This window comes from Macadamia integrifolia, chromosome 11 (genome assembly GCF_013358625.1).
Source record: "Macadamia integrifolia cultivar HAES 741 chromosome 11, SCU_Mint_v3, whole genome shotgun sequence".
Classification (NCBI taxonomy): domain Eukaryota; kingdom Viridiplantae; phylum Streptophyta; class Magnoliopsida; order Proteales; family Proteaceae; genus Macadamia; species Macadamia integrifolia.
Genome location: NC_056567.1, coordinates 3733949 through 3806037, shown reverse-complemented (window position 1 = coordinate 3806037; position 72089 = coordinate 3733949). Strand labels below are relative to the sequence as shown.

The following is a 72089-nucleotide window of genomic DNA, read 5'->3' as shown; positions in this document are numbered from 1 at the left end:
ATTTCATAGACTTTATACCATAAACCACTAAAACTTCAATGGGCTCATTTAAAATCATTTAAGTATGATATTTCTATTTTATTTTGATGAATTTCTAATAAATTCAAAGAAATATTACTTAAACAATGCACTGGTGATATTTTGATTAATAATAAGGTGTCAAAACTTTTAATTAAGTGTCTCATGATGAAAATGGATGTCATGAACGATAAAATATAGCATTGAATATGACATCGAAATACCTCAAGTTGACTTAAAAAATTCATGAAAACGACTAGTATATTGCACATAATAAAACATGTATAATACATCTATCACCCTTAATAGATAAATTTTTATTCTCCCACTAATACAAGAGAGTGAGACTAGATGACCCAATAAAGTACCAGTTATAAGAGTCATCATCAGTTGATATTAGAACAAAATCTAACTGTTGGCTTGAATAAACAAGGCCAAAATAGTCAACAGTATAAATAGATTTCAGAAGTCATTTCAATAAATCAAAATCAAATGATTTCTGATTCCATTTACATAAACTATTTATGGTCTATACAATTATTAGACTCAAAAACTGGATTTCATTGAAACTATAATAAAAATAGTTAATAAACCATCAACATATAGAAGCAACATAGAATGATCTTGTATCATAACATCTCAAATGTGAGTATAAGCATCAACATTAATATTAATCTTTAGGATGTTAACTCTACTCACAGAGAATTTTCACAAAAGTCTATTTAAATAGACCACACCAATAACAAAGTTTAACTTGGTGAGATTTATGTGTATTTACTGTTATAACTATATCATTCAAGAGTTATAACTGAAACTGTATCCTTATCTTTTGGAACAGGGATTTACTAATCATCTCATTTTCTTGTATTAACTCTGAAAAGAACATTAAATTTTAGAAATTCAATATCCTTTGAGTAAAAGAACTCCTAAATTAATATCCTTTTCTAACATGTGAATATTTATTCACAAACCTTGATGACATTATCTTTGAAAAAATATCATATTTACTGTCAAGAAATATACAATTAAAATGAATGTCCATAAACTTTGATGACATCACTTTTGAGAAATGCCACTAATTTTACTGTTTTGAGGAAAATCATGGAAAAATAAGATGTGCCATTTTGGTGGGTAACACACACTTTTTCATGGTTTCCAAGAAATGTATTATGTAGCCAAGCATATGCGGAAGTTTACACTCAGTTTAATTTCAACACATTTATTCATCATAGGGTGTTCCAAAAATGACATATAAGCACAAAATGCCATTAATTTTCTACACGTCATTCATAAATAACTTTCAATATCATGGTAATGACAAACCAATGCTGAAACATGCATGTTGTTATTAAATAAAGACAAAACACTATAGCTTTCCAAAATAGTTATGGAATAAAAAATCTGGGTTTTATTTTCTTGTATTAAAATCAACCCAATATATTGAGCATCTGCCCACTGGTCGAATCATAAATAAAAAAACCATTTCAGAATACATAATTCCATCCTCCCACTAGTTTGATTAGTCAAATAGAGCTTGTCAGATCAAGTCAAACTAGAGTTAAATCAGATCCTAAATGATCAACCAAAGTCAATCCGAATAATGGTCGATCAATTGATCAATGCAAACCAATTGAACCAAAACTTATTAGATGGATTGGTTTCCTTAAGACCTATAAAGCTATTACAATACATTCTCATAGCCTAATTAACTAGGCTAGCCTGGCCTGTAAATTCAATAGGACAAATGGTTATATGGCTCTCCTATCTCCACATGAACAATTTTGGGTATTCCACGTAAAAAAAAATCGAACATATTATTGCCCATTCCAGTGAAAACCCATTCCTAGCCTCCTCTTTGCCACTTTTCTAAGGTACTGTTCTACTTAGCGTGACTTGGGTCTATGATGTTGGCCAGCTGCTCATGCAATTGTAATAATTATGGCTGTGGCATAGAGATAGGACCTCTTAAACAAGAAAACCACATTAATCATATAAACATTGAACATCCATTCACCAAATCAGACAACATTAAGGCATTAAAACCATAACCATCGCAACAATACAATAATTCAATTGAAAATGAGCACTTTTATAATTTATGGTAGATCGTTATTGCAGGAAAGAGTAATTCATTAATAGAGTGGTTTCTAGAAAGGAAACAAATAAAACTTTTGCGATTCAAACTTCCAATGTGTTGGGCCATGAGATTTCATTAGACTTGATTGTTCTTTATTATTAATTTCTGTCAATAAGCCCATTAAATTTTAAATAAAACTTCAAAACAACTTAACCCATTAGGTTTTATATAAGTTCAAAACAATTTGACTTAAGGGCAGGGGCGTAATATCACACCCATAAGAGCAAAATCCCATCATCCTCTTATTCCTCTCCTCTTCCCAGTTGCCGTTTCTTGCAGGTCTTTTTTTTTTTTTATTGGATCAAAGTAGTGGCCTTTAGCCTTTTATATATAACTTTAAGTTTCTAAAACATAAAATCCATGGGCTTAGCCCATTGCAGATAACTTAAGTTTTAAAAACAAAAAACACATGGGCTTGGCCCAATTCAAGTTTAAGTGTTAAACAAGATAAAAAAAAGAAAAATTGACTTATATTGGTCAATATCAACTAGATTGGATTAGATGCCTATTCTAATGGATCCAGTAAAGCATAAATGTATATGATAATAAAAATATTTTATTAAAATAAGGGTGAATCTATCAAATAAAATCTGATCCAGGGCAAGGTATCATGTCGATTTCTATAGTGACTGGTCCAAATTCGATACCGTACATTTAAGCCAATAGCCCAACGCCCTAGTCTTTATTTCACCCTTGTGTAAAATAACTGATCTCCCACAATGACTTATTCAATACAAGGCGGGCTCTCCAAAGAAAATCCATGGAAGGAGCTAACTGATTAACTTCCTTATATTATTATTATTTTTTAATATTATATTCGGCTATATCACCCTCTTCCTCCTGGATCTTGGTGAAGTTGTTAACACTTGGTACACCATTGCTTTTATAACATTAGGTAATAGTGACCACTTTAGGGTTTATTAGAGTAAGATAAGTCAAAGTATTTAATCAACTATTGCCATTACTTTTTACTAAACTAATGTAAATAAAAATTAAGCCTTCTGTATGATTCCTTCAAACAAGGAAACAAGTCTCAAAGATTCAATTTATTTATTTATTAATATAGAAAAGAATCTCATTTCCAAAACGAAAACAGAAGCTTAGAAAACTTTAAAGTCTGCAACACATAAAACGAATAATGCAACGGCCCTACCCTACTGGTTACCGCCAACTGCCCTATATATATGGGCTATATATATATACTGGCTAATCTTTAGACATATCAAATAAACCCTTTAATAAACAGTAATTATTCATTACATGATTCTCATAAAATTGCAGCCCATTGATCCATCATGAACAGACTCTGATAACATTGAAAGAAAATAAATGCGAAAACTATTGATGGAGATCAATGAGCATGCATGATAAACACTACAAAGACATGTTTTAGGCATACCTAAATCCATGGCTGAAGAATAACAATTCTTTAATTCTTTTTCGTAGGCTCCTTGTACAACACGATCAATGTTGGTCTGGTCTACCCTCTTTCCCTTTTGCTTTAGGTAATTAGCTTCACTTAATGGGTCAATGATAACTATATGTAGGGGTGAGGGTAGGGAACAACCCTACAAAGAAATTAGGGTTTTTTCCCCATTAAAGAAACAATACCTTAGGTCCACACATAGTAATATATATTTCATACCATTAATGTGTGCTAATAAAATCTAATATCTTGATGGAGATTACTTACTATTATTGGATTCTTTCTGCTTACTCCATTTATAGTCAACACCACTAAACCGGTTTTAGAAACAAATCTTGAATTATGCTAGCCCGCCTAATTGGAAATTTTACATTTTTCACCAATAGCGCATTGAACCATTTTCATGAATGCTTCCCACTATTCAAAGCCTAAACTACACCAAAGCCGAAAACTCGAGACAGGGAACCTATTGACATTAAGCTTCTACATAACAATTGTTCATTTCACAAGAAATTTTTGAATGCTATATGAAAAGATCTGCTGTATGAGTGATGCATTTGATGTTAACTGGCTTTCCTTTCCTCTGTGGGCTTTAGAATCCAAGGCTGATAGAGAAAATTCAAGCCAAGAAGGCTAAGGGAGAAAAATTCAGACCTAATTCTTATAATTTTTTTCAACTTTCTCTCCAATTCTCCCCTCTCCGCAAACACTTCATTCTACATTTCTCCTCAACATTTTGACCCAAATTAACACTGATTTTGATCAAAGCTCTTATACCATATTGAACATTTTAATGTGGGAAAAAGAACAGAAAGCCCGATTGTATGGTTCTCATTGGTCCCATGCTGGTACAGTAACCATGAGACCGAGTAGCGATCTCTCCGCGGTGGCATCCATACATCGCCTGCCTTCTGCAAAAGGAGATTCATTTGTTGTAATCAGTTTTCTTCCCTTGTATCACTACTTTTATTGTCTTTGTCATTCGAACCTCTGAAGATCCAGACATGCTGTTCGTCTGCTCACCGACAATTTCCATCACGATTTTGGAATTTTCCGACATTGTATTGGTTTGTTTGCTTCCATCAGCCCTCTGAAACGTAATTGAGGAAACAGGGGGAGCAGCAGGGAGGGGAACAGGCTGAGAAGATGCAGGAGGAGGATCTTGTTGAGAACCTTGAGGAGGAGCTTTTTCATGCGATCCCTTGCCGCCCATCTTCTAGTTCCTCGACACCTTCAGGAGTAGCTTTTTTTCTGATAGATTTGATCACTGCACGTCGAAAATAAAACAGTATTTATTGGGAAAAAGGACTGTCCGGCAGTTAAAGGGTTACACCACATAAGCTCATAAATCTTCGCACTAATCTTATCATATTCAATAATGATCCATTCAGATACTAATAGCTTAGACACCACTGCACATACTATAATTGTAATCAAATCCCAGAAACTAATAGATATTCAAAAGTTTGTACCTGTGGTTTGAGACTGGAAATTGTTAAAATCTACCAATAATATAATGTGTTGAAACGCAAATTCAAAATTAAGCGATGGAAACAGGGATTAGTTGAAACCTCCGCAATGGAGTAAGCTTCTTGAGACCATGAATCTGGTATGAATATGTTGGGAGATGGAGTTTCAGTTTCTGCGATAGTGGCTTCACCGTCTCTAGTAGCTTTCTTCCAAGAGACAGTTCTGAGAGAGGCAGAGGGCTGAAGCTCTGGTTTTCGCAAGGAGGGTTGAAAGTCGAGAGTGAAGAACGGAGTAGTAGAGCTCTGTTAATGAATAAGTTGTTTCACCGCTTCCAGTAGCTTTCGTCCCAGAGGGAGTGTTCCCGTTTCGTTTCGTTTTCTTCTGTTTTTCTTCTTCCAGTTCTGAGAGTGAGGAATGAGGAGACGGTTTTGGATTTTGGGTTTTGGGTTTTGGGTTTTGGGCATTGACTGTGAGTTTCAACAACCACTTCTGGTTTTTGAAAGTGCAGTGGTTTTAGATTTCAACTTGCTATGGACAAGCAATCGTTGGATCTTGTGGAGGACAGGGGTAGCTAGATTAAATGAAATGGGTTGAAAATTAGAGAGAGAAATGGAAGACGAGCCAACTCCATCTTATTCAACAACCACTTCTGGTTTTTGAAAGTGCAGTGGTTTTAGATTTCAACTTGCTATGGACAAGCAATCGTTGGTTCTTGTGGAGGACAGGGGTAGCTAGATTAAATGAAATGGGTTGGAAATTAGAGGGAGAAATGGAAGACGAGCCAACTCCATCTTATGTATCTTATTGGCCCATGCTGGTGCAGGAATCACCACACCTAATCTCTACACAAGCACCGACCAGTCGTAAAAATCTCAGAAACACACGGTAAATGGAAGTTTCTCTTTTTCCTCCGTGGAATATCCATTCGCATATCCATGCGAAATGAGAATAAGCCGTTCTAGAGAGAGAGAGAGAGAGAGAGAAAGAGAAAGAGAGATTCTCAGTCCCAAACTTCCTTCTTCCACACGAAAAAGGACATTCTTTGCATTTTGCAAATAAAAACCAGGAATGGGGAACTTCTATTAATTTGATCAGAAATCTCCCAACCCCCAAGCGAGAGGCTTGAACTTATTTAACAAAACAGAACGTTAAGACGTCAACCTCAGTCAATTATTCTCTTTCCACTAGTGGATGGAATTCTGAAGAATCCAACAAGAAAGACAAAAGCCAAAAAAGTGAACAGTGGCTCCACGTCGTGTTTCCCACTCAGCCTTACAATGCCACGCGTTCTCAACTTCAATATCTTTGAAAAGAGGTTAAAAGTCCTGAAAAGGAACAGGCTCCTAATCAGCACAACTACAAAGAGAATTTCATACAAAATTCATGACCACAATGTATAATCATCCAACATTCTCCGCTAAAAAAAGATAAAAGAGAAATGTTAAAGTGATAAGAAATTATTGAGCAATCATTCTTTGTTAGAATTGGAATTCAAGAAAAATAACTGAATTGGTATTCAACTCCTAGGGAGAGATAGAAAACAGAGATTAAGAAGAGAATAAAAAACTTCATTTTTCTTTATTCTCTCTTCACAAGAGCTACTTATAGCGTTCAAGAACCATTTACTCTGTTATAGAGAAATTAGTCATAGCTAACACATGTACAATGTGGTCCCAACAACTCATAACAATAATTCAGCTTTAGCTAACACCTGTATATGTGGTCCCCAGACTCTCAACAACTAGTAAGGATTTACAGTTATAAGCTTTCAACAATGAACATAATCTTGGAGCCAACCAGGTGACCTTCTTCTTCTAGCAGCCTGTGTCACCTCAACTTGCTCTACTTACTATTCAACTAGTTATTCCACTTGCTCCACTTGCTATTGATTGATGTTAATATTTACTTTAGAGGTTGTAACACTCCCTTCCCGATAATAAATGACCTTGTCCTCAAGGTGTAAGTATGGGTTGAGGGCCTGAAGTTCTTGGAAAATTTTCCAAGCAGCATCTTCCAATAACAAACCATCCCACTGCACAAGAACTTGAAGGACGAGTTTATCATGCTGCCAAATCTGCCTCTGTTCCACAATTGCTATCAGTACGACCACTGGTTGATCAGTGGCATTGACATTCGGCAATTGCTAAACAACCGTTGGAGGGTTTGGGCTCTTGAATCTCTTTAATTGAGACACATGAAAAACATTATGAATTCTAGAGTGGAGTGGTAGCTGTAATTTGTAAGCTACAAGTCCCACCTTTTCCACGACCTGAAATGGCCCATTATATCTTTTATTCAGCTTCTGACAAGGCCTTGAAGACACAGACAATTGTCTAGATGGTTGTAGTTTAAGCCAATACCCATTGCCCAATCTCGAAACTCAGCTCCCTTCTATGCAAGTCTACAATCATCTTCATTCTTTGTTGAGCTTTCAACAAATTGCCTTTCAAATGTTGGAGTAGTTGTTCCCTAGCACTTAACTCCATATCAACAGCTTCCACAGGGGCAGTTCCTTCAAGATAAAAGGGGATTGAAGGAGGAGGAGGTCTGTCGTATAACGCCTAAAATGGAGACATGTTAATACTAGTATGATAAGTAGTGTTATACCAATATTCTGCCCAAGACAAGAACTTATGCCAACTTTTCAGTTGGTCCGCTGCAAAACACCTTAAGTGTTGCTCTACTGTCTTGTTAACCACCTCTGTTTGCCCGTCAATTTGACGGTAGTAGGCTGAGCTACACTTTAAAGTACTACCACTAAGGGCAAAAGTTGCTTCCAAAACTGGCCAAGGAATGTGGGATCTCTATCTGTGATGATCTTAGTTGGAAATCCGTGTAATTTGACCACCATATCAATAAACACAAAAACAACGTTAGAGGCAGAAAAGTGAGATGGTAGCCAAGAAAAATGACTACACTTAAAATAGCTGAGACCCCATGGGATAATGGCAATCCCACAATAAAATCCATAGTAAGCTCATCCCAAACCTGCTATGGTACACTTAAAGGCTATAATGTTTTTGCTAGTTTTTATGTAGAGTACTTGACCTGTTGACAGATAAGATAATTTTGGACATGTCTTTCTATATCACTTCTCATATTTTTCCAATAGAACTTACCTGTCAATTTCTACAAAGTTTTCTTATCACCCCCATGACCTCCCATTTTAGTATTGCGAAACTCGTGCAAAAGCTGGTCTTTCAAGTTTGAAATAGATGGAATTCTGAGTCTATCCTTATAATATAATATTCCACCTCGGGTAGCATAAGCGATATTAGACAAGGAGCCTTGGAGAAGGTCCCTATGGATGGCTGTTAACTCGGGATGAGTCTGATTGAAGAGCTTCAGTTGATCAATTAAATCAAAGTTGATTGTACTAAGCATAGACAAAATTGATGCTCCATTTTGAGCCTTGCTCGCACCATCTTCAACAGTGATGCTGCTAGGTTGCCTGGACAAAGTATTAGCAACTCCATTTTCACATCCAAGTTTGTAAATAATGGTGTATATATATATCCCATCAACTTGCTAAGCTATTGGTGTTGCTCGGGACTTTGCACAACTTGAGTAATCAATTTCTTAAGACTTCGATGATCAGTTTTGATAATGAACCTCCGGCCAAGCAAATATTGCCTCCATTTTTGGACAGCTTGGACTATAGCATACAATTCACGGACATAAGTGGAGGCATTCTATAGATGTTTATTGAATTTCTTGTTGAAATAAGCAATAAGATGATTCTCTTGCATCAACACTACTCCAACTCCTACCAAGGATGCATCGGTTTCCAAAGTAAACATCAAGGAAAAATCAAGAAGAGCTAGAACAGGTAGGGTAACCATGGCCTGCTTAAGTAGATTAAATGATTCACTAGCAAAATTATTCCAAAAAAAAAAAATAAAAGGGTTAAGCTTCAATAAATCTGTTAAAGGAGCTGCAATCCAGCATAGTTTCTTACAAATTTTCGGTAATACCCTGTGAGGCCCAAAAATCCTCTTAAGGCTTTGATATTCCAGGAAAAGGCCACTCAACTATACAACATATATTCTATGGATTTGGCTCCACTCCCTTAGCCGAAACAATATGACCAAGATATATAATCAATTGAAGCTTGGCAGAACTTGCACTTGGATAGCTTAGCATATAATTGATGATCTAACAAACATTGCAGCACCATTCTCAAATGGGAAACATGTTCAGTCACAGATATACTAAATATTAGTATATCATAAAAATAAACTACCACAAACTTTTGGAGAAAAGGTTTGAACACCGCATGCATTTGAGCTTGAAATGTTGAAAGGGCATTGGTAAGGCCAAATGGCATTACCAAAAACTCGTAATGTCCCTCATGAGTTTGTAATGCCGTCTTATGGACATCTTCCTCAACAACTCTAATATGTTGATACCCGGATCTGAGATCGATTTTCTAAAATACAGTAGCCCCATGAAGTTCATCAAGTAATTCATCTATTGTGGGAATAGGAAACTTATCTTTTATAGTGATAGCATTGAGTGCTTTGCAATCAATATAGAAGCACCAAGATCCATCTTTTTTTTTCACCAAAATTACTGGAGAAGAAAATGGACATTGAGAGATTCGGATAATGCCGTTGTCCATCATTTGCTGCACAAAACTTCAATCTCCCCTTTCTGAAATTGAGGATACCTATAACGCCTAACATTGACAGGATTAGACTCGGGGATTAAATGTATTCGATGATCAAATTGATGTAGAGGTGGAAGTGTCGATGGTTCTTGAAAAGGTACAGAGAAATATGTTAATACTTCAACAATAGATTGATGATGTTGTTTTTGCATGGCTATACTCTTGCTCTCTACCATGACCTTTAAATGATAAAAAGATGCCACCGAGCTATAAGAAGCTAATTTAGCCAATTGATGATGAGATATGGGTTCATCATTTACAACTGACTCTCCTTTAAGTTCAACCCTTTCTCCTTTAATGGTTCTATGTGTGCTTCCATTGGCCCATGCTCTAGACCAATAAACATCCTCCCCAAAAAGAACAAATAAAATAACAATATTGCATACAAGTTAACAATAGCATACTGTGTTTTTTTTTTTTTTTTGGCTAAAAACCTAGGATACCCGGTTAGGCATTCTTTGTTTCTCATATCAAGCCGACTATCTACATGGCTATATGGGTTCCAGAAGCAAAATGGCCACTCTACCCAAATTTGCTGCTATCAAAGCTCCACATCATAGACACCCATACCTGTCATTCTTCCCTTGGTTTTCTCAATGGAGAGGAATTTTCTTTCCACAAATTGAGGCTTAATTTGGTTGTCAAGAAATGAATAGAAAAGAAATAAAATTTTATATTTGATGAGAGAGACATATACATAAATTAGTCATTGCATTATAATGATATTTCTTCACACTGGAGAGAATTGAAATTTACATTTCTAATCTTAAATTGGGGTAAAAGGACCGTTTGATCAATTGATCAGCTCAAATATAAAAAATACTCCTTTTGTTAGAAAACTAGGTTTTGACTCAAGTAAATCAGTCGAGTAAAAATTGTAAAACTTGGTCCAACATCATGTTGACTTGCCTAATTGAAAAAGAAAATAATGAAACCTGGTCCAAGTTTGTCCTGTCAAAAGTGACTCAATTAAGACTTGTGCAAGTCTTTGGAAATTATTTCTATTGTTGATCATTGTGGTTATTGAGGATTTTGAGATCGTGTTGAGCCAACAATAATGCAATTCGAGACCTCCTGGTGAGTGGGATTTTTGCCCATCACAACTCACCAACTGCATTAAGAAGTTATTATTTCTTCTATGATTTGTTGGAATCAATTGGGATTTTGACGATTCCAGCTCTAGAGGGTAGGGGCCTAGGGGGAATGATAGAAAGAGGGAAGGGAAGGAGCAAACTCACACACCAATGTGACGGAACTCGACCCACTGATCTCTTGGCATCTGCTCTTCAAGCAAAAGCTGCACTTTATTTTTTTTTTAATAGTTAACTTGTATGTATTAAGGAAAAAGAAAAATATAAAAATACAGATTAAGGCAAGCCCTACAACCGTCTTTGGGCAGACCATAAGCTGCATGTTAGTGCTGATTCACATATTCTTGTGAATTTACTTTTGCTGAATTCATTTTTTCCTATAACCTATGGCACATATTTGTGGCTAGATGCCACATAATAAGGCTCTCACGAATACGGCATCAATGCTCCATTGAGGCAATGAATCCACTTGACACCGTTTCAGATCGTCCTTAGGTTACATTAATGGTAAGTATGGAGTTTAAAATGATTTCTATCTGTATTTTGTATGCTTTGTGCAATGTTTTTTGTCTCTACATCTTTGATCATTTCTCTTATTTTTAATGTAATTTCAATGTTATAAAAAATAGGAAAAAAAAAAAATCTGATTTACACTCAATGAAGTAGCAGCATTTCATGTTTTCCTCAAGCAACTTCCTTTCATGAATGACAAATTTCATTAGAATAGATAAGATAATGTAGATTGCCTAAACCCTTAGGCGTTGGTCCATTAGTGAATTGTCATAGGTAAAATAGGAAGCATCTTAACCTTTGGGGGTAACACACAATATGATTAATTTGGGACCTAATGGAGTAGTCAATCTATGTCGTCAAACTTAATGGGTTTAAGGTTGCCCACCACTTCCACTACAACAATATCAAATCCATCCCTCTTCTACCAAAATTTTCATGAGTTCATCTAACTCTATCAAAGCATATTGATAGTTGGACATTTTCAAACATCAGTTCATCTAACTCTTTTTTTTTTGGTACACATCCAAGTCTTTTTCACCATAGCATATGAACCATTTTCATGAAGGCTTTCAAAGCCAAAATTACACCAAAGCTGAAAACTCGAGACACAGAGCCTATTGACATTATTATTTTATTTTATTTTTTTGGTAAGGAAGAGCCTATTGACATTAAGCTTCTACATAAACAAAATAGTTCATTTCACAAGAAAATTTTAAATGCTAAATGAAAAGATTTGTTGTATGAGTGTATTAGAAATTGGTGCAAATCAAGCATCGATTTATTTGAGAGGAGTTGATCAAATGATCAATCTTCAGGCAAGTAATCCACTAAGCAACGCAAACCGTCAGACCAAAGCCAAGGTGTGCTCAACTACAAGGTTGAATTTGGGGTAGAGGCAACTTTTAATTAATAGCGAGTGGTGACTGGTGATTATGGTGTTTGATGTTAACTAGCTTTCCTTTCCTCTGTGGGCTTTAGAATCCAAGGCTGGGCTTTTAAAGTCCAAGAATAACAGAGAAAATTCAAGTTAAGGCTGAGGGAGGAAAATTCAAAACTAATTCTTATAATTTTTTCAACTTTGTCTCTAATTCTCCCCTCTCCCCAAGCACTTTATTCTACATTTCTCCTCAACATTTTGACCTAAATTAACACAGATTTTGATCAAGCTCCTACGTCATATGAAACATTTTAATGTGGGAAAAAGAATAGAAAGCCCAGTTGTATGGTTCTCATTGGTCCCATGTCAGTACAGAACACACGACCAAGTAACGATCTCTTAGTGGTGGTATCTTCACCAACTTTAAGAAATTATCCTTGGCTGCCTCAAGATCAAAATCTTATGTTGTACTTTGGGAATCAGGGATCAAGTATTGGTACCTCAAGACCATTAAAAAATAAAAAAAATCAAGAAATTGCAGGTGAAATCAATGATATGGACTGGGCAAGTCCCAAAACAACCAAAACCCATATATTTCTGCACAATCTAATCCAACTATTAGAGATTAAGTTCTCCAAAATCAGATTCAAATAACAGACATTTACATTAGTTAAAGTCAAAGCCCAAAATAGGAAAGGGTGATTGGTTCTGAGAACCCCATTCATCTATCTATATGGGAGTTGCAGTAAAACAGAGAGGGTTGCGTGGGTTTGCAGAGGAGGAGGGGGTTTGAAAATGGGTGACGAGGATAGGTTGCAGCGGTGGTGGAGGGGACGATCTAGCACACAACGCCTGCCTTCTGTCACAACTGGCAGAACTGTTAGTGGCCCTGTAATTCGAATCATTGAAGATCCAGACATATTGTTCATCTGCTCACTTCCATTAGTAGCTTCCTGAAACTTCATATTGCCGCGACTTTCTATTATGATTTTGGAATTTTCAGACATCGTATTGGTTTGTTTGCTTCCATCAGCCCTCTGAAACGAAACTGAGGAAACAAAGGTAGTGGCAGGGAGGGGGATAGGCTGAGAAGGTGCAGGAGGAGGTTCTTGCTGAGAATCTTGAGAAGCACATTTTTCTTGCGATCCCTTGCCGCCCATCTTCTAATTCCTCAACACCTTCAGGAGGAGCTTTTTCCGATAGGTTTGATCATTACACGTAGATGGTAAATCAGTATTTATTGAGAAAAAGGACTCTGATTCGGAGTGTAGTACGAGTAACACCCATAAACAAGTCTGATGAATCTTTACTTATGTGAATGTACGAAAACGTCCTTGAAAATACCTATCCTATTGATCATTTTATGTTCAATTGGTGTATGAACCGCGCTGCTTCTGCTGGACAGAACAATAATTTCTGCTTTTCATGGGGTTGCAATAGTCATTTTACCATTTCTTATGTTTGGTGTAAGAGCCACACTATTTCAAGGAAGGAGATTGCTACTGATTGTGCAAGATCAATGAATGCACGTTCTGGTTGCGTGGTGTTGTTGCATAGTATCGACACCATCACCTGATGAATCGAAAATTAATAATCAAAACCCTCCAACTACAAGCTCCATATTCTAGAAATAAACAGTGAAGGGAAGTTTCTTTCTCTTCCTTGGAATATCTCTGCGAAATGCGAGGGGGGGAATCAGGGTCGTAAACTTTCTTCTTCCACACGCGAGAGAAGGATTTTCTTTGCATTTGCGAGAAGGATTTTCTTTGCATTTGCAAAAGAAACGAATAAGAGGAATCTCCATTTAATTGTTCAGAAATCTCCATAGTGTGAGGCTGGCTTCAACTTATTTATAATAAAGAAAAAGAAAATTTACATCCACCACCCCTCATGTTGGCATTGATTACATCATTCCCTCTTATTTTGTTTTTTACATTTAAATAAAAAAAACTAACACCATTTCACTGGTTGGAGGTTCTTTCCGTTAACTTGAACCCATTTTTTTAAAATCCCCAAATCACCCTTCCTTATATCCTTCAGCCTACGAATCAGAACAAATTGGGGCTTAGGGTTTAAACTATTCTCATGCGATTCCTTCTTCGATTCCTCTCTGCGATACCTCACTGAATACATTCTGGAGAAGATGAAGTTGTTCCGGGGATGGGGCGTTGCTGACCATAGGAAGTTCCAGCAAAATAGGGGCTGTGATTCTCCTTGGGTGTTCCTGCGAAATAGGGGGCTGCGATTCTCCTTCGCTGTTCCGGCATTGGTTGGCAGGGGGCAGCGATTCTCTGCAATTTGATTTACGACGTTAGCAGATGACGACACCGGTGAGTCTCATCGCTGTAATTTGATTTCATGCACTAGATTTCAGTATATGATTCTGGGTTCTCAGTATATGCTTACTTTTTCCCCAATTTTTCTGTTGATTCCACAATTTTCAATCTCTAATTCAGATTTGCTAAGTGATTTCAATATTCTCACTAAAAGGATTAGAATATGGTGCGAACTTGCTTATCTCCCCATTTCGAACATCTTTCACGTCCCTATCATCAATTTGGTGCGAACTTGCTATGCTGGTTCAATGGAAAACGTCTCTTATTCTTTGTTCTTTTTTTTTTTTCTGAAACATTTGGGTCAGAGTCTGTGACTGAAACATTTTGGGGGCCGGGGTTTAAGGTTCAAAAGGATTTCAAAAGGTGAAACAGGTAGGAGGGTAGTTTGGTCTTTTTAAGTTCAAAACTAACACCAATAAAACGGTGTTAATATTTTGAGTTTAAATGTGAAAAAGAAAAACGAAGGATCAACATCAGTCAACTATTACATTTCTTGTGTTCTGTGCTGGCGTTCCATTTATTTTCCTTTTTAATGCTAGTGGATAGAAGAATTCAAAACAATCCAATCAGAAATTGGTTTTTAGAAAAATCCAACAAGAAAGACATGGTCACCCGGTCATTGAGGAAAACTTTGTCTAAATTAATGAAAAATCAAATATAGCATGCTACCTACCATCATGACATACTAGAAAATGAACTTGTTAGCTTTTATAAATTTTAGGTTAAATAATACAATATCAAATGACTAAAATAACTTTTTATACATTATCATGCAAAATACAAGATAAAATAGAGAAAAAATAATCTAAGATAGTGTACAATAATAATTCTAACCTAAATGTATAAATTAATTTTTTTCCCTTCCCTATAATATATATAATGCCAATAGTCTAATATATAATCGTTAAAATCATTCACATACCATGTGTTGGGTGTTGAGAACCATCGATTAATAATTGGTCGGACATTTATTTATCGGTCATGTTGGTCTTGATTTTTGATCAGCTGATTCTATTGGTGCAAACCTATAATTGACACCCTTACTTACATATGACTAGCTATACATCATTGTACTGGGTCCAGTGTGTTTGTCTATCAACAAAAGTGATGATAGATAGGGGATTCACTTCCAGGAAGGCGAACTTGAGAGAGGATCTTGAACTTAATTGGATGAATTTCTAAGCTCGTAGTTTAATTGTAAAATGTCCAGAAAAAGAATTTATAAAATTATTATTAATTAATAAATATATGTTATAAATATTTTATCGTATTTTTTACTGTCCAATCAGTGAATATGATACTCTATACTAGCTATTCAATGGACTAGGCTGATGGTGTAATTTAATTCCGTGCCCAGAGGTCTATTGTGAGATATTATAAAGTGAGGGACTTACATGTAATGTTATTCATCAATTATGGGTTATAAGGCTATTGCCAAACAAAGGTGAGCTATTCTTAAAGAGGTGCTCCACTAGGTGAGGTAGCATTTGCCATGTTAGGGCTTTTAAGCGGGCATGTGTGAGGTTTTTGTGACCTGAGGTAGGCCTATTCGGCTTAGATTCTTGACAAGAGAGTGACGTGAGGAAAGAATACGAGTAAGACTGCGACATATTGAACTGCAAGCAATCTCATCGATGTGATGTAGCTAGTTAGTACTGCCCATGGAGCTATTTTCAAACTCCAATCCTAGAGCTTTTTAACTAGTGATTATGAAAGCAAGTCGATCTTTATCAATAAATCAAGCATTAGAAACAACCGGTCACTCTTTACCCAAAAAGAAGAAACAACAGGTCACTTGCGATCCAAAGGTAGCCGAACGATTGTAAGCAACCTCGCCATTGGAAATAGCAGGAGAGGTACCACTAGCTAGCCAAGTTGCCGAAGGCAATAATAGAATTGTAGACGATTTATTTTCTTGTGAATTTACTTTTGATGAATTCGTTTTTTCCTGTAACCTGTAGCACATATCTGTGGCTAGATGCCAAATAATAAGGCTCTCATCAAGTAGTGGCTAGATTGCCTAAACCCCAACGGGTTGGTTCATTGATGAATTGTCATGGGTAAAGCACCTAAGAAAGCATCTTACTTGTGTTCAAGTCACCTTGACAACACCTTTAGGGCCACTCACATTGGGCTTAATTAGGCTAGTAGAAAAATTATTGATGATTAAAAGATGCTAATTCTTTGGAAGCTGATCGAGGTGACTCCTCGATATCTACATAAAAATACTGCAAAATGATAAGGTTGCCCACCACTTCCGCTACAACAATATCAAAGTATCCATCTTCTATGAGAAATTTCATGATTTCATCTAACTCTATCAAAGCATGAGTGTATTAGTCTATGGCATATGGTATACTAGGTTCACCACATCATACAAATCTGAATATTGTTTCCAATGGGGACAACATTGCAACCTAACATTTTGTGTACACGGATACAAAGTATGGAAATGGCCACTCCACTAGGAACTGTCGCAATCAAAGCTCCACAGTCCACAACATATGCACCCACATTCGTCGTTCTTCCTTAGGTCCTCTCAACGGAGAAGAAACTGTTTTCCACAGACTAAGAGAAAGTTTGCGTGTGAGAATTGAAATTGAAATTTCTAGCCTTAGATTTGGGTTATAATGAAGCACTCTTCTTTCATTGATGGAATTGATACGTTCACCCATAGCAAGTGGTGACCATGTTGTTTGATGTTAACTAGCTTTCCTTTCCTTTGCGGGCTTTAGAATCCAAGGCTGATAGAGAGAATTCAAGCCAAGGCTAAGGGAGGAAAATTGAGACCTAATTCTTATATGTTTTTTCAACTTTGTCTCTATTTCCCCCCCCCCCTCCCCCAAAAAAAAATAGAAAAGAACAGTAATCCTGGTTGCATGGGTTCTCGTGCCTCTAGACGCAAGAGCATGTGAATTTATCGCACTACCCTTTATGAAATCAGCAAACCCATCAATGTTGATGTATCTTCCCATATTCTCTCTAGTATTAGTCTGATACCAGTACAGGAGCCACGCGACCAAGTAGCGATCTCTTGGTGGTGATATCCACACCAACATTTTCTCCATTGCTGTCTAATATCAAAAATCTTATATTGTACCTTGGGAACCAGGGATCAAGTGCTGATTCTTATAGGAAAAAAAAAAAATTGCAGGAGAAATCAATGATCTGGACTAATCCCAAAAGCGACCAAAACCCATATATTTCTGCACTATGAATCCAACTATCAAAGCTTAAGCTATTGAAAATCAGATTCAAACAAACAGTTTTCATTGGGAAAAAGAACTGTCCGGCAGTTAAAGGGTTACACCCATAAATAGAGGCCGGTGGAAGGACTGCCTATGTATCTTATTGGCCATGCTGGTGCAGGAATCAGTGGCGCGTGTGTAGAGGATGTGAACTTACAGTGTCCAGCACCGATGAATCGTAAATTAAGAATCAAAACCCTCGAACGACAAGCTCGCTATATTCTAGAAACACACGGTGAAGGGAAGTTTCTCTTTTTCCTCGGTGGAATATCCATTCGTATATCCATGCGAAATGCTAATAAGCCGATCTAGAGAGAGAGAGAGATTCTTAGTCCCAAACTTCCTTCTTCCACACGACAGAGAAGGAGATTCTCTAGGGAACTTCAATTAATTTGATCAGAACTCTCCCAACGCCCAAGTGTGAGGCTTGAACTTAGTTAACAAAAGAAAACGTAAGGCTTCAACTACCGTCAATTATTCCCTTTCTTCTACAAGTGGATGGAATATGTTGAAGTGATAAGAAATTGTCTGGTAGTGGTAGACATAGCTACCCTTCCTTATTCGAGTCACCGTCCATAAACGGGTAAGGGAAGACGAGGAAAAGTGTAAAGTAATAGACATTGTTTTGTAGCGTCAGATAAAGCCCTTTTAGTCAAGGCATTGTTCACAAGAAGGAAGTTTCCTTCACCCATCATGGAGAAATTTTTTTTCTCTGATAAAAGAGAAGAAAAGAAAATAAAACAAAAAGAGAAAAAGTTAAAGAACTGAGTTTTGCTGCACCTTCGATGGAGGAGGGGGAAAATAATCCTCTGTTTTTCCTTGTTTTGCTAGCTGCAAAACACGACACGTGGACAATTTTAAGACCAACGCACCGGATGTAATAATCCTCACCCAACCTTGATCATTGGATCCTCTATTGTCCACGTGTCGTGGTCTGCAGGTAGCAAAACAAGGGAAAACAGGGATGAGAAAAACAGAGGATTTTGATCTGAGGGAGGGTGGGGGTGAGGATAAGGGCCAAGGGGTGGGGTCTCCTTTATCGGATCCACATGGTCACATTATGTCTAAGGAAAACTTTGTCCAAGTAGTTAAAGTAAACAATATTTTTAAATTAATGAAAAATTAAATCTAAGCATGCTACCATCATGACATAATAGAAAATGAATTTGTTAGCTTTTGTAAACTTTAGGTTAAATAATACAATATCAAATGACTACAAATGACTTTTTATGCATTATTACGCAAAAATACAAGATAAAATAGAGAAAAAAAAAACCTAAGATACTGTAGAATAATAATCCTGACCTAAATGTTCCCTTCCCCTTAATATATTTAATTGCCAATAGTCTAATGTATTAAAGATTAAAATCATTCACATAGCATGTTTGGGTCGGATTTGTCAGGCAACCATTGCGTGCATTGGGAACGATTGATTAATAATTGGTCGGTCCTCAAACCGAGACATTTATTTTTCACTCATGTTGGTCTTGATTTTTGATCAGTCGATTCTACTAGTGTGAGCCTATAATTGACACTCTTACTTACATATGACTGGCTATACATCACTATATTGGGTCCGTCGTGTTTGTCTATCAACAAAAGTGATGCTTGTTAATTTAATTACAAAATGTCCACAAAAAGAATTTATGCAATTATTATTAATTAATAGATATATTCTATAAATGTTTTATTGTATTTTTTTCAGTCCAATCAGTGATTAGGATACTCTACACTATTGTTTGATGTATTAGCTTGATGGCGCAATTTAATTCCATATCCAAAGGTCTATTGTGAGATATCATAAAGTGGAGGACTTACGCATAATGTAATCTATTGGTTATGCGTTTTATGGCTATGACCAAACTAAGGTGAGCTATCTTTAAAGAGGTGCTGGACTAGGTGAGGTAGTGCTTGCCATACTGGCGTTTTCAAACCGGCATATGTGAGATTTTTGTGAGCTAACCTTGGCTCTTGACAAGAGAGTGACGTGAAAAAAGAATAAGAGTAAGACTGTGACATACTGAATTGCAAGCAACGTCGTCGATGTGATGTGACACGTCACTACTGCCCAAGGAGTAATCTTAGTTCGAACACTAATCTTAGAGCTTTCCAACTAATACTTAGGAAAGTAAGTCGGTCTCTACCAACAAATCAAGCGTTAGAAACAATAGGTCACATACGATCCAAAGCTAGCCTAAGGATTGCAAGTAATCTTGCAATTTGCAATAGGTGAGATAACGCTAGCCAAGTTGCCAAAGGCAAGGTAGGCAATAGACTTGCAGATAATTTATTTGTTAGTTGATTAAGTGTGACTTTGTATACCTTAGTTTTCAAACCAATATGATCGCATCACTAGGAACTAACAATTCACAGTGAAAAAATACCTCTAGTAGGAAAATTCAATCCCAATTTTGATACCGAACAAGAAAAATTAGAATCTAATAGTGAATCAGCGCGGCTGGGCCAGCCATCAATGTTTGGTTCAAATTTTCATCCTTTATAGCCCGCCATCAGATATAGTTTGGTTCATAATGAAGCCTTTTTTACAACGGTGCACTCTTCTTTTATTGATAGAGTTGATGCTTTCACCCACAAGGGCGTTCGGTTAATATATAGAAAGTGGTGACTTTTGTGTTTTAAGTGAACTAGTTTTGTTTTTCTTTGTGGGTTTAGAATCCAAAGATAATAGAGAGCATTCAAGCCAAGGCTAACGGAGGAAAATTCATTCTTAATTTTTAATTTAAAAAAAGAAAAAGGTATTGAGTTCATTGTCTAGTTGCAGAGCATATGATAACGTTTTTTCTCTTTCTCTCTCCTTTCACAATAGGGGCACATATATCATATAATGGGAAGTAGGAGAGATATAGAAAAAAAGAAGATGCTAGCATACGCTACACAAGAAAACAACATTCTTTTTCTCAAAAATAAAAATAGAACTTCTGCTATGTTTGGTAGCCAAAAGAAGAGGAGAAAAGAATAGAAAAGATATGAAATGGTAAGAAAATAGAAAAAGTATGTGTGTTTGGCTACCATTATAAGAGAAGAAAAGAAAAAAAAAAAAGGAATAGATTTTGTATTTTCTTATATTTTTGGCAAGATATATATATATATATATATATTTTTTTTGCTGCAAAAGAAAACTTCACCATATCCAAGGTGAATTTTGAAATTCAGAAAATGAATCTTCTCTTGGTTCTGGACATGCCAAGTATAAAGAGAATTTCTTAAACTAAGAAAAAATTACAGAAAACCAAAAAGTGAAAATTCATCTCAACTGAAAAAATTCAGTCATACTTTTTAATACAAAAAAAGAAGAAGTAGAAACCAGCAATGAAAATTAGCAGATCCAACCCAATCCATCAATTAGATAAAGTTTGGATCATAATGAAGCCATTTTAGTGAGTTTGGATCTGCTGTTCGTATGATCACCTGGTCATACAAGTCAGCATCTAACATCTGTTTCACTTTCTGTCATTGCAAAGGTAAGGAAGGGTATATTTAGAAACATGACAATCATTGCAAACCTTCAAGCCTTGTGGTGAAAGCGGTGATCAATGACTTGGGGAATTTTTCATTTGTTACTCTTGTTCAGATCATATTAGTGAGAGATCTCCAGCTTTCAGTATCAATACATTTGGTGCAGTCAAGTCCTAGACAAAATCATATCAAAGAGCTTTATTGGGATAGACCTCCTGTGGGATGCTACAAAATTAATATTGAATGGGTGCTCATTAGGCAACCCGAGGTATGCAGGAGCTGGGGGCATTATTCAGAATTATGTTGGATGTCCTATTCGTTGTTTCTCCTTTGAAGGTATCTCCTCTGTTAAGTTTGTCTTAAATTTTTGACCCGTTTTGAAGATTGAGCAGATCCAACATATTTTGGTGGCAACCCGAATGGGAAGTTTTCTGAGATCTGTGATGGAAGCAGAGGGGTTGGGTCGATAGGCCCAAGCCCGGAGTATGGGGGTGCTCGACCGGATCGACCGCGACCCATTAGGTCGACCCTCGACTTGGAGTATATATATAATGTATTGTTGCTTGTTGAAAAAGCCATTGTATTTTGAGGTTTTTTCGAGCTAGGGTTTCAGGGCGAATTTTCTCGCCGCTGCTTGGGTGTAATCTCTCTTCTGCATAGTGAAACATCTGCTTCTTCGCCTGAGGATGTAGGACACCACCCTGGTGTGTGAACCTCGTTAAATCTCTGTGTCTTGCGGATCTATAGTCTCTTTATTTTTTGTGTTTCTTGGTGTTTGATCTAACAAAATGGTATCAGAGCTTTGAGTTACTTCGATCCATGACTTCAATGAAATACAATATTGATAGGTTCGACGGAAACATCAGTTTTAGTTTATGGCATGTTCGAATGATGGCTATTCTTAAGCAGCAGGGTTTGAAGAAAACCCTATTTGGCAAGGCGAAGAAATCTACAACTATGTCTGATGATGATTGGAACGATTTAGATGATAAAACCCTTTCAGCTATTCAGTTGTGTCTTTCGAATGATGTTCTACAAGAAGTTCTCTTAGAGAAAACGGATCTAGAGTTATGGGTGAAGTTAGAGAATATCTACCTCACCAAATCCCTCACCAATAGGTTGAGATTGAAACAACAACTATATACCCTTCATATGGGTGAAAATACTTCTATTAAATCCCACATATCTGAGTTCAATTCTGATGTTACTGATTTGAAAATGATAGATGTTAAAATAGACGATGAAGATTTGGCCCTATTATTGTTATGTTCTTTGTCTCCATCTTATAAGCATGTTAGGGATATCATGATTTATGGTAGAGAGACAATCTCTATTGAAGATGTCAAAACGAATCTGCAAAGTAAGCAAAAGATTAATGATGAGTTAACGTCTACTAATAAATCTGATGGTATTGGTTTAGTAGCTAGAGGGAGAACGAATGAAAAGGGTTCAGATGGTGGTAAAAAGAAGGCTAGATCAAAATCTAAGCACAAGAATTTAACCTGTAATTACTTTAAGAAAAATGGGTATATTAAATCTGAATGTTATAAGCTTTTAAATAATCAGAAAGCAGGTGGTGGTTCTCAAAATCAACAGAAAAGAGATGATTCTGCAGAAGCTGAAGATGAAAGTGAGTCTGATATGCTTTTGGTGACTAATGACAAAGTTAGATCACAGGATGAATGGATTCTTGACTCTGATTGTTCCTACCATGTGTGTCGCAATCGTGAATAGTTCTCCACATATGAATCAGTTCGAGGTGAAGTTGTGTTGATGGAAAATAATACTTCTTGTAAGACTATTGAATGGAAACGATCAATATCAAGATGTATGATGGCATTGTCAGAACCTTGTCTAATGTCAGGTATGTCCCTAATTTGAAGAAGAATCTCATCAGTTTAGGCACTCTTGAATCAAATGGGCACAAGTATATAGCTGAAGGTGGAGTCATGAAGATCAGCAAGGGTGTTCTCTTGTTGATGAAAGGAATCAAGGTTGGCAGTTTGTATGTGTTGCAGGGTACTACAATCACTGAGTTTATTACAGCAACTTCATCATCTATGTCTGAATCGGATGTCACAAATTTACGGCACATGATGTTAGGCCATATGAGTGAAAGAGGGATGGCATCATTAAGTAAAAGGGGCTTATTGTGTGATCAAAGTACATGAGCAATGGAGTTCTGTGAGCATTATGTGTTTGGGAAGCAGAAAAGAGTCAGTTTCAATACTGCTATTCATAGGACCAAGGTGGACTACATTCATTTAGACCTATGAGGGCCCTCCATGGTTGCTTCAAAGGGGCCTGGTGCAAGGTACTTGCTTACTTTCATTGATGATTTCTCTAGGAAGGTTTGAGTCTATTTCTTGAAGTACAAAAATGAAGTATTTGTCATATTTAAACAGTGGAAGAATTTGCTTGAGAAGTAGACCGGAAAACAAATTAAAAGGTTGGGAACCGATAATGGCCTAGAGTTTTGTGAAGGTGACTTTAATGAGTTCTACAAAAATAAAGGTATTGCAAGACACCATACAGTTGTTAAAACACCCCAGCAGAATGGAGTGGTAGAGCGTATAAATAGAACCTTGTTAGAAAAGGCGAGGTGTATGTTACCAAATGCAAGATTGGGCAAGGAGTTTTGGGCAGAAGCAGTTAACACGACAACCTTGTTGGTGAATCGATCTCCTTGTACAGCTATTGAGTGCAAGACTTTAGAAGAAGTTTGGTCAGGTAAACCTGCAGACTACTCAAATTTAAAAGTATTTGGATGTCCTGCTTATGCACATGTAAATGAAGGGAAGTTGGAACCTAAGGCTAAGAAATGCATTTTTCTTGGGTATGGCTAGTTTTGGATGCTCCAGGTGTCAATATGACTATTATGTTTATTTCAGAAAGCTCTCTGATGTGTCATTCATATATTTGTTGCTTTATGTTGATGATATGTTGATTGTAGCAAAAGATAGGAATGAGGTCAACAGGTTGAAGGAACAATTAAGTTCTGAATTTGAGATGAAAGATTTGGGGGCAACAAGGAAGATCCTTGGTATGGAGATCAAGAGGGATAAAAAAGCAGGGAAGTTGTGGCTATCTCAACAGAAGTACACTGAGAAGGTATTGAATCATTTTGGCATGAAAGATGCCAAACCTGTAACTACACTTGCATCTCATTTTAGACTTTCAGCTGCTCTATCACCTAAGACAGATGAAGAGGTGGAGTACATGTCATGTGTTCCATATTCTAGTGTAGTTGGCTCCATTATGTATGTTATGGTTTGCACTCGTCCTGACATATCACAAGCTGTCAGTGTGGTGAGCATATATTTGTCATGTCCAGGTAAAGCTCATTGGGAAGCAATGAAGTGGATATTTAGGTACTTAAAAGGGACCTTTGGTATTTGTTTGGAGTTTGGGAGGAATGGTGATAATCTATCTGGTTATGTTGATTCAGATTATGCAGGTGATCTTGACAAGAGGAGGTCACTCACAGGCTATGTATTTACTCTTGGAGGAAATACGGTTAGTTGGAAAGCTACTTTACAGGCTACAGTTGCATTATCTACTACTGAAGCAGAGTATATGGCAGTGACTGATGCAATTAAATAAGCTATTTGGCTTAGAAATTTGTTAGGAGAACTCAGCATAGATCATGAGGTGGCTGTTGTCCATTGTGATAGCCAGAGTGCTATTCACTTGACTAAAGATCCGATGTATCATGAGAGGACAAAGCACATTGATGTTCGGTATCATTTCATAAAAGAGATAATTGCTTAAGGTAATATTCAAGTGTTGAAGATTGGTACTGAAGACAATCCAGCTGATATGTTGACTAAGCCTTTGTGTGTTCGTAAGTTCGAGCATTGTTTGAACTTACTTGGTGTTTGCCGTGTTTGAGTTCAGCCCTTTGGAGGGCTATTGGAGAATATGAAGATATTAGCTATTTGTTTATTTGTTGGAGGAGAATTCAAGCCAGGGTGGAGATTTGTTAAGTTTGTCCTGAATTCTTGACCCGTTTTGAAGATTGACCCGATTTGACATATTTTGATGGTAACCTGAATGGAAAGTTTTTTGAGATTTGTGATGGAAGCAGAGGGGTTGGGCCTAAGGCCCAAGCCTGGAGTATGGGGGTGTGGGGCGAGATGGTTCGACCAGATCGACCGTGACCCGATGGGTCGACCCGTGACTTGGAGTATACATATAATGTACTGTTGCTTGTTGAAAAAGTTATTGTATTTTGGGGTTTTTTCGAACTAGGATTTCAAGGCGAGTTTTCTCGCCGCTACTTGGGTGTAATCTCTTTTTTGCATGGTGAAACATCTTCTTCTTCACCCAAGGACGTTGGACACCACCCTGGTGTGTGAACCTCGTTAAATCTCTGTGTTTTGTAGATCTATAGTCACTTTATTTTTCGGGTTTCTTGGTGTTTGATCTAACATCCTCAAACTTTGGAGCGGAGTTTGCTGGTTTTTTTGAAGCGATCAACATAACTAAGCTCTTAGATTTATCTTGGATCGAAGGGGAGTGTGATTCACAAGCAATTGTGTGGTGCATTGCTCAGAAGTCAATCCCGTGGTTTTTTAGACAGAGGTGGCTAGCAGTGTTGAGCTACTTAAATAGAATTCAATGTAGTGTTGGTCATTGCTTCTGTGAAGTTAATACAGTAGCGGATGGATTGGTTAAATATGCGGCTGCAACTAGATCCTCAACAGTGTGGGTGTCTCCCCCAAGATTCACGATTAATGATATAGAATGGGATGCTCTGCAGAAACCAAGATATTGTTTCTTGTGAATCTTAAGTCTTGTTAGTTTTAGCATTTTGGTTTGTTTCTCTTCTTTGCTGAAGGTGGAGTAGGGAATCAAATTTTTTGTGTGTTTCTGCCATTTTGGGTTCCTTGTATTTCATTCATTCTTTTTATTATATCTCTTTACTGACCTTAAGGAAAAAAAAGAAACATGAAGAATATATATTAGATATGATTAATCGTACAACCAGGTGATCTTACAAGTAGCTGATCCTTTCTCATTTTTAAGAATGGTGCACTCTTCTTTTATTGTTGGAATCGATGCCTTCGCCCACAGGGTTGAATTTGGGGTTGGCACTTTTTGGTTAATACTTAATTGATAGCCCCCCTCTCCCACCAAGTTTATTGTCTCTCTCCACAACATTTGAACTAAAAACAGATTTTCATCAAACTCTTTTACCAAATTAAACATTTTAATATTTTTAAGGACAACGCAACTTTGCAGAATCTAAATAATAACCTTACTCCTGCATAATAAGAAATAATTTGACAGCAGATCGATCTACTTTCTGGATCATTTTTATGTGTAAACAAACTAAACAAAAGTTTATCTTGGCAGGAAGAAATGATACCTAAAAATGATTTTGATGGCCAAGAAATACAAACAAACACTACAACTAAGATCAAAAATGGAAAAGTATTGGCTGTTCATGATGCTAAAACTGAACATAGCATACATCTTATCAGTTTGGAACTCATACGATACCTCTGCAACATATCACCACTGGCTTATTGTCCCTTAATTCGAACCTCTGCAGATCCAGAAAAGTTGTTTATCTGCTCACTTTGATTAGTAGCCTTCTGAAACTCAATACTGCCTCGGCTTTCTACTTTGACATTGGAATTTTCCGACATCGTGTTGGTTTGTTTGCTTCTATCAGCTGTCTGAAACGCAATTTTGGAAGCAGAGGTAGTGGAGGGATTAGAGGGAAGGACAGCCCAAGATTGTGCAGGAAGAGAAGCTGGCTCAGAAGGTTGAAGAGGAGGTTTTTCACTCGATCCTTTGCAGCCCATCGTCTAATTCCTGAAGTCCCGAAGATAGGGTTGATGGCACCATTCCTATAATTCCTCCCCTCAATGTAAAGACTTTGCGGGTCGAAATAAACAGTACCAATAATGGGAAAAGGTTGTCTGAGCCCACTGCGTGAAACACACCATAACCAGTACATTGTTAACCGTCGGATGAAAAGAAAAAAGAAAAAATATTAACCGTTCAATTTGGCTGCTCTTGCATTTCTTTTCCCTTTATGTTCTCAGCCAAAAAAATGATGTCGAGAGCAGATCAAGTTCTCACACGAGAACCATTCTCGTATGGGGCTGATCTGCATAGATCGAAACTATCTAACAATCAACTTTGTAGTGGATTCTATCTGTATGGATCAGCCCGTACAAGAATGATTTTCATACATGAATCCGATCCACACTCGTGCTAGTAACTCATGAGTCATGAGTCATGACCATGTTGGGACATTTGTTTCAAGCAAGTTTCTTTGCTTATGCACCGTGACTGAATGTAGGATGATGTTGGCGGTGGTTTGTGCAGCGGATGACTGAAATTTCATGAACTTTTGATTTATTTTCTGGGATCTTCAATTTCTTATTTGAAGGATAGAGTACAAACCTATCCGCCAAAAACCTCGATCGAATCTAAGCTGGGCAGGGGGATGCGGTGAAAACAGAGCAGTGGGATGTGGGGTTGCTGCCCTATGTGGGGCAGTGTGAGAGGGGGTTGCGGGAGGGGGAGAGATCGAGACGGTGAGGCCGTAAAGGAGAGGGACAGGGTGGGGCGGTAAAGGGAGGGAGGTTTGGCTATTCATCTCTATTGAGTAGGTTAGCTTGCGTGCTTCTCCTAGGCTCCAACTCAAGTAACCAGGGAGAGGGCAGGGACGGGGACCTTGAGTTGCAGCACCAGAGATCCACCCAACCAATGGGGATGTGGTGGAGAGAGAGAGAGAGAGAGAGAGAGAGAGAGAGAGAGCATCACAGTTGAGGGAAGTCTAAATTGTCTGCATCGAGTAGTGAGATGCAGTGAGCATCCAATGGCTAGGAGGGTCTGGCCATGCACCCTAGCCATTGGATGCTCACTGCACCTCATTGTAGACAATTTTAACGTAGTTGAAGAAAAGGGAAATATATTGGGTAGGGGGTAGAGGCCATGTATTGTAGTGTCTAAAATCTAATCCAACAAGTAGCGAGGGGCTAGGGATGATAGTGAGCAGCGGTGATTGGGTGGAGAACGAGGGAGAGAGAGTGAGAGATGTGGTAGGTGCAGCATCGTTGAGGGAAAGGGAAATACAATGATGAACAATTGAACGGTTGAGATATTTTTCTTCTCATCCAATGATTGATGAAAAACTGGTGGGTGAGATTCTATCCTACACCATAAGCTTAGAGAACTCCTTCCCATATAGAGGGGGATCAATGTTCGGTTGTGTAGCCTAGACCAGCATGGGCCAATGGCAGCACATGCACAAGCATCCAACTAGAGGTGGGGTGGTCATTGCACCTCGGAGCAGTGTTCTTTTATGTTATAAATAAGAGAAAAAGTATCCTGAAAGGAATTGTGGCTTTGTGCTTAGACCTAGAGAGGGTCGAAATGTCCACCCCACTTCTCATGAGAGATGGAAATCCACTATTATAAATGCCTCTGCATGCGCTTCCATTGGTCCACATACTAACATAGGAGCCACACTATCTTTTAGGGAACCCTCTCCCTAATCATAATATGACCTACTCGGATGATTTTCACGCCAGCACAGAGTAGTGGGAGCTTGCATATCCATCCAATGAGGGGTAGGGTGGTCCTTTTTCCTTGTGTGGAGGAGGAGAGTGCTCGTGTTATTTTTAATTCTACTAAGAAGGGCTGGGATTTTACTCATTATGTGACAGGGATGTTACTACCCAAATTTGGTTGGGATGGGATGAGGCCTAATGGTTGAAATTTGGGTGGAATGAGATAAGGGTTGAATGTAATTTGTTTTTTAAATTGTCATTGTGTGGGATCTGTTTCCCAGGTTTTAGAAGCCTCCCCCCTCTTTTAGTTCTGTCCAAATTTTATTGGTGGAATAGGTCTGTCTAAATAGGGGCTGGGGGCTACCCTTCCCTTTCCCTTTCCCTTTTCTTTTTCTTCTTCTTTTCTTTTTCTTGATACTTTGTTCCAATAAATATCAGCAAAAGTATATTAATGGATATGAGATCTACCCGATTGAGTAGATCACGGGAACAGCTGTTGCATCTGCAATATGAGCTGAATATGCAATAGCAATCCAAGGGCGCATACCTAGGCGGAAATTTAGTTCTCACTCAAGACCCGTGTGATAAGCTACACCAAATAAGAAATGTAGAACAATCAATTCATAAGGACCACCATTGTATAACTATTCATCAACGGATGCTGCTTCAGAATTGCCATTTAGGCATACCAGGACGAAAAAACAAAAATGATCAAACAAGAAAATAGACTTTTATTTCACTTTTACAATAACCATCAACAAAACCAAAAGACTATCAATTATTTACCAAAGGATCCACCTTTGGCATGGCCAAAAGACCATCAACAATTCACTTTTTTTTCATACACACATTTTACGTATAAAAAAATCTCCACAAGGTATTAAATGCACAACTAAAATCTAAATCCATGATAAGATAAAATATTTGGCCTACAAATTTAATAATTTTAATAGAAACGCAAAAGGACATACACAAATATTGGTAAAAATGAGGGAAATTAAGTTAGGTAAGATATGTTTTTTTGATACCCAAGGTGTCCAGATCTACGACCCGACTAGTCCCTGGGGTCACTGTTATACTGCTTACACAGGACCGGGTCAGTCCGAGATAGAAACCCTCATGTGATGGCCCCAAGAAGTTAGGTGCAATAGCGAAGGTTTGATCGCGGGACTTCACTTCCTGAGGAGAAATACCGTGTCTCCTTCAAGCCAATTGCGCTAACCCCTTGGGGTTTAAGTTAGATAAGATGCCAATGTGAAAGTCTTGAAAAGGGAGAGGCTCCTAATCAATACAATTTAGAAGATAATTTTATAAAGAAACCACGATACAAGAATGAACACATCTCTTACGCAAGTCATCAGATATACATGGATAAGAAAGTCAAAAGGGAAATGTTAAAGTGGCCGACATAGCCTTCTTTGGTCAAGTCAATATTTACAAGAAGGCACTTTCCCATCATCCAAGGGGAAAGAAGAATTCCTCCACTGATGGATGTGGGTGCCTTGATGGGTATACTTTTACTTCAACCCATGGTTGAGGAGAACTTTCTCCTTATTCACAATGGAAAGGGCAAAAAAAAAAAAAAGAGAAAATTTCGAAGCGACCAACATTCCTAAAATAATGAAAAATTAAAGATATAATAGAAAATGATTTTTTTTTTCATAAAATTTATATTAAAGATAACAATATCAAATGGCATAAAAACCATTTTAATGCATTATAATGCAAAAATACAAGATAAAATAAATAAAATAGAGAAAAATATCTAAGATGTTGCAGAATTATAATTCTAACCAAAATGCAACTATAGGATTATCAAGAATGCAGAATGCTACAATGAATTATTTTCAAATAATCAAAATATAAATAGAAAAATCAAACATGATACATTAAAAAAAAAAATGTGCTGTACAAGTTGTCATATAAGAATCTGGATGCTTAGATGGGCCTTTCTATAGAAATTGTTCCATCTTTGAATTTCATATCAGATCAGGAATTCTAATTCGCTTAAATTCTTTATTTTGATTCGGATCTAATGGACCATATAGGATTATTTGTACGTTAGAGTAGGGCTTTTGAGGTTTGATCCAAGTAATGACATAATCTTGGATGCTCCATATGTGTTATACCATATAAATTTGTCCCTATTAGAATATTCGATAAGATTTGGAATTATTACTGCAAGTTCAGAATTTATTTTAATCTGAATTGGCCTGGATCCAGTAGGATGACTTGGATGGCTGGAATAGGGTCCAAGAATTAATAATATGATATGATTCTGGACTTCTGGTGCTCCCAATGAATCATATCATATTAATTCTTTCAAATTGGAAGATCTAATCCGATCGAATCAAGAATTCTTAATCGTTCAATTTTGTTATCTTGATCTAATGGACCTTGTATGATTAGTTGTACAGTCGCAATAGGATCCAGGAAGGGAGGATCCATGCTGATGAACCAATCTGATCCTCCAAATGAATCATACCACATAAATTCGCACATTTTGGAAGATCCAATTGGATCGAAGAATTCTATTTCTTCATTTTTTTTTTTTTTAGAATCTAAATCCAGTTGATCGATGATTTGTAGAGTCAGAATAGGGTCCTAAATGTCGATCAAAGTGGTGATGTACCAACCTACATCCTCTAGATGAGTCTAATTAACATAGAAATTGATCGCTGTTGGAATGCCCCGTGTGTTATATCATATAAATTCGTCCATATTCAAAGGTCTGATTGGATTAGGAATATATGATTTATTTTTTATATTTTATTTTTTATCTGTGATTTGGATCCAGCATGTTGGATGACTTGTACAGAAAGTCTCATCCGAGTGGTGATGTATCAATCTGGATCCTTGTGGATACTCCATATTAATCTTAAGACATAAGTTTATACATTTTGGAGAGAATGGATCCCCACGGATGAGCATTCAAAATCTGTCCCACTTTTTACTATTACATGAGTGAAGAAGTGTATGTTTGAGAATAAAAGGGACAGATGTTGGATGTTTACCCATATGGCCAAGTGATCATACCAGTAACGGATATCCAACCTCCATTTTGGAAGTTTTAGAATCAAACAAGTTCAAGAAATAGATAAGAGAGGTTTTCTTACAATGAGATAATTAATTTAAGCCTTAATATTAGACCAACCGGGTACACCCAAAAAAAAAAAAAAAATACATAAGGGGGCTGCTGTGCTAAAACCCTAGTGTCATCTACTATCACGAGACCTTTATTTTCCATCAAACCATAACATACTTTCTTCACTATTTCTCGAGCTCCGACCAGGTTTTTGTATGAGAATGTTTTTAAACGGGTCTGTAATGAACATGTTGATTCCATTGTCTCTCTCTTAATTGCATTGTTTCATAAACTTAAGGGAATCCATGTGTTCATCACAGCTCATGCAAAAATGTCTCATACAAAGACCTGATCTGCTCTCCTATTTCTTAGCCTTCAGCACAATCTCTTCAACACCATCGCGACTCACCTGTTTGAATCCCCTGACATTTGTGCTGGTTTGATTCCTACTCTGATCACCGCACTGATACTGACAACGTGTTATTGGTTGCTCTGCGGTAACCTCTTTGAGTTTCTCATTGTCAGTAATATGAATCTCTTTAGATCCAGACATGATGTTCTTTTCCTTCTTTCCTTTCTGAAACACTCCCTTTACTTTTTTCACATTCCGATTTCCCCACATCGTGTTGGATTGCTTGCTTCACCGATCAGCTCACTAGAACGAAGTTTAGGAAATAAAGGTACTAAGAGGGAGGAGGCTCTGTGTTGAGAAAGTTGAAGTGTGGGTTTTTTTTTTATTTCATTCCTTCCTAATCCATCATTTTATATGCGATGATTGTATGGCTTTCACATCGGTGTGGGGTCAATAAAAACGCGTTACAGCATCCAATTGAGATAGTAGGTGGTCATTTCGCCCATTTTATATGGTTAGAAGGGATTGAACTCTATCCCGAAGTATTCTTTTTTCCTAAAAGTATATAAGAAAAATAATTAACAAACCCTTTAAACTCCAAAGGTGACATAGCTATCAAGATCAATGCGATCAATTATGTCTTTCGTAGAAATTGGTTTGGTCCCTCTCATTTTGTTCGAGGATTCTTCTTCTTTGTGGGCCATTTGTGGCGTAACCCTGGGTTTGAATGTAGAGATCTCTCATGAAAAAAAAAAAAAAAAAAAAATAGAAAACATTTGACCATAAGAAAATATTGGGGATAATGACAAAATAAATAAAAATCAAAGCCGCACCTATTTTTTTCCTTCCCACATTACAGTGTCTCTTTCTCTCCCTTTCAACCTATAGGAGGACCACATTAAACAATGACATCCGATGGTGTTTTCAACTCAGCCTACAAAAACTAACGAGTTTTCACCTGGATTATGTTTTTACAATTTTATCTTTAAGATTTTACAGCACAGGGTGGTTAATCTCTCGCATTTTGTATCCAATCCAAAAACTGTCTGATTGGAATTGTTGGTTTACAGATTGGATCATAACGTTTGATGCACACGGTCAAAGCAATCAAACAGTGGAAGACCCATGTTGAGCTCACACCCTAAGATACAAAGTTGCCGGCATCATCGTTTAATGGTTGGGATCATGATGCTACAAATCAAGGCATGCTTTTTAACTAAAAATACTTCTTAGGATGGCATACATTTCCCTTGTAAATCTTAGAAATCAGGAATGCTTAAATATTGGACAATTCGATGCAAAGTAGGTGAAATTTAATATTCAAATATGGAATGATTTGAAGTTAATGATATAGTTACATGGTAATGATTACAATTTTTTTTTCAATATTGAAAATTTCGTTATCCTTTTCTTTAAATCCCCTTTAAATATATATATTTTTTTTTTTGATGAAATCCCCTTTAAAACCAAACGGAGCATTTCGATTTCCTGCTCTAGAGACTATTAATTTTTGTTCTGTTAAAGTTATGAATCTATGTTGATTCGATTCGATCTTATTGGGGGAACAATGGAAGAGATGCTACAAGGAGGAAGGAGTGCCTAATCTCCATATTGTATTAAATGTTCAATTAAAATTAAAATCTATAATTGGGCAAAATACTTGACCTACGTACAAAGTTGATGCTTTCATTAGAAAAGCAAAGGGACATACAAAAATGATCTTCACAAGAAAAAGACATAAAGGAAAGATGTTCTTAAGAAAAATTGGAAAATTTGCTTGGCGGAGACATTACTCCACCTTCTTCTAATTCAAAAAAAAAAGACAAAGTTTTCTTTCGTCGGTGGTTGAACGATGGGACCCCTTATCTTCCAAAATAACATATGAATGTGAAAGTCCTAAGAAATGACAGTTTCCTAGTTAGCTCAACTTGAAAAGCAATCTCAAACAAAACCACATCTACATAATACTAGATATAGCCATTTTTAGTCAAGTCACAGTAGGTAAGGAAAGATAGAGAAATGTTAAAGGAACCGACAATGCCGTGTAATGGTAGGCATAGCCCTCTGTAGTCAAGCCATTATTCACGAGGAGGCAGTTTCGTTTCACCCATGACAAATCAGGAATTATTTCATTGATAGGTGTGAATGCCTTAATTGGTAGACTTTTCGTCCACCATACCACTCATGGTGGATGAAAACTTAACATTCTTCTCATTCACAAAGGGGAAGAAGAAAACACAAGAAAAATAAATAAATAAAGAGGAATTTACTAGCACTCTCCTACAGTTGGCCTATTTTTACTAAAATTCTCCTACCTTTTGCATTTTTTCTGGTACTTCAATGCTTTTGGATTTTTACATCTCTTTCTCCCCTGTTCTTTTTAAATACCAAGATTACCCTTCTTTTTACCTATAACCTATTAAAGTGACATGCAGCATAGCCTTATTCTGCAGGTGTAAGGTAAGGCTATGCTGCCGGTGCTCTTCGTAGAACATTAGAAAAAAAAAAAATAGCGTTATTCCCAAATAAAAAAAATAGAAAAATTAAGAAAAATATGGAAAATTAAGGAAAAAGAGGGGATGTCAATACCTTCAGACTAAAATTGGAATTGTGCTTTTTTTTTTTTGGGTGGGGGGTGGGGGGAAGCTTGCAGCTCAAACGGTGACTGCTAGAATGCACTCCAGCACCTAACCTCTTCAGTCCAGTCGGTTTAAGAATTCCAACTCACTTGATTTTTTTTTATCTGGATTCAGTGGACCTAGTCAGATTCCTTTTACAGATGAAAAAAATTGTTATGAACAAATCTTGTTGGTCATATGGGTCTTAATTACTATAGAAATTGTTCTATCTTTGAATATTGGATCAAACCAGGAATTCTAATTCGCTTAAATTCTTTATTTTGATTCGGATCCAATGGACAACAGGTTGACTTGTGCAGTTAGATCAAGGTTTTTGAGGGTTAATCCAAGTGGTGCCATAATTTTGGATGCTCCAAATGTGTTATATCATATATATGTGTGTTTCTTCTTATTTATACTATATAAATTCTTGTACATTGGAATATTCGATTAGATTAAGAATTCTTACTCGTTAAGTTATTATTATTATTATTATTATTATTATTATTATTATTATTTTTAATATAATTTGGAACGGGTGGACCCTATGCATGAGTTTTGTACAAAGAATAGGGTCCAAAAGCTGATCAGAATGTGATGAAACAATGTGGATGCTTCATGTGTTATTCAAGAATGGAGGTATTTATATTTTTTCTTAGAGGGTATTCAGTGGAAGTAATTGACTTATTGCTACAGAAAAGCAAATTCGATTGTTGATTTTTAGCAAAACAAGCTGCTAGATCAGGATCTTCTGTTACATCTCCATCTCTTCCTATCTTGATTCAATCTGAAGTTAGTTAGGGTAGATGTTGAAAGAAGAGTTAGAATTTGTTTTATATAATTTTATTTTGGTGAAGTAGTGGGTCTCCTCCCCTGTTGATGGCCATGCCAAAGGTGGACTGATTCTGGATTTTTACCCCTTCACACTGTATGTGTGTCTAGAGCTTTCGGTTTCTAGATCATACTCCTTTCTTCTTTTTTCTTTTTTCTTATGTGTGTTTGTGTGTGTGTGTGAACTTTAGCTAAAAAAAAATCTAATTTTCTATCCAAATCAAGCTCATCCATAATTTCTTCACCTGCTCTGATCAAACTTTTCCACCGACTGTAGCCCCACCACATCTTCCTTTAAACATATTTTCATGGCATTGGCAATACCCAAATTATTCTTCTCCCCTCTCTGGTTCTACTTATCAGATTCATGATTCAAAATTTGATTTTGAATTTTGAATCCATCAATTTTGGCTGGAGGATCACTTCTAAGTTCCAAGTATATTTTGTACGCTCAATTCTGCTCCTTCCATACTAGTTAGCCCAAACTTTATTTTTGCACTTCATGATGCTCCCGTACCATGAAGTAAGGTTGATGAATGAAGATATCATATAAAGTGTGGCTTCACTCCCTATTTTGTTCTTCAGTTTTGGCTTCAGGCTGAGCCATTATTACTTATTTGAAAGGGGTCTATATTAAATTTTCTTCAATTACTCATAAAATATCCGTCCATCCATTGTGGGGTAGTATATGAATATTAGGAAAATTTATCTTATGACTTACCAGTCTTCTCCCTTTTCTTTTTTTTTTTTTTTATTATTATTAAAGGGAAAAAAACTAGGAATATAAGGTACTACATTAAGTTATTTGTACATATACTTTGGGATGTCTTTCGTGAGATAGCTATTGATAATAGCTGGTGCATGGTTGGACAACTATTTATACTTTTACAATAAAAAATTATGTTTCCTTATAGATTTTCGATTTGCAAAAAAGTGACAAGATGGAGCAGAGGCAAAATTCCTCCATGTGGTCTTGGAATTAACAGTCATTTCTCATGGTTAAAAATGATAGAAAGTAGGGGTAGCCCACCTTGAGCCCGAACCCTGTGTGACCTGGTTATGAGGGTCAACCCAGTCCAACCCAACCCAACCCAACCCAACCCTGGCCAGGCCTGAGACTTAGGCCCAGCCTAACAATAATAGGTCAGAGTTGCGCTGGGCCTGGGTTGAGACCTAAATCCAGCCCAACCTGACCCTATTGCAACATTGATCTATTATTGTGTTTAGTAATAGTGTCCCCTTCCCCTAGGCCCACATCATGTGTTATACAAGCCATATCATGTATCACACAAGCGTTAGACAACATGTTCGTATGACTTCAACCCACATCATGTGTTACGCAAGACATATACTCTTATCTATTGAGTTAAGACAATCAAATGGCCAAACTATTTTCCCATTTTTCTTTATATATGTTGTCTTTGTGTCTCCTGTCATGTATTGATATGAACTTTATATACAGTAGCAATCATGAGGAATTTGGCCTGTCCAGTTTTCTTGGAGATGTGGTGATGCCAAGAGATTAAAAGGATTATCTTATAACCAAATTGATAGTTTTGCTTGCTGCAAATTTATGGACTCTAGGTGGAAAAGGGCTGACCATAGTCTTAACATTTTCCCACTCCTCTTTTGTAAGTATAGGCTTAACATTTGTGTCCCTTTGTAGAAAAAAATAAAAAAATAACAAAAGAAAATACAGACCAGCCATGGGTCAACCTGGCCCAACCCTGAGCCCTGTAAGGTTGGGTTGTGGTTTTAAGAAACACAACCCAACCCGGTCTGTTTCACCTCTAATAGAAAGAATCTTTAAGTCTAGGAGGAGGAGTGATAATTAAAAAAAAAAAATTAGAAAAAACTTGATATTTCACCATTGTTTTAAAACCAAAACCCAACCCGATCTATTTCACCTCTAATAGAAAGAATCTTTTAGTTTAGGAGGAGGAGTGATAATTAAAAAAAAAAAAAAAAATAGAAAAAACTTGATATTTCACCATAGTTCAGGGGAGGAGAGTGATATTTCTTAAAAAAAAAAAAAAATTGAATTTGATGGACGCATGACAATATCCAAGAACAATATCCCTCAATGCCATCCGCACCCATCGGTGACCATGCGTGTGGAAAAATGGGTCAGTTCACAAATATTATTGTTAGATATAGATATTGTTTCGTTTTGAGTCTTTAAATTGAAGAATTCTGTAGTGCCTTCAACCCAATCAACCGAATTTAGACTTGAGGAATTAGACCATGTGTATAGAAATTTCTCTTCTCCTTTCGCTTCTCATGATCAAAAGTATCTGCCATTGCATGACCTTGTTAGTTTAATTTTTGGGGACAATTCTTCTCCAAGTCGGGGTGTAGTGAGAATGGTTTGGATCTGATCATTTCAACATGGGAAATTCTACTACTGATTCTTTCTCTCTAATTCCATCCATTTGTTTTAGATTTAGGAATCTTATTTCTACTTTATCGTTTATTGACTCACCTCATATTTCATATCAAGGTTCAAACATTAAAAGTGGGTGGCCAATAGAAATCTCGAGATCTCAGAATTCCTTGGATCATCTGTGAACGGCTCAACCAATTACTTTTTCGAAGTACAAAAAAGGATTACTTGGTTTTTCATTTATATAAGATATGCCAAACTACATTGATTCTTTCAATAGATCCTGAGATCTATTGAAATAATCAGAACCCAGAAACTTCGAGAATGTAAAATAAAGAATTTACATTCGGTTATTTTAGATTGATCTGAATCAATACAAATCAAATGGGTGTAGCGAAGAAATAGAATTGGGGTGCTATACCTGGTGGGATAGGAGGTGCCGTGGGAAGCAGAAAGAGAGAGAGAGAGAGAGAGAGAGAGAGAGAGAGAGAGAGAGAGAGAGAGAGAGAGAGAGAGCAAGTATAATAATATTGAGAAAATTTTTGGGTGAAAATAAAAAAAAAAATAAAATATTAAAAATAGAAAAAAAAAAAAATACAAGAAGAGGCACTAGGCCCCAACAAGCAAAAAGAACAAATATTGGTCAAAATATAAAACTAGAGAATAAAAATTAGCTCAACCCAAAAGGAACAATAAGGAGTTCATATTCCGTTCATCAGATTTTCCAATCGGATGAGCGAAGAAAGTAAAGGACAGATCTAATACGATGCCTCATTTCTCTAGGTAAAACATTTATTCTAGTGTCTTTCCAATGGATTTCCTTATCTTTTCTCTTCAACTTAAATGTTTCTCTAAATTTTTAACATGTTGAAATACCTCCTCAAAATATTTCGACCCGACATCTTACTTTTGAGACCAAGGAAGAAGTTGTGCGTCACTCCATATATTTTAGAATTGTATTTCTCCATATATTTTAGAATTGTATTTCTACCCTCGCTAGAGTCAACAACATGAATACAAAATATGGGGAAAAAAACTGACAGTGAAGCAATCTTCTTCCCTTCTCATTATAAAACCTAAGAATTGAAGACCCATTTATTAGTCCATAATAATTTATAAATTCTTTAGCCCGTCCGTGACTCCGAAGAGTCGGGCTGTGGGGGTCCCACTCCCACCGCCCCACATGGAGAGAGGATCCGAAGTCCGAACAAAAAACCACAAAGCCGGTACGGGTACATCATGAAGAGCAAAATTCAAATTTGGTACCAACTACTAGAACCAAAGGTGCATAATTGAGGGTACAAAAGGTTGATGGGATATAAAATCAAATTTGAATCATGCATGATTCTAATGACGTAGGACCAGATAGGGAGAATAGTCATTTGGGTAATGATAATGCCAATGAATATGTATAAGGAAGAGGGTAGTGTAGAAAATGTAGGGCTCTGGTCATAGAGAGTCTGGAACAGATCTTCGTATGAAAATGATTCTCATAGGGTGCCTGATTCATACTTGGAATTCATTCAATCTCTTTCTTTTTACAACAGATTTTCACATTAAATAGACTTCAAATATAAATCAAGCACCATACGATCGAGAATCAGGACCTGATCCAAACTTGTAGATGGAAAAAGTTGAGCAATGTAATGGAGAAGAATGGAAGAGGTTGATTTAGATAGTAGACTAGACTGACACGTAGAGATGTGATAGTAAAATGGGACACTGGGGTACTTTTTATCGAAGGTTACATCAAGAAAATCATAGAGAATAAGAATGGTAAAACTTCTTGTAAAAGAAGAGATGAAGGGGAACTCTCTCTCTCACACACACACACACACAAACAAAGTTATGCAAGAATCCCCAAAGACAAAAGATTAACTCAGTGCCCGAGGCTTCTTCCTTTGCGTTGTTGAATCCGCAGAGACTTCCACTTGATCAGCGATGGTTTCGATGGATGTTGACATATGTTCCGAGGATGCATCAACTTGTGACCCCTTAATTAGAACCTCTGTATAACTATCGATGTACTTCAAAGGAGTTGATCAAGTGACCAATTCTTAGGTAGGTAATCCACTAAGCATTGGCAACAGTCAAGCCGAGGCCGAGGTGTCAAAATCAAAAGAAACGAATAACTACAGTAGTGAACATATTTTCCCCCAGTGACAAACATTGCCCATTTTATTTAAGTCTATTCTTTTTTTGATATATTTTTTTCTTTTTTTTGGTAGTAATGGTGGAGAACTAGATGGGGGATCTAACTCCTCTCCAATAACTTGGGCATCCAATGAGCATCCAAGGGTTAGGATACGCATCCCAATACATGCCAACACTTGAGGATGTATGTTGAAACTCTCCCAACCCTTAGATGAGACGTTGGTGTTAGAGAAAATCTTTTTCTCTAGGTGAGAGGAAAAAAACATATCATCACCAAGAGGCAATAAGAGTGAAGAAGTCCCAGATATGTGTTTTTACATCGCAGGGTGTTTCTATTTGGCATTGTGTATCTCATCCAAAAACCATCTGATTGGATTGGAATTGTTGATTTATATATAGATGGGATCATAGCATTTGATGCCCAAGATATAGAATCAAACAATGAGGGATCCATGTGGGTCCCACACAACCTCAGATATTATAGGACCGACTTCGTCCTTATTTAATTGCTGGAATCACCGTCCTGCATATCATTGGATGCTCTTAATTAATGGTACTTTTAAGGATTATTTTTCCAATAAATCTCAAGAGAAAGTTGCAGTCATTTTTTTTTTCTCCAACCAAAAAACAAAGGAACAAGTTTCCTAAGGCCATTGGTGAAACCCAACGACTATAATAATGTGAATATCTCTTAATTTACTCAAGTATTCACAAGTAAGAAAAGACAGATGTTAAGTGATAGTTATTTCCTTGTAGTGTTAGATAGTTCCCCCTCTAGTTAATTCATTATTCATGAGGTAGTTTCCTTTCATCCACTGGGAAGGAGGGATTCTCTTATGGATGGGTGTGGAAGCCTTGATGGGTATACTTTCATTGACTTATGGTGACGAAAAACTTCTCATTCACAATGGAGTAGAAAAGAAAAAAGAAAAATGAAAAAAAGGTAAATTGACCAAGATCAAAATCAAACACTGGAGATCCATGTGAGCCAACACACCCTCAGATACTTAAGAGGACCAACATCGTCGTTTAATGGTTGGGATTTTCATCCTACATATCATCGGATGCTCCTTAATTAAAGGTACTTCTCAAGATTATAAAGTAACTATCATTCTTGTTCTCTTTTTTTCAACCAAAAACAAATGATCAAGTTTTCCAAGGCCACGGTGAAACCATGACTATAAGAATGTGAACACAAGTAAGAAGACAAAGAAAAATGTTGAAAGTGATAGACCTTGCCTTGTAGTGGTAGGCATAGCCTTCTTTAGTCAAGTCATCATTCATAAGGAGGCAGTTTCACTTCACCCACAGGGAAAGAGCGACTCCTTCACCAATGTGTGTTGGTGCTTTGATGAGTATACTTTTCCTTTATCCATGGTTTTAGAATTTCTTATCTTATTATAAAATTTAGGTTACAGAAAACAAGACTAAATGACTAAATTAAATTTCTATGCATTATTATGCGAAAATGCAGAATAACAATCTCCCTCGATCCGTCTCCACTTGTTACACTTTCTTGCGTCTCTAGTACGTCTGGTTTAAGGGTGTCAAAACCTAAACCGAACCGGTAAAACCAATTTGTTTACCGGTTGGACTCAACTGATAATAGCCCGGACCAAAACAAACTGAAGCCTTATTGGGTCGGTTTTGGTTTGGAGTATTGCAACCCCAAAACCAAACCAAACCGCATTGGAAACTGAATGAACCCAAAACCAAATTGGAACTGGCTCAAAACTAAACCAAAACCGAAATCAAACTAGTAAGAAACCGAAAACAGTCCAAAATCTATTAAAAACAAAAATAAACAAATTTTGCATAGTTTTTTGTATACATTTGTATGGAAAGTCAGATTCAAGTCAGACCAAAAGCCGAAATCGATCCGATATAAGAAAATGAAGACAAACCAGAACCAACCGCATGAAAACCAAAACAAAATTTTCCTTATTGGTTTGGTTTCCGTTTCACCATTCTTACACTGAAACCGATTCAATCTAGGCTGAAACTAGGCCGAACTGACCTGTTGACACCCTAAGTCTGGCTTCCTGTGGGTCATATAATCTAACGTATATGGATCATTTTCTATCAAGCTTTTGATTAGGTGAGTTTATATTTTCATTATTTTTCTAATGCTTTGCAATCACTAATAATTATTGGGGGAAAGAATGTGCAGCCCTCTATGCTTAGACATAGGTTGCCTGAAAGTCCTACCCTCGTGTGGTCGATGCTTGTACATGTTCTCCTATTGGTTTACGTATTAACTCAGTAGCCAAGCAAATGGTTAGTGTTCTCTTACCCTAATTTTTTTGACATATGAGACATGAGACTTAAATATCATATATTTAAATATGTTAGATGGTTTGGTTTCAATTTAAAACGGTTTGGATTGATCCATTAGTAAGAAAACAAAATCGAGCAATTTATTAAACGATTCTAATTTTCAATATCCAAAATACCTTTTAAACAATTTTGTAGAAATCAAAATCCAGTGACTCGTTACATGATTATATGATCATTTGAATTGAATTTTGATCATTTTTAAGATCTGAAAAAAATAACTGACATCTAATGCATTTAATGACAATTTTTTCTTTCAATGGAAAAGAAAGAAAAAAAAATAAAAGAAGAAGAAATCTATACCCAAGTGGCAATCCTAGTAGCAACAGAAATATACTGAACAATTTTGCATAATACACTAAACTGAAATAATGTAGAAGGTTAGTAAATAGAGTAAAATTCGCAATATTATTAGATAGTATTTTCATAGTTAATATCACATTGTTATCATGAACACATGAACTAAATGCACTAGCTGACAAATTAGTAAAGCATGCAACTACCACCAGAAGGGACAACACGATATCAACATCCAATGAAAGTACACCCTCAACACCAAGGGATTTCCTTAATCGTGGGTGGAAATTAAACTCAGTCGGTCCCACATGTATTATTATAATAGATATTTTTAGTTTTGATGGTCTATAAATTGAGGAATGAAAGAAGTTATCTCAATGCCTTCAATCCAATCTAACTTTATTTTTGGAGTTGAGGAATTAGATGATGGCGGAGCAACCCACTGCAGCGTTTCAGGTAGCTGATCAGAATAGCCACCAAAGCAACAAGATGTCAGAAGATGCCAAAATCACAATCGAAGGGCGCAGAATTGTGTTTCAAAAGGCTACTAATAGTACGCAGTCAAGCGAGATGTCTGATCATTCAGAAGTTCGAATTACCCAGTCACAATTGGCTACGCCGCATCAAAAGAAGAAAAAATAATCACGGCAAATTACTAGCTATGTATTTGTAGGCTCTGTTTGCCATGTGTCATTTTTTTTTTTTCTTCTTGATCTTTGTTCCACCTTTTAGATTATTCTAGATAACCTATAGATAACCTAAGAAATGTGTTTGGCTACGTATTATTTATATTACTATTATCATTATTTTTTTTCTTTTATTAATGACGGGTATCTAAGCCTTTGGCCTGATTAGTATTCCAAACTCATACTAACCCCTAACCCCATAATTGAATGGATTAAATAATATTAGGATTGAATGAGAACTATTCAGCTTTTGTTTAAAGCAGTAAGAAGCAATAAACACCAGACTCAAATCCTCTATGACTGGTACGCAGGATTCAACAATTGAGAGAGTCCTGGTACGCACCCTAGTCGTCGGATGCTCACTACCACTCACTACCTCCCCACAGAGGATTTTTGTGCCTAAACACCCTGTATGAATGGTCCTAAAAAGGTAAGAAAAGTTGAACTCAGAACTACACTTCTTGAGTCGAAGTTCTATTGCCAACTCTACACACCTTTGATGATTGTTATATCTTCTCTCTCTAGATTCAATGGACCATGTTGCATGACTTGTACGAGAAGTCCATTCGGAGTGGTAATGTATGAATTTTAATACTCTAGATGAATCATATATTATAAATTCTTTCATATTGGAAGATGTGATTCAATCGAATCAAGACTTATGAATCGTTCAAATTGTTTATATTGGCTTAATTGAACTTGTAGTTTGACTTGTACAACCACAATAAGGCCAGGAAGATAGATTCAAATGATGATGTATCAACTTTTGTTTTTGGTAATAAAAAAGCGGTGCTCCATGACAGTGATCATAGCCCCCAGGGCAAGCTCCCATACTACAAAGCGTCTCTTCCGTAGGACCAATGGGCGGACTTGAACGATAATAGATTAAGGACAATTTCACCACTAGGATACCAACCCCATTGGTTGGTGATGTACCAACTTAGATCCTCCAAATGGATCACATCATATAAATTCATACATTTTGAAGATCGAGAATTCAAATTCTTTAATTTTTAAATTCAAATCTAGCTTGTTGATCCAATGGGATAACTTGTCTAGATGGATTAGGGTCTTAAAAGTCTATCAAAGTAGTGATGTATCAATCTAGATGCTTTAGATGAGTCCTACCGTAGAAATTGATTAATTTTCGAATTTCTGATTTTAATTTTGATCCAGAGATTCCGTGGAACGGGCCTACCTTAGGGGCCTTGTACATTTGGAATAGGGTCCAATAATGCCGACCAAAGAGACATCTCCACCCGTCGGTGAAAAGTCTACATTTTCTTCACCTGCTCTCAACCTTTTCCACCGACAGTGGCCCCACATCTCCCTCTGTCCCCTCTTCGCTAAAATATTCCCTTGGCATTGTCAATTCCCAAATAACTCTTTCTCCCTGTCCGGTCTTACCTTATTAGATTATTAAGTCCCCATTAATCTTATCACTTCTAGTATCCTTAGTATCCACATCTGGGCTTTGGCTGTTTGTAGAGTGTTCAGTGGAGTATCTATTTGAGGGTTAGTCATTTTATCAGTTCTTTTTAAGTATATCGGTATTTAATTTGCATCAATTTACTTGTTTTTCAAAAATTGTGATTGTGTACTTGGCCTTTATGTATGGCTCATGGACCCTTAATCTTAAAAAAGAAAAGAACCTTTAACATGTTGGTACTAGTTAACCCTAAATTTGATTTATACACTTCAAGATGCGCCTGTATTGCCTTTGTTTTTGAATTTGGACTTCGGATCATCTCCCCACATGAAAGAAGTTCCTTCATTTCTATCTAAAAAAAAAAAAAAAAGTTTTTTCGTGGCAAAGAAAATTTCAATCTTAATTTTTCACTGGGGATACTACCCAGACACAAGGTCACAATGAAAAAACGTCCCTACCCCCTCAGTGGATGCTTGTGCACATACTCTCACTAACCTAAATGTTGGTACAGTTGCCATGCAACCAATTTAGCCACTTCTTCCATAAATTAATAGAAAATCTGTTCTCCATGCATGAGTATTGTTTATACCAATGTTTAATATGTCTTCCTCTCTCCGTCCATCAGAACTTCTTTATTTACTCTTTTATGTTTTTTTATGATTGAAGGTATTGTATGGAGGAACCATTAACATGAACGATGAAGCGTTATGGTGTGTTTTGCTTTTCCTATTTTTCAGTAAAATTAGGTTCTTAAAACAGCCCATTAATTTGTGAATCCTGCCTCAGTACCACCTATAATTTTTCTTTTGGGCGCAACCAAATACATTTCCAAAAGTTTAGAAAAAGGCTTTTTTTTTTTTTTTTTTTTTTGTTAAATCAAAAGTCTGGCAAAATCCATTACCAATCCATGTTAGAACGCTTGAAGTTCTTATTTATTTATTTTTATTTCTTTGGTTAGAAGAACGCCTGAAGTTACTATTTACCATTTGTCTTTATTGTGAATTGCTGTTTATCCTTTGCCTTTTGCTCTCACTGAGGTAATTGCGTACGTAAGCACAGAACGTCATAAAAAATATTTCCGCGAGGGATAATTTCTCTCGTGGTCTCCCCACTTGTCACATTTTTTTTCTGCTCTTATCGGTCCACATATGTTATTATAGTTATAATGACAAGAGAATGTTGTACGCTGGTGCAAATGCACAATAGCATGTGGGGGTTAATTACGAGATTAATCGGGGAGCATGCATAGAACCAGATGATATACCATTATAAATACGCCACACCGTGCCCTATAGTAAGGATGACCATTGGTTGTCCACTATAGAGTCAGGCTACGTATTGAAAGTAAATAGATTCGATCAACAAAAGTCGATCATGCGAAATATGACTAGAAGTACTTACACCTCGCTTTACATAAGAAGAGAGTCTGTATATGCATAATTCATCCTCTAATCCAGGTTGTGCCCCTTAAGCTCGACCAACAATGCCTATATAGTTACTTAACCAAACTAGAGTGAGGATAAACTCTGGTTGAATTAACAAATATGCCAACTTGGACACAAGTGGGAGACAATTACTAGCAACCACTAGTCAACGGAGAGTGATGCTATATGCAAGACCATTGGGATAAGCACTATCAAAAGTAAGATATTTGATAGGATAGTAAGAACTTTAGCAGATGTGAGACATGTACCAGAATTAAGGAAACACTTAATATCTTTGGGGGCACTTGGCTCAAATGGCTGCAAGTACATAGCAAAAGGTAGGGTTTTCAAGGTTATTAAGGGTGTTATGATTGTCATGAAGGGACAGCTAACAAGAAACCTATACAGACTCATAGGGAGCATGGTTACAGGTGGAGCATCTGTAACTACAAATGCAGTATTTGACACAGATGATACCTATTTGTGGGGGTTGAAGGGGGGCAGGAGGCTCCCTGCATAGCAGGGGGTGTTGGGGGCACAGCTCCCCGCTTGAATTTTTTATTTGAGGGCAATTGTGTACTTTTTGGATTAGGGATTTTCGCTATATCTTTGTAGCGAGGGTTTTTTTCTCCGTAATGCAAGCAATACTAAGAGGTGTGAGGGACGAGCGTTATAACCCTATTCTCTATTGATAGTGAAGTAGGATCTCATCTCACCGGGGATGTAGGCAATCTTGTCGAACCTCGTAAATCTGTGTGCATTGCTTGTTCTTATTTTTTCATTATCTTCTACATCATTTTAGAGTTGCGTTTCTATAAATTGGTATTAGAGCTCTAGGTTTTCATTTTCTAGGGTTTACTATCACGATGGCAGAGAAGCGATCGAATGTCAAGTATGATATCGAGAGGTTTAATGGGAAGAACAATTTCACCCTCTGGTGTTAAAGGATGAAGGATCTTCTGATACAACAGGGTTTGACGAAAACATTGTTGGGGAAGTCGAAGAAACCTATAAAAATTATTGACAAAGATTGAAAAGAGATGGAGGAAAAGGCGATAAGTGCTATTCTATTAAATTTTTCTGATGATGCCCTACAATATGTTATGGGTATCAAATCTACACCGCAGTTAGGGACGAAACTTGAAAGCATCTACATAACGAAGTCCTTAACGAACAAACTGTTCGTGAAGAAGCAATTATATTCTCTACAGATGGAGGAATGAATAGATCTATTAGAGCATCTTAACATGTTCAATTAGATTATAAGTAAACTTACAAACCTGGAGATTAAGATCGAGGATGAAGACAAGGCGTTACTCTTGCTGTCATCGCTCCCAAAATCATATGATCACCTAGTAACGACTCTCTTGCACGGGAAGGAGAACCTTGAGATGGATGAAATCGCGCCTGTCCTCATATCTAATGATACAAATAAGAAGGCTAGCAGTATGAAATCTCAAGGAGAAGATCTTTTTGGATGTGACAAGGAGCAAGAAAGAGAGAGGTCAAATCAAAAGGGATCTAGGAAGAGTCGATCGAAATCAAAATGGACAAAGACAAAGGTCTCTTGTTACTATTGTAAGAAGGAAAGTCATCTGAAGAGAGAGTGCTTGAAGAGGAAGGCGGACTTAAGAAAGAAATGTGTAGATAAGACATCTGAGGAAGCTAGCATGGTTGACAGTTCAGTTGGAGATGATGGAAATGTAGTCTCTATATCATCAGGTAAGAATCAATCTTCTTATTCTTGGATTTTAGATTCTGGATGTTCATATCACATGTGTCCACATAAGGATTGATTTGATACATATCAACCATATAATGGTGCTATATGCAAGACCATTGGGATAAGCACTATTAAAATCAAGATGTTTGATGGGATAGTAAGAACTTTAGTAGATGTGAGACATGTACCAGAATTAAGGAAACGCTTAATATATTTAGGGGCACTTGACTCAAATGGTTGCAAGTATATAGCAAAAGGTGGAATTCTCAAAGTTATAAAGGGTGTTATGGTTGTCATGAAGGGACAGCTAACAAAAAACCTATATAGACTCATAGGGAACATAGTTACAGGTGGAGCATTTGTGACTACACATGTAATATTTGATACAGATGATACATATCTGTGGCATATGAGGTTAGGGCATATGAGAGAAAAAGGATTGATGGAGCTTCATAAAAGAAAACTATTGAAGGAAGTGAAAACTTGTAAACTGAACTTCTGCAAGTATTGTGTGTTCGGGAAACAGTGCAAGATTAGTTTCAAAACTACTAAACATAAGAGTAAAGAGGTGCTTGATTATATACACAGTAATGTATGGGGTCCTTCAACAATAAAATCTAAAGGTGGGACAGAATATTTCGTGACCTTTATTAATGATTACTTAAGAAAAGTCTAGATCTACTTTATGAAGCATAAAAGTGAGGTGTTCACTAAATTTAAGGAATGGAAGGCTGAGGTAGAAAGGAAGGCAGGAAAGAAAATTAAGTATTTGAGAACAGATAATAGAGGAGAGTACACATACAAACCGTTTCTAGAATTGTGTAAAGCTGAAGGGATTACACGTCACTTCACGGTTCCAGAGACACCATAGCAAAATGGTGCAACTGAAAGGATGAACAAAACACTTCTAGAAATAGCTCGAAATATGAGGCTGAATGTAGGGTTGAGCAAGAGATTTTGGGCAGAAGCAGTGAACATAGCATGTTTCCTCATCAATAGGTCTCCATCAAAGACGATTGATTATAAAATTCTCGAAGAGGTATGGACAGAAAAATCAGTAGATTATTCTATTATAAAAATATTTGGTTGTCCAGCCTATACGCATATTGAGAGTGAGCAACGTTTTAAGCTAGACTCAAAGTCTAAGTAGTGTATCTTTCTTGATTTTAAGAAAGGTGTAAAAGGATTCAAGTTGTGTGATCGAAATTCACAGAAAGTTGTGGTTAGTAAGAACATTGTGTTTGATGAGTCTCATATGGTGAAGTTAAATTATAATTCTCAAGCATTTGATGAAAATAAAGAAGGTTCTACTGTGCCGATGGAGTTAAGTGAGTCAGAAACAATAAGAAAGAATGAGTCATCAACTGACTTACCAGGACAACAGGAAGTAGTAGAAGTTCCTTATACTGTGGCAAAGGGTAAAGGAAAGCGTACTCACAAAGCACCTGTGAGATATAGGTTTGAGGACATGGTTACCTATGTTCTCACTGTAGGTACAGGTGATCCATCTTCCTACCATGATGCTTTGAGTGATGCACAACATGATAAATGGATGACAGCTATGATAGAGGAAATAGAGTCTCTACAAAGGAACAAGACTTGGGAGATTACGAAAAAACCCAAGGAAAGAAAAATCACTGGGTGTAAATGGGTCTTTCGTAAGAAAGAGGCAGCATCTGAGAAGGAGCGTGAAAGGTGTAAGGCTAGACTTGTAGCCAAGGGCTATACACAGAAATAGGGGATAGACTACAATAAAATATTCTCTCGAGTGGTGAAACACACTTCAATCAGGGTGCTACTTGCTTTGGTGGTCACGTATGAACAGCCTGAGTTTCAACGTGCAGGGAAAGGAAGATCATGTTTGTCTGTTGAAGAGGTCGCTTTATGGTTTTAAGCAATCTCCTTGGCAGGGTACAAGCGCTTTGATTCCCACATGATGAAGATTAGCTATACAAGAAGTGAGTATAATAGTTGTGTTTATTATAAAGTGTCAAGTGATAATTCAATTATTTTATTGGTATTTTATGTTGATGATATGCTCATTACTGTAAAGAACGAACATGATAGTCTCTTTGAAGTCTTTGTTGAGTGCTGAATTTGAAATGAAGGATCTTGGTGTTGCTAAGAAGATCCTTGGCATCGAAATCCTTAGAGATAGAAATACAGGTAAACTTTGGTTAACTCAAAAGAGGTATATTAAAAAGGTACTAGAGCGTTTCAATATGGAAAAGACCAATCCGGTTGGCACTCCACTAGCCAACCACTTCAAGTTATCTGAAAGGGAATGCCCTACAACACATGAGGAGGTGGAGCATATGTCTCAAGTCCCCTATGCTAGCGCAATTGGGAGTCTCATGTATGCTATAGCAAGCCGGATTTGTCTCATGCAGTCAGTGTTGTTAGCAGATACATGAGTAATCCAGGGAAGGAGCATTGGAATGCAATTAAGTAGATCTTCAAATATTTGAGCAAGATTAAAGATATAGGTGTTATGTTTAGTAGTAAAAGAAAGTCCACAGAATTGGCGGGTTATATTGATTCTGACTATATCAGTGATTTAGATAAGAAGAGGTCCATTACAGGGTATGTATTTACATTAGTTGGTGGATCTATATCATGGTGGGTGATGCTTCAGTCTACAGTTGCATTGTCCACTACAGAGGCATAGTATATTGTGACAGTTGGGCCTGCCAAGGAAGGAGTCTAGTTAGAAGGATTGGTTCGTGAGTTGGGGTTGGAGTAAGGACGTATAGTATTACATTATGACAGTCAGGACGCCATACATCTTGCAAAGAATCAGGTGTTTCATACTAGGACAAAACATATTGATGTGAGATTTCACAAGATCAAAGAGCTTGTGTCAGAAGGAAATATTCACTTGAGAAAAATTCATACAGATCTCAATCCTGCAGATATGTTTACCAAGCCAGTTACTACAGAGAAGTTCGAGTCTTGTTTGGACTTGATTAATATTATTATTGTTGAAGATGAGGGACACACCAAATAGGTGTGGGTTTGTACCTCTGATGAGGTACGAGGATGAAGACGTCTACAAGTTATCTTTACAGGGGGCTCGACAGAATTCAAACCAAGGTGGAGATTGTTGGTGTACGATGTCTTGTATTCCGTCACAGTTTAACTCAGAGAGTATTTGTGCAGCGCCTTGACAGGTAGGACGGCGGTTGTGTACTTTTCGGATTAGGGTTTTTTGCTATATCTTTGTAGTGAGGGTTTCTTTCTCTGTAATGTAAGCAATACTGAGAGGTGTGAGATACGAGCGTTGTAACCCTATTCTCCATTGATAGTGAAGTAGGATCTCATCTCACCAGGGATGTAGGTAATCTTTCCAAACCTCATAAATCTATGTGCATTTCTTGTTCTTGTTTTTCCATTATCTTTTGCATCATTTTAGGGTTGTGTTTCTACACAAGCTTGATGACACTCGTGAGAAACAGTTGCTTTTTGAGTACGCTTTTCTTTACCCTTTGCCACAGTATAGGGAACTTTTACTGCTTCCCGTTGTCCTGATAAGTCACTTGATGACTCATTCTCTCTTATTGTTTTTGACTCACCTAACTCCACCTGTACAGTAGAACCTTCTTTATTTTCATCAACTGCTTGTGAATTGTAATTTGATTTCATCATATGAGATTAATCAAACACAACGTCCCTAACCACAACTTTCTGTGAACTTGGATCCCACAACTTGAATCCCTTTACGCTTTTCTTAAAACCAAGAAAGATAAATTGCTTAGACTTTGAGTCTAACTTGGAACGCTGCTCACTCTCAACATGTGCATAGGCTGGATAATCAAATATTTTTAGAATAGAATAATCTACTGGTTTTCCTGTCCATACCTCTTCAAAAATTTTGCAATCAATCGCCTTTGATGGAGACCTGTTGATGAGGAAAAATGCCATGTTCACTGCTTCTGCCCAAAATCTCTTACTCAATCCTGCATTTAGCCTTATACTCCGAGCTATTTCTATAAGTGTTCAATTCATCCTTTCAGCTACACCATTTTGCTATGATGTCTTTAGGATCGTGAAGTGACGTGTAATTCCTTCAGCTTTACACAATTCTAGAAACGACTTGGACGTATATTCCCCTCTATTATCTGTTTTCAAGTACTTAATTTTCTTTTATGTCTTCCTTTCTACCTCAGTCTTCCATTCCTTAAATTTAATAAACACCTCACTTTTATGCTTAATGAAGTAGATCCAGACTTCCTTTGAGTAATCATCAACAAAGGTCATGAAGTATTCTGCCCCACCTTTAGATTTTGTTGCTGAAGGACCCCATACATCGTTGTGTACTGTTTGAGATTTTAAAATATAGCCGTAAACATACGGATCAATGTAGCTACGGGTCGAACATAGGAAGAACAGCCACTTTATTTTTTTGCTTCTTTTAATAATGTGAAAGTGAACCGATTAATGATTATAGTCTAATTCTAATTACCGTCCTAAACATATGTATCTAAAATAACGTCCTAACTATTCGTCATCTAAGAATTTAAACACGCAAGTCACATAATTAAAATTAAATAAATAGCTAAAAATAAACACCCCATTCAATTAAAAAGCAGTGAAGGAAAAAAATACTAAAATAAAAATAAAGTAAAAGAAATGAGATAAAGCTAGAGAGAAACTCACAAGTAGGTTTCTCAACTTAGCCCAAGGGATGCATCATAATATGAGCTTCCCTACTTGACCAGAGAGTTACTCTTACAAGGGTTACTCTACTTAGCTTTAGGGAAAGGGAGACAATTAAAATAAAAGCAATAAATTGATGGTTTTATGGCTAGGAGGGGCAAAGCCAATACATACACTAGCCATGTACCTTGGGGGAAAGGGATAGCAATAATGTAACGACTGAAATTAAAATCCTAAACTAAGAATGAAAGGGTAGTCAGAAGAGGGAATGAGAGGGGGGAGAAAAGACTACTGAAGGAGCTTACTTACTTGAACTTCAACCCTTGAACTGAAAACTTGATCGATTTGAGATACTACCAGTACTAAAAACCAGATCTGGAATAAACCAAATCTGAAATTTCTAGTACTAGAGAAAACAAATCTAAAGAAAAAATAAATTGAACTTATAAGACATGCTTCATAACTTATTCTTGTCACCTAGAACTAAGCCTAAAACTAGAACTTGAAAATTACAACTTGAATTGCTTAAACAATAAAAATAAAAGACTGAATCAAAAACAAAAGTGCTTGCATTAATTGAATAAAAAGAACTTACAAAAGTGTTTAAAGCATAAACCTAGAACTAGAGCTAGAGAAAGAGAAAACTAGAGAAAGAGATAGAGCAACTAAAAAAAAACCCTAGAAGAAGAATGAATTGCCTCCTCCCCTTGTATTAATTCTATTATATAGAGAATGGGGGAGGGAAGCTAAAGATTTTAGCTTCTAAAAAAAAAGATCTTTTTTATCTTGTTGATGAAGTGGAGGAGAGAGAAGAAAGAAAACGTGTGGAGAGAGATCTCCCACGATTTTTCTTGCCCTTTTCTTCCTATTTTTTCTCCCTTTTTCTATTTTTCTCTCTTCTTGCACAAGAAACCCCTTTGGTCGATTTTTCTTGCTTGGATTTGGATAATATTCTATTTTAATGGAAAATTCTATCCATGCCCTTGTCTTTTCTTTTCTTTTTTCTTTTCTTTCCTATTTCTTCTCTATCTTCTTCAAACTTACATACAACTATCTTGGCCGACCTCCTTTAAGTGATGAGTAGGAGAGAGAAAATCTTCTAGAAAAAACCTCAACAAACTGGCAGCTAAAAGGTTCGAACTTAAGACCTCCTAGGTAGTTGTTGTTATCAAAAATGAATCTTCAATCACTTAAGGATGTGGTCCATTGATCCTTATTGGTATTTGAAATATTCCTTATACCCTCGGAACAACTGCAGATGGGCTAGTTCTGCATCTCGGTTCAGTTTTGATCCATTATTCTTTTTCTGACCTGAAAAGAATAATCACTTGTACGGTTGACCAAACAAATGTGTACTTGCAATTGAACACATCCATCTTGCTTAGAATTTCATCCTCTTCGTAACCATAAAAAGAAATATGACCTCTTTAAGTGTAAAATTGGAGATATAGCGCCTGTTAGTCCTTAAAGCCTTAAAAATATAAAATCTGCAAAAAGAGAGTAAAACCCAAGGTAGCTCCATTCTAAATATATAAAATGCATATTTTACTACCCTAAATCTCACACATAAATGTTCTCATCAGAATTCCCCCACACTTAGACTTTGTTAGTCCTCAAGCAAAATAAAATGAAAAAGAATAAAAACAAAAAACCTAACTCACTTTCGTAGGAATCACGGTTGCATTTAGTATATGCAACAAGCCTTTAAACCCCTAGGTGACCCCTAGTGAATGTGTTGTGTCTCATGGGTGTTTACAGTGAATATACACCCAAAATTCAGAATAAACAAATCCTAAACTTGGCTAAAGGAAAGGCCCATACCGATCCAGAGCAAAGATAATTCCTCTTCCAAGGGACCCCCACACTTGAACTTTTATTATCCTTTATCAATTCCAGGTACTGACATATTTCTTAATCTGGAACTCACTTCTTCTCTTCCAAAATATCCTTGTCTTAAGGCAAAATCACTTGTGAAGAAATAGGAACCAATGACTAAGGTGTTGAAGTGTTTTTGACCAAACATGTCACCTAGCATTAATGACATTTGTACATTTTTTTTTCTTTTTTTGCTTGATAAACTCTATTCTACTCTACTATTTTTAGTCAGAATGACATGGTGGAGCAAATATCAGACACCCAAGTTACTATGTAGTTTCACTTTTTTCATATGCCTACTAAAACAGTGATGCTGGAGTTCTTTTAGAAGTTTCATCCCCAGGAATTTTGATCAAGATACCACGCTTCCTGAGGCGCAATGACCTGTTTAGTTCCAAGGGAATCAACTCTTATTCTTCTTTATACCACATTTCACATTTCACATTTCACATTTCACATTTCATTTAAAATTGTGCATTTGTCAACTCATGTCAAATTAAAAAGAATGTCTTAACTCCAAATCAAAAGTACAAGGAACCCACATACTTACATCTAGTCCAACACCATAAAACAAGGGTCTCTTATTTTTCAAAAGAAAGTCCCATCTCAAGACATAGGCTTGTTTCTTTCTTCTCAACAGGGTTTTTATACGTTTAAAATGGATATCTTAATCAAAAATTTTATTTTCATACATCAAGTAACCGAATGGTATGATCATTAGCCAAAAGCCAAAGTAGGTCTTCATCCTTTAGCAAGCTCAAAAAAATAAAAAGAAAAACAAATAAAACAAAATGGAAAAAACAGAAACTGATTTCCCCCCCCCCACTTAAGTCATGCAATGTTCTCAATGCATGGAAAGAATTCAAAATGAAGACAATTTAAGGGGGTCATATCTGATTAAAAGTTAATCATCAGTGTAAAGAGGTTTATGGAGATCCATGACCTCTTCACTACCAATAGTAGGAAACTCGAGGAACGGTTTCAAACGCTGACCATTAACCTTTAAAATTACCCTTGTTCTTGGATTCAAAATGTAATACCCTGCTTCTTAAACCCGGTCTGATTTCACGATTGAACCGGTTTAATCATGCAGGAACCGAGCCAGAGGAACTTAGAGCGGGTTCCTTATGGGCTATGATGGCACGGGTGACCTTAAACACCGGCTGGCCCGACAAATCCGAGCCAGTGCCAGAAGAGACGGGAGTGCCCAAGTCGTGTACATGCACCTATCATAAGGCCATGTACAGATAAAACAGGTATTATATCTATATTTTAAGGTATATACGTATGCTACATCGTATGCCAGGGGTGGGGTTCATGCTGAGGCCCGAACCCTGTCAAAATCCCAAGTTTTGGCCCTCAGGTGGGCGGACAGGTGGGTGCACCCACCCACCTGAGTGACCCATCCATGTGCACTATTCACTTAATTAGGAATTGTATATATAGCTTTATGTTTTTCTTTTCTTTCCATTTATGTCACCCGTACGTTGGTGAGGATAGTAAAGAGGAGAGAGAAAAGAAAGGGAAGAAGAAGGGAAGAGAAAAAAGAGGAAGAAAAGAGGGATTTCAGCGGCGCCGAAGCTCGATCTTCCCATTCCGACACCGGGAGAGTGATCTTCAACTCTAGATCTACAGTTAGAGGTAAGCAAAGTTGGGTTTGTGAACATTCACCATACCCAAGCTTTAAACCTTTTAATTCGAGTATGGTTTCTTGAGATCTTGTAAATCCCCTTTGAAATGATGAATCTAAGGTTTAATAGATGATTTATGTGTTGATCTTGAAGGATTTGAAGAGATATTGACAAGGTGGAAGAAGCATTGTGGGTTTCAAGTGATTTGGAGGGTTTGAAGTCGTTCTTGAGCAAAGAAGGTAAGATGGTTTCCCATCACTTGAATCTAACCTAGATCTAGGTTAGAACCATCCTATAGGACCTTGAAGGTGTGAGGAATGGGTTGGAAAAAGCCCCATTTGAATCCCCAAGGAATGGAGTAAGTTGGGAAGAAACAAGGTGTTTCCCGCCAAGACCGGTGGGTGGCACCGGTGGGCCCCTACCCACCTGTGGCACCCACCTGAGAGGGCAGGGGCCTTCTGGCTCAATCGGCGGGTGGAACCGGTGGGCCCAACCGGCGGGGCCCTACCCGGACCGGTGGGTAGGACCGGTGGGCCAGATAGCCCACCTGTCTGACCCACCCGTGTGGCCCCGAAGGTGATTCTTACGTCCGATTGGACCCAAATCGGACGTGTGACCTTCTTTTGACATTCTAAACATGATTTTGTCATCGGATTTCATTAATTTTGATCTTAAAATGGTAAAGTACTAACCCCACTCAATTATGTTAGGTTCACCAAATCCTACCCGATTCGCACCGGATCTCGTCCCGTACCGAACGGGAATCCTTGTACACTACAAGTAAGTGGGGAGAGGACGTTTGACCTTGTTTCAAGGCATTATTTGGCATTCATTTAATTATATCTAGTCTAGTCATGCCATTATGAATATGCTATGTAGACTATTCATTCCACACATTGATGTGTATATGTGCTATGTTTACTTTCCAAATGCCAATTGAATGAGATGTTTATATGTTGAATGAGGACATCATTGTGCATGTTACATTGATAGACTAGATGCCGTAGTCGGCTTGGAGACGAGTGCATTGGTGGCCCGTGAAATGGGACACGGAGGCACTATGCAATCGTACTCTTGTCATGCGGTATTAGGATTTTTACCATCCCGTGCTATGACCCTTCCTAACAGGGGTTAAGGTGTTGGGTTATCATTTGGGGGGAAGCAGTGGTCGCGGTCGTCGGGTCACTGTGGCGGTTAGACATAACGCCCGACGGGTCATGTAGGACAGTCGGTAACCCCGGTGGTACATTCAAGATGGCCAATCGTACTGCTTTTAAATTGCTGGAGTCAGCGTCTTTATTTCCAGTTTACATTTTTGTTGAGAGCCAGTGGACTGCATTGTCTTTACTTTTCCGAGTACTCACGGTGGGCCTTCTCCGACAGCCCTATGGGCATATCGCGGGAGGGAGTTCGCGGCTCATACCCGGAGTATACGCGCACTGTGGTTGTAGTAGCACTAAAACCAAGGACTTAGTAATGTTGTTTAGGTGGATGTGATTTAAAATGTATAGCATGGCATGTAGTGCATATGATGTGTTGTGATGTGTGGACTGCTGTGTGGTCCAACTTACCACTTACTGAGCTAGTGAGCTCATCCCACGTATACGCCCCTTTTTAGATGATTTTACAGGTCATACATCTGAGGAGCACGGGGTGGGTCCCACAGTCGAGTTTCCTAAAGAGGACTGGTGGACCCCTGAGGAGTTAGAGCACGGCATCGACTGCTCGTGCGAGAGTTGTGCTGCGGGATAGCAGTTCTGAGGCCGTGCTGAGCTCCACTTTTGAGGCCGAGCTGAGCTCTACTACGTGATGCCGAGCTGGGCTCAACCCTTGATGCTGAGCTGAGCTCTAGCCTTGATATCGAGCCAAGCTATGTACTCTGATTGTTTTGGTGGATTTCCTTACGTACTTGATAATTGAATTTTATTCTTTTTGTGTAAATATCATGCCTTCGGGCCCAAATGTATATAATTATTGTATCACTATCCGGGTATCAAGTATTATGGGATTATTTTCAGGTAAAACTTAGTCTTCCGCTGATCTGATGAGTTTATATTAGTTGTGTGTATGCTGTGGTGGAATACAGTATCTGATGATCCTGGCAGGTTTGGGTTAACCGGTGTTAACTCGGTCACTGGCCCGGTTCTGTGAGAACGGGGTGTGACAAACAGTGGTATCAGAGCGTGATGCTCTGCTCCACTCACAGTATACCATTAGAATCTCGTAGACTCTATAATAGGAAAATGGTGTTGGGTTAATATAAAAGCTTTAAAGAGTAAAAGCCAAAGAATGGAGTATTAAAAAGGGTTGCATTATATGTTGCATTCATGGCATGCGTGAGTATAGATAAAAGGTAATTAGGTTGGTGATATAACCTATAGAGTACTATTTCGACGAAATTTCGGCAGCATAACGGCGTAAAATGGGATTTCCAAAAATTTTGCACAAACACCTGATAAACAACAGATAATATGAAATAACAATGGTCAAAAGTAGCAAATACACAATTAAACTACACAAGTGTTCAACATCTGATTCCACCACAAAATGATCACTATCAAAATATATTATTCCACAAACAATTCCAGTTACAATACAAATACAAGGAATGAGAATAAATAAAGTATACAATAAGGTCTACAAAAAAAAGAGAAAATGGATAAACAGCTGGTGTGGGCGAGCCAAGCCCTCACTGGTCATCGTTGTCATCATCGATGATCACCACGTTCGCCGGAGGCCTAGAGTTGACGTCGAGGCGGTGATCGTAATAGTCAAACCTCGCGTTCACCAGCCATACCTCCCTCCGAAGCCGGCCAAAATCTGCTGAGATAGCGTTGGCTGTGGTATCCAAGTCCTGACCCAGCCGGAGGAAGGAATCCTCCAAGGTGGCCTGTCTCTCCAGGATGCGTTCCTCTCTGGAGGCACTCTCGTCCAGCCGTCTCAGTAGCTGAACCTGGCCATCCTGCAAGGCCCGCATGGAGGACATCATGCCCTCGAAGTCGTAGACACCACTCCCAGGTGGTGGGGCTCTATGTGGTGAGGCTGCAGCTCTGGAAGAACTAGGACCAGGACCTCTCGACTCCTGAGGCGCCTCCTCGGGGATGCCACCACCCATTAGATCCTCCTCCTCGTCCTGAGGAACATAGTCCTCATCCTCCTTGCTGGACTCCTCCTCCATGGGGACATCCTCCATAGGGGCAGCCCTCCTACCCCTACCTCTCTGAGCTCCTGATCTCAGGGGTGTATCCATGAGAGTATGGAGACCCATCCTCAGGAGGTTACTCCAGTCAAACCTATCAGCCGGAGTCTTCCCCTCCTCGCCCCTCAAGTCCACCCCGAAGAACTCGAAGTTCCTAGTGAGGATCCTGAGAAGTGTGGTGCTCCATCGTCCTGAGAGTGATGTAGGGGAGGCACAAGTGCTCGACACCTCCCTCTGCAGTCGTGTAAATGCAGAACGTAATGAAAGCCGCCATGAAACCCACCTGGTTCCGATGACCTCCTCTGGGGAGCAGGTTGAACTGGACCAACCGGGCAAATAGACGAACCTCGGGGTAGAAGGACGTCTCGGACTCCGGACGGGTACTGCTGCCGCAGATGGTCTCATAGATGAAGTCCGGCGTCGCCAGGCTCATGAATGGTCCCAGAGGCTTACTTTTGGGAGGACTGTAGTAACGGTGTCCAGCCGCTGATATACCCAGGATGCTAGCCAAGGTGCCCACCGTCAGCTGGATGTCTACCCCCTTCACCAAGCTACTAATGGTGAACTCCCCGTACGGATACGACACCTCCAAGTTGCAGTAGAACCGATGGACTAGCTGCTCGTAGCATGGTCGGTCTACATGAAGAATAGAGTCCCAGCCCAATGCTGAACCTCTCCTGAAGCCGAGCCTTGTGGAAGTCCTTGACTACCACGGTCTTCTCCATCATCACTGACCTCTTCAGGAGGTTAGGCCAGTTGGCTGCTGCCTCTGCACTAAGGAAGTGCTCCTCATCATAGTCTGAAGGGTCAAACCTGGCAGGTCCGGGTCTCCCTGTGCAAGGGGCTGAAGAGCTGGTCTCCGCACTCTTCCGCTTAGAAGCGGTAGTCTTACGTCGAGCGCCAGAGGAAGATGGTCCTTTGCCGGTGCGAGATGACATCCTGGCAATAAGAAAAGAAAGTGGGGTTAGTAAGTAATGAAAAATGACAGCATTAGAAAGGGGAAACCCAAAAACCCGAATACTCGCAAAATGGAAACGGCAACAAGCTAGAAATGATAGGGAACCTATGGACATGATGCACGGTAAGCGAAAAAGGAGAAATATGCCAAAACAGTAAAATGACGGCAAAGAGCATATTAACATGAGAGGATTCGATTGCAATGCACCAACTCATTCACAATGAAGTAAAAGCTTTAAACCCTAGGTCTAGAACGAAATGCCATAGCAGCGGGATCATGAAAGTGCAAGAACATACCCAAATAGACTATGGAGTTCCATGAATACAAGTATGGGAAGAAAATCAAGGAAACCAATACAAAAAAAAAAAGAGGGATTTTCATGGAAATACATGGGGATTCCAAGCATAATGGATGATTCATGAAATCTAAAGCATATCAAGCACAAAACAAGTGAAATGCATTATAAAGGAATCATCAATTGGAGAAAAGGATAAAAAATGTAAGAAACCCCCAAATTTGGAAACCTAGGGCACGAATTGGGGTTTTCTCCAAATGAAGAGATAAAATTCCTATAAACTACAAACGACCATAGTAGAAGCATCACAATCACATGGAAATGCTATTCTATGGAGAAAAATATGGAAAGACAACCTAAAGTGAAGCCTACACATGCATTTTACCCCAAAAGGAAAATTCTGAGAAAAGAGAAGAAGAAACTTACTTGAGGAAAAGGGAGAGTTAAACCTTCTCAAAAGCGCCGAGTTGATGAGTAGACTCGCCCAAGGAAGAGAGGAAGAAAGAGAAAGGAGTTGGGGAAAGGGACAAGACAGAATAGGGTCTGTAGGGCCCTGTTCATGTTTTTACACGGGCAGGACCGGTGGGTATGACCGACGGGCCCCTACCCGCTGGTGCCACCCACCGGTTTGAGGCACTAGGACCAGCGGGCTCAATCGGCGGGCCCCTACCCGCCGGTGCAGCCCACCGGTTGTGAAAATTTGGAAATTTTGAAATTTTTTTTTTCTTCTTTCCCTTCTCTCCTCCTAGCATGATTACATTGATCCTCATTATTGATTATTATTCCTATGATTAATGTGCTATGGTCAAGTGGGACCATTGACATATCTGTTGGGGCCTTTGCCCTGTATCTTGTAATTAAGTTGCGGTTATCTACAGGCTATCATACACTACCACATCTTATGTGATGGCATAAACTTGTGTGCCAAAATCAATTCTACGATGTTTAACCAGTGTGGTGGGTGATATGTTCCAGGTACAGGAATATGATGGTACATACCAGATCCGGTAGTAATGCCCGAGGTACCTCGTGGGGTCCTCGTCCGGTCGGTCGACCATAAAATCCCAGGAGGTCCCGCTCTGTGGGGCATACCTCACCTCCACTACCTCCAGAGACCCTTGGTCAGGGTGGGGCACATGGGGACCCACCTATGGCTGCACTCCCGGACCCTCCACCGGTCATTACACCGGGAGATGTTGCTACTATAATTCAGCAGTCCCAACAAGCTTTTCAGCAACAAATGTTTCAGCAACAGCAAGCATTTATGACTGCTATCCAGCAACAGTTGGACTTTTCTCAACTGGGTCAACCTCCCCGGCTACTCGCTCCACAGGACCCGCCTGTAGGGTTGGGAACGAGACCACAAGTGGGGGGTACACCCCCAATCCCACCATTCGGTGTTCCTCAGTATGGGATGCCTCCTCCATACTCCTACTATCCTGCCTATGCTCCTAACTTCCCGACGGCGAGTAATACGTCAAGGATAGTGGAGTCATTCAAGAGGAACTTACCACCTGTATTCTCTAAGGTGGGGAGTGATCCTCTGGAACCGGATCAGTGGATCCAAGAATTAGAGAAGATATTTGAGGTGCTTGAGTGCACGGATGCACAAAAACTCATTTGTGCTGGTTTGCAACTCAAGAAAGAGGCAAATTCTTGGTGGCAAGCCTCCAAGCCTATATTGTTGGCTGCTCATCCAGAACCCACTTGGGAGCAGTTCAAGGAGTTGTTCTTGGACAACCATTATCCGCACAGTTTCAGAGACCGAAAGGAGACTGAGTTCATGGCCTTAGCTCAAGGAGGTAAGACTGTCCTTGAGTACCAACAACAATTCAAGAGTTTGTTCCATTTTACCCCAAGGCATATGAGGACAGCTGAAGAGAAGGCAACAAGGTTCCTAAAAGGCCTAAAAGCATCTATTGGGTCTGTACTTAAGGTTTTAGATTTGACCGAATATGGCCAGATTGTGCAAAAGGCCAAGACCATGGAAGATAAGCAAAAGGGTGAACAGTCCCTCACCCCTGGACTGTGGAAGAGAACAAATCCATTCCCAGATATGGGAAATTCCTCCAAAGCATACTGCGGATCATACAGTTCTGGGCCTATATATAGGCAGCCCTATAGGCCATCTAGCTACCCTCCTAGACTAGTTGGTGGTTCGGGTTCCACCTCTATTCGCCCGAACACAAGTGTGGCACCTACAGCTCCAAGGCCACCTCGACCTCCATCTGCAATGGGCCAAGTGCAGAGGGGCCCCGCCCCAGTTCCGACGTCTCAGATTTGTTGCTTCAACTGCCATTCAAATGGGCATTATGCGAAAGACTGTCGGGCCAGACCAGCCTTGCCCTCCAGTCAGCCCCTGCGTACCAACCTCCCTTACCTCGAGGGAATCAACCGCAGGGAAGGATGTATGGTCTATCAGCCGAGGAAGCTGAGGCCAGTACAGAAGTAGTGACAGGTACATTTTAAATTAAGTAATTCATTATGATTAATATTGATGACCTGCTGAAATTATATGCATTGTTATACTAGGTATCCTACCCATATCAGGCATACCAGCCTATGTTTTATTCGATTCAGGAGCTACTCATTCATTCGCATCTAAGAGATTTGTAGAGAAACTTGGGATGTCACCCAGGATCCTAGACCATGGAATGATTGTTAGTATGCCTACTGGTAAAGTTGCACAGTTGAAGGAAGTGTATGGGCCGTTCCCAGTGGAAATTAGTGGGAAGAATCTTGATGCGCATCTCATCAAGTTTAATATGCAGAATTTTGATGTTATATTGGGTATGGATTGATTGTCGGCTCATCGAGCTAATGTGATCTGTGCTGAAAAGCTAATAAGGGTGACAGATGACGAAGGGAAAGAATTGGTATACCGAGCAGATCCCATGAAAAGAGTGAAGAAGGTCCTTGTCTCTGCTCTTCAAGCGGTAAAATTGCTAGAAAGTGGATGTCATGGCTACTTGGCATCGGTACTTGATGTTGATGCAAGGATTACACCTCTAGAAGAGGTAAAGGTGGTCAAAGAGTTTCCCGATGTTTTCCCAGATGATCTGATGCATTTACCACCTGATAGAGAGTTGGAGTTTGCCATAGACTTGACTCCTGGAGCAGCTCCAATATCTAAGGCTCCATACAGGATGGCACCAGCTGAATTGAAGGAGTTGCAGATGCAGTTGCAGGAATTATTAGAAAAGGGGTTTATTCGCCCAAGTGTTTCACCTTGGGGTGCCCCAGTGTTATTTGTCAAGAAGAAAGATGGCAGTTTGCGTATGTGCATCGATTACCGGGAATTGAATAAGTTAACCATTAAGAACCGGTACCCATTGCCACGCATTGATGATTTATTTGATCAGTTGCAAGGAGCCAAAGTATTTTCAAAGATAGACCTTCGGTCCGGCTATTATCAGCTCAAGATAAAGAGCAGTGATATACCCAAAATAGCATTTAGGACTCGATACGGTCACTACGTGTTCCTAGTGTTATCTTTCTGGTTAACCAATGCACCGGCAGCATTCATGGATCTAATGAATCGAGTATTTCAGGATGTGCTCGACAAATGGGTAATTGTTTTTATTGACGATATCTTGATCTACTCCAAGACCGAAGAGGAGCACACTCAACACTTGAGGATGGTGTTACAGAGGTTGAGGGATCAACAGTTGTTTGCCAAGTACAGTAAGTGTGAATTCTGGCTTGAACAAGTTGGATTCCTGGGGCACGTAGTGTCTTAAGCCGGAATCGAAGTAGATCCTGCTAAGGTGAAAGCAGTAGTGGAATGGGAAAGCCCCAAGAATGTTACTGAAATTAGAAGCTTCTTGGGTTTGGCTGGATACTACCGGCGCTTCATTGAGAATTTTGCTCGGATCTCAGCGCCAATGACCAAGTTGACTAAAAAGGGTGTGAAATTCGACTGGGTAGAGGAATGTGAGAAGAGCTTTTGAAAGAAAGGTTGGTGACTGCCCCTGTGCTGACTATTCCTGAAGGCACAGGTGGAATGACAGTTTATACCGATGCTTCCAAAGTTGGTTTGGGTTGTGTTCTCATGCAACGCGGTAAGGTAATACCGTATGCATCCCGACAACTAAAGGAGTATGAGAAGAATTACCCCACTCATGACTTGGAACTAGCTGCAGTCATTTTTGCCCTTAAGATCTGGCGACATTATTTGTATGGGGAGAAGTGCGAGATATACAGTGATCACAAAAGCCTGAAGTACTTCTTCACCCAGAAGGATTTGAACATGAGGCAGAGGAGATGGCTTGAACTCATGAAGGATTTTGACTGCGACATTCAGTATCATCCCGGCAAGGCTAATGTAGTGGCAGATGCATTGAGTCGAAAGACACAGACTGTGTTGCTCTCATACTTAGCAGTCAGTCCACCACTCGTGCAAGAGGCGATGCTAATGGACGAAACCCTCTTGTATGAAGGGGCAACCTTAGAGCTTGAACCTCAACCAGAAAACCTTAAATGGTTGACTGTATCCTTGACAGCTCTACAGGTGCATCCGGCAATTAGGCAAGAGGTGATAATGAAACAACCTTTGGATCCTGAATTGCAGCGGATCAGAGTTAAGGTTCAAGATCAAACCATGAACGACCCAGATTTTGCTTTAGCCAGTGATGGGGCATTGATGTTTCGAGACAGATTGTGTGTACCCGATGATTTGGATATACAAGACAAGACAGTGCGAGAAGCACATAGCTCCAAGGACTCACTTCAGCCAGGAAGTACCAAAATGTACAAAGACCTTAAACAAAGTTACTAGTGGCCAAACATGAAAGTCACCATAGCTTTGTATGTGGCGACTTGTCTTACCTGCCAGAAAGTAAAAGCTGAGAGGCATCGACCTTATGGTACTCTTCAGCCACTCCCAGTACCAGAATGGAAGTGGGGAAGGATTACAATGGACTTCATCACTGGACTACTAAGTACACCTAAGGGAATGGACGCGATATGGGTGATCGTGGATCGGCTTACCAAGACTGCTCATTTTATTCCTATCAAGACCAAGTTCTCCATGACCAAACTAGCACAACTTTACATGGACAACATAGTGCTTTTACATGGAGTGCCAGTGAGCATTGTTTCAGATAGGGACCCAAGGTTCACTTCCAGATTTTGGAAAAGCTTACAGCGTGCCTTGGGATCACAGCTGAATTTGAGTACTGCTTTTCACCCACAGACGGATGGTCAGTCGGAGCGAACCATACAGATATTAGAAGACATGCTCAGGGCATGCACAATGGAGATGAGTGGTAGTTGGGAAGAATATATACCTCTTATGGAGTTTGCATATAACAACAGTTACCAAGCTACAATTGGAATGGCTCCGTATGAGGCGTTATATGGCAGAAAGTGCAGGACTCCTTTGTATTGGGATGAGGTAGGTGAACGTCGAATGTTAGGACCTGAGATGATACAGATGACTTGTGACAAAGTCGACGTTATTAGAGAACGGATTAAAGCAGCTCAGTCCCGTCAAAAGAGCTATGCGGACACCCGCAGAAAAGGCATTGAATTTCAGCCAGGAGAAAAGGTATTTCTCAAGATCTCTCCTACTAAAGGGTTGCAAAGGTTTCACAGAAAGGGGAAGTTGAGCCCAAGATACATTGGACCATTTGAGATCTTATCCCGGGTTGGCTCAGTAGCCTACATGCTTGCTCTGCCACCTTCACTTGGGGATATTCACAATGTATTCCATGTACTACCCGTGGAACCAGAGTACCTAGAAGCTGATATGACCTATACAGAACAGCCAGCTGAAATTTTGGACCGGAAGGTGAAAACCCTTCGCAACCGCTCCATCTCCTATGTAAAGGTGCAATGGGCTGGTCACTCACTTGAAGAAGCATCTTGGGAGGTAGAAGATGAAATGCGAGCCAAGTACCCTCATCTTTTTGATCAACCAGGTACGCAATTTCGAGGATGAAATTTTTCAGAAGGAGGGAGTAATGTAATACCCCGCTTCTTAAATCCGGTCTGATTTCGCGGTTGAACCGGTTTAACCATGCAGGAACCGAGCCAGAGGAACTTAGAGCGGGTTCCTTATGGGCTATGATGGCACGGGTGACCTTAAACACATGCTGGCCCGACAAGTCTGAGCCAGTGCCAGAAGAGACGGGAGTGCCCAAGCCATGTACATGCACCTACCATAAGGCCATGTACGGATAAAACAGGTATTATATCCATATTTTAAGGTATATACGTATGCTACATCGTATGCCAGGGGTGGGGTTCGTGCCGAGGCCCGAACCCTGTCAAAATCCCACCCACCTGAGTGACCCATCAATGTGCACTATTCACATAATTAGGAATTGTATATATAGCTTTATGTTTTTCTTTTCTTTCCATTTATGTCACCCGTACGTTGGTGAGGATAGTAAAGAAGAGAGAGAAAAGAAAGGGAAGAAGAAGGGAAGAGAAGGAAGAGGAAGAAAAGAGGGATTTCAGCGGCGCCGAAGCTCGATCTTCCCATTCCGGCGCCGGGAGAGGGATCTTCAACTCTAGATCTACAGTTAGAGGTAAGCAAAGTTGGGTTTTGTGAACATTCACCATACCCAAGCTTTAAACCCTTGATTCGAGTATGGTTTCTTGAGATCTTGTAAATCCCCTTTGAAATGATGAATCTAAGGTTTAATAGATGATTTATGTGTTGATCTTGAAGGATTTGAAGAGATATTGACAAGGTGGAAGAAGCATTGTGGGTTTGAAGTGATTTGGAGGGTTTGAAGTCGTTCTTGAGCAAAGAAGGTAAGATGGTTTCCCATCACTTGAATCTAACCTAGATCTAGGTTAGAACCATCCTATAGGACCTTGAAGGTGTGAGGAATGGGTTGGGAAAAGCCCCATTTGAATCCCCAAGGAATGGAGAAAGTTGGGAAGAAACAGGGTGTTTCCCGCCAAGACCGGTGGGTGGTATCGGTGGGCCCCTACCCGCCTGTGGCACCCACCTGAGAGGGCAGGGGCCTTCTGGCTCAACCGGCGGGTGGAACCGGTGGGCCCCTACCCAGACCGGTGGGTAGGATCGGTGGGCCAGACAGCCCACCTGTCTGACCCACCCGTGTGGCCTCGAAGGTGATTCTTACGTCCGATTGGACCCAAATCGGACGTGTGACCTTCTTTTGACGTTCTAAACATGATTTTGTCATCGGATTTCATTAATTTTGATCCTAAAATGGTGAAGTACTAACCCCGCTCAATTATGTTAGGTTCACCAAATCCTACCCGATTCGCACCGGATCTCACCCGTACCGAACGGGAATCCTTGTACACTACAAGTAAGTGGGGAGAGGACGTTTGGCCTTGTTTCAAGGCATTGCTTGGCATTCATTTAATTATATCTAGTCTAGTCATGCCATCATGAATATGCTATGTAGACTATTCATTCCACACATTGATGTGCATATGTGCTATGTTTACTTTCCAAATGCCAATTGAACGAGATGTTTATATGTTGAATGAGGACATCATTGTGCATGTTGCATTGATAGACTAGATGCCATAGTCGGCTTGGAGACAAGTGCATTGGTGGCCTATGGAATGGGACACGGAGGCACTATGCAATCGTACTATTGTCATATAGGAGCATGCGGTATTAGGATTCTCACCATCCCGTGCTACGACCCTTCCCAATAGGGGTTAAGGTGTTAGGTTATCATTTGGGGGGAAGCAGTGGTAGCGGTCGTCGGGTCACTGTGGCGGTTAGACATAACGCCCAGTGGGTCATGTAGGATAGCCGACAACCCCGGTGATGCATTCAAGAGGGCCAATCATACTGCTTTTAAATTGCTGGAGTCAGCACCTTTATTTCAGTTATTTACATTTCTGTTGAGAGCCGGTGGACGGCATTGTCTTTACTTTTCCGAGTACTCACGATGGGCCTTCTCCACAGCCCTATGGGCGTATCGGGGGAGGGAGTTCGCGTCTCGTACCCGGAGTATACGCACACTGTGGTTGTAGTAGCACTAAAATCAAGGACTTAGTAATGTTGCTTAGGTGGATGTGATTTAAAATGTATAGCATGGCATGTAGTGCATATGATGTGTTGTGTTGTGTGGACTGCTGTGTGGTCCATCTTTCTACTTACTGAGCTAGTCAGCTCATCCCACGTGTACACCCCTTTTTAGATGATTTTGCAGGTCATATATCTGAGGAGCATGGGGTGGGTCCCACAGTCGAGTTTCCTGAAGAGGACTGGTGGACCCTTGAGGAGTTAGAGCACGGCACTGACTGCTCGTGCGAGAGTTGTGCTGCAGGACAACAGTTCTGAGGCTGAGCTGAGCTCCACCTTTGAGGCCGTGCTGAGCTCCACTTCTGAGGCCGAGCGGAGCTCTACTATGTGATGCCGAGCTGGGCTCAACCCTTGATGCCGAGCTGAGCTCTAGCCTTGATACCGAGTCGAGCTGTGTACACTGATTGTTTTGGTGGATTCCCTTATGTACTTGATAATTGAATTTTATTCTTTTTGTGTAAATATCATGCCTTCGGGCCCAAATGTATATAATTCTTGTATCACAAATCGGGTATTAAGTATTATGGGATTATTCACAGGTAAAACTTAGTCTTCCACTGATCTGATGAGTTTATATTAGTTGTGTGTATGTTGTGGTGGAATATAGTATCTGATGATCCTGACAGGTTTGGGTTAACCGGTGTTAACTCGGTCACTGGGTCGGTTCAGTGTGAACGGGGTGTGACACAAAATGCCCTAGGAATCCAATTTTCTTCAACCAAAATTCACATTTGCTGAATTTTGCATATAACTCTTGTTCTCTTAACCTTTGGAGTACCATCCTCAAGTGCAATGCATTCTCCTCTTCAGTCTTTGAGTAAACCAAAATGTCATTGATAAATACGATGACCCACTTATCGAGAACATCATAAAATACTCAATTCATCAAATCCATAAAAGCTGTTAGTGCATTGGTCAACTCGAAAGGTAGCATTAGGAATTCATAATGATCATATTGGGTCCTAAAGGCTGTCCTGTGTATGTCACTGCTCTTTATCTTAAGCTGATAGTAAGCAGACTTGAGATTAATCTTCGAGAATACTTTAGCACCTTGCAATTGATCAAAAAGGTTATCTATGCACAGCAACGGATACTGGTTCTTAATGGTCAATTTGTTCAATTCTCGATAATTGATGCACATACACAAACTCCCATCCTTCTTGACAAATAAAACTGGGGCACCTCAAGGAGAAACATTTGGGTGTGTAAGTCCCTTCTCTAACAAATCCTGCAACTGAGTCTGTAACTCCTTTAATTCGGGTGGTGCCATTTTGTACGGAGCTTTAAACATTGGGGATACTTTGAGAACTAAATCAATAGCAAACTCTAACTCCCTGTTAGGCGAGAACCGGGTTAGATCATCTGGGAAGACATTGGGAAACTCCCTAACTACATTTAATTCTTCTAATAGTGTGACACTTGCTTCCACATCTTGTACTGAAGCAGGTTAGCCTTGACATCCATCTTCTAGTAATTTTACTGCCTGTAAGGCAGAGATGAGGATGTCTCTGTGTCATTTTATTTTATTTGCTTGATACACTAGCTCTTCACCTTCATCACTCACCACTTTAATTTGTTTCTCAGCACACATCACATTTTTCGGTGAGCGGATAACCAATCCATGCCCAACATTAAGTCAAAATTTTGCATTTTAAATTTGATAAGCTGGGCATCCAACTTCTTTCCACCTATTTCAATGGGATGTGGTCCATACACTTCATTTAATTGTGCTACCTTGCCTGTAGGTGTGCTAACAATCAACTTACTCTCTAGAGCCTTGGGGTTGCTTTAGATATAAAAGAATGTGATGGTCCAGAATCAAATAACACATAAGCTGGTATACCCGAGATAGATAGGATACCTGCTACAACATCGGGGCTTGCTTCAACCCCTTCAGCTGACAATACGTACATTCTCCCTTGAGGCAAGCCACCTTAAGTCAATACGGGCCTATGAACAGGAGGCAGACTCTATACAACAGCTGACTTGTAGGGCAATCCTTCGTAAAATGCCCAAGTGACTGGCAAACATAGCACCTATTTTGGGAGGCTTGCACTGGTACTGGTGATCTCTGTATTTGACCTGGTGTGGTAGAAGGACGAGGTGGCCATGGGGCTATAGGCACCGTACTAGTGTTTGGGCAAAAAGAGGTAGTACCCGATCTATGGGCCGGTCGGGGCATATAACTCGATGATCTGCAAGGCTACTGATATGATGACCATAATTATATGGCCCATAGAAACTCTTGTTCGGGCTGCCCAAGTCTGCATAGGGGTTGCACCTCTTCAAAAGTCCAGGTGTGGTGGAAGACTTCCTTTTGCTTGTCTTCCATAGTCTTGGCCTTTTGTACAATTTGGGCATAGTCAGTTAAATCCATAGCCCCTAATATTGTACCAATAGACACTTTTAGCCCCTTCAAAAACTTCTATGCCTTCTCCTTTGTTGTTTTCATATGTGGAGGAGCGAAGTGGAATAAGTCCTCAAATTGCTACTAGTACTAAATGATGGACTTACTTCCCTGAGTCAAGGCTGGGAACTCTACTTCCTTCTTGTATCTGAAGCTGGTGGGGTAATAATTTGACAAGAACAATTCCTTGAACTATTCCCATGTCGATTCTGGATGAGTTGTCATTAAAATAGGCTTGGAAGCCTTCCACCACAAATCGACTTCATTATTTAACTGTAACCAAGCATAAATGAGCTTCTGAGGTTCTGTACATTCTACCACCTCAAATATCTTTTCCATCTCTTCGATCTATTGATCCAGATCTAAAGAATCACTCCTCACCTACCTTTGCAGTAGTGGCCACTGGTGTGTAATATGGGGGATAAGCCGGGTAATACTGATACAGAGGTGGCATCATTTATGGAGAGGTGCCATAAGGTGGGAACCGTGGAGTTACCACAGGTGGTGTACCCCCTAGTTGGTCCTGTGGTGGTACTACAGGTGGTGCACTCCCTTGTGTATCTACAGGTGGTGCTCGAGGAGATGCACCCCCTAATTGAACTCCAACACCTGGCACAATAGGACGATCTTATGGAAAAGGTGCCCCATGAGGGTGTTGACCCATATGCATAGGGTTTAACTGTTGATGCACAACATTCAGAAAGGTTTGCTACTGCCAAAGTAATTGCTACTGAAATGCCTGTTACGACTGTTGAATAAGAGCCGTAACATCATTTGGAGTAACAATAGGAGGAGGATCCAGCATTTCATGCCTAAGTGAGTCCTCCACTATTTCTTCTCATCTAAGATTCACCCGGGGTCAAGGTCCCTGTTTGAATTTTAAAAGTAACTGCAAGTGTATAGATCAGTGTAGCTAACAGGTGGAACACAAGGAC

General features: G+C 38.8%; 3 long non-coding RNA genes across 3 annotated transcripts; 1 reads left to right on the top strand and 2 right to left on the bottom strand.

Moving 5' to 3' along the window:
- Positions 1 to 4137: 4137 nt before the first annotated feature.
- LOC122093507 lies at positions 4138 to 6122 on the bottom strand. Its single transcript, XR_006144487.1, has 2 exons — positions 5153 to 6122; positions 4138 to 4848 (listed from the first exon to the last, which is right to left on the bottom strand). It is a non-coding gene; the product is annotated as an uncharacterized LOC122093507 (long non-coding RNA).
- An 8082-nt stretch (positions 6123 to 14204) lies between these two features.
- On the top strand, positions 14205 to 27278 carry LOC122093382. Its single transcript, XR_006144431.1, has 2 exons — positions 14205 to 14531; positions 26943 to 27278. It is a non-coding gene; the product is annotated as an uncharacterized LOC122093382 (long non-coding RNA).
- LOC122093383 lies at positions 26547 to 28033 on the bottom strand. Its single transcript, XR_006144432.1, has 2 exons — positions 27683 to 28033; positions 26547 to 27201 (listed from the first exon to the last, which is right to left on the bottom strand). It is a non-coding gene; the product is annotated as an uncharacterized LOC122093383 (long non-coding RNA).
- Positions 28034 to 72089: the final 44056 nt, after the last annotated feature.